General features: G+C 32.7%; 6 protein-coding genes across 11 annotated transcripts; 5 read left to right on the top strand and 1 right to left on the bottom strand.

Moving 5' to 3' along the window:
* The first annotated feature begins 1635 nt into the window (after positions 1 to 1635).
* LOC117688768 (uncharacterized) lies at positions 1636 to 4316 on the top strand. Of its 2 annotated transcripts, XM_034467121.2 has the most exons (3): positions 1636 to 1826; positions 1924 to 2110; positions 2215 to 4316. In XM_034467121.2, exon 3 carries the CDS (start codon positions 2229 to 2231, stop codon positions 3747 to 3749), a length of 1521 nt encoding a protein of 506 aa, XP_034323012.2. In that variant the 5' UTR covers positions 1636 to 1826; positions 1924 to 2110; positions 2215 to 2228; the 3' UTR covers positions 3750 to 4316. The 2 variants fall into 2 exon arrangements, with proteins under 2 accessions (XP_034323012.2, XP_034323014.2); XM_034467123.2 differs by lacking the exon at positions 1924 to 2110.
* Positions 4317 to 10974: 6658 nt separating this feature from the next.
* Positions 10975 to 17329, top strand: LOC136276517 (tripartite motif-containing protein 2-like). The gene is made up of 2 exons (XM_066088718.1): positions 10975 to 11241; positions 11906 to 17329. Exon 2 carries the CDS (start codon positions 11956 to 11958, stop codon positions 13561 to 13563), a length of 1608 nt encoding a protein of 535 aa, XP_065944790.1. The 5' UTR covers positions 10975 to 11241; positions 11906 to 11955; the 3' UTR covers positions 13564 to 17329.
* A 3359-nt stretch (positions 17330 to 20688) lies between these two features.
* LOC136276515 (tripartite motif-containing protein 2-like) lies at positions 20689 to 24782 on the top strand. Its single transcript, XM_066088714.1, has 2 exons — positions 20689 to 20897; positions 20977 to 24782. Exon 2 carries the CDS (start codon positions 20997 to 20999, stop codon positions 22650 to 22652), a length of 1656 nt encoding a protein of 551 aa, XP_065944786.1. The 5' UTR covers positions 20689 to 20897; positions 20977 to 20996; the 3' UTR covers positions 22653 to 24782.
* A 5059-nt stretch (positions 24783 to 29841) lies between these two features.
* On the top strand, positions 29842 to 37093 carry LOC105335497 (E3 ubiquitin-protein ligase TRIM71-like). Its single transcript, XM_034467124.2, has 2 exons — positions 29842 to 29983; positions 30981 to 37093. The coding sequence occupies exon 2, from the start codon at positions 30996 to 30998 to the stop codon at positions 32637 to 32639; it is 1644 nt and encodes a 547-aa protein (XP_034323015.2). The 5' UTR covers positions 29842 to 29983; positions 30981 to 30995; the 3' UTR covers positions 32640 to 37093.
* Positions 37094 to 40037: 2944 nt separating this feature from the next.
* Positions 40038 to 45423, top strand: LOC105335498 (tripartite motif-containing protein 2). 2 transcript variants are annotated; one of them, XM_011439382.4, is made up of 2 exons: positions 40038 to 40126; positions 40307 to 45423. In XM_011439382.4, exon 2 carries the CDS (start codon positions 40327 to 40329, stop codon positions 41980 to 41982), a length of 1656 nt encoding a protein of 551 aa, XP_011437684.3. In that variant the 5' UTR covers positions 40038 to 40126; positions 40307 to 40326; the 3' UTR covers positions 41983 to 45423. The 2 variants fall into 2 exon arrangements, with proteins under 2 accessions (XP_011437684.3, XP_011437683.3); XM_011439381.4 differs by lacking the exon at positions 40038 to 40126 and adding an exon at positions 40160 to 40227.
* A 2880-nt stretch (positions 45424 to 48303) lies between these two features.
* Positions 48304 to 58256, bottom strand: LOC105335499 (neuropeptide receptor 15). 4 transcript variants are annotated; one of them, XM_066088716.1, is made up of 3 exons: positions 52087 to 52227; positions 51827 to 51983; positions 48304 to 49136 (listed from the first exon to the last, which is right to left on the bottom strand). In XM_066088716.1, the coding sequence occupies exons 1-3, from the start codon at positions 52091 to 52093 to the stop codon at positions 48392 to 48394; spliced, it is 909 nt and encodes a 302-aa protein (XP_065944788.1). In that variant the 5' UTR covers positions 52094 to 52227; the 3' UTR covers positions 48304 to 48391. The 4 variants fall into 4 exon arrangements, with proteins under 4 accessions (XP_065944788.1, XP_034323016.2, XP_011437689.3 ...); XM_034467125.2 differs by adding an exon at positions 57907 to 58256 and having other exon boundaries at positions 48307 to 49136; positions 51827 to 52420; XM_011439387.4 differs by adding an exon at positions 57911 to 58256 and having other exon boundaries at positions 48307 to 49136; positions 51827 to 52420.
* Between the last annotated feature and the right edge of the window lie 7333 nt (positions 58257 to 65589).

The following is a 65589-nucleotide window of genomic DNA, read 5'->3' as shown; positions in this document are numbered from 1 at the left end:
GATATAGCACTTCATGTAATATGATATTCTATTGCTGTATTACAATGACCAAGTTTTTCCATCTAATTTAAAGATTTTTAATTTAATCAACCGAATTTTTATTTTTTATTTATCAAAAATCAAAATACATTTTCAAAAAAGTAATCTTTTTTTTAGAACATACTGTAATCAGAATGTCATAACAAGCAAAGAATAAGACTGATGTATACGTTCTTTCAGTGCGTGTGGGTGTGTGTGTGTGTGTGCGTAGAGCCGTAGAGTTGTCTTTCACTGGACACATTAAACCGATTTCCAGCGAATTTTTCGGAGTTGATTTTAATCAACTCTCCTATGCAGTCACTCTGACAAACCGAAACTGAAACAGTGTTTGGACCTAAGCACAAATCATCACCGCTGACAAGACTTAGTTCTTGAAAATAATCGATAAATTTGATGTAATGTACACTGAAACATTTTTTTTAAAGGAAACCTATTTAAAAATACATTGGAAATAGTCAGGTTTTAAATAGTACGAACAATTTAGAAGTTTTTTGCAGTCGTATGTATTCCTACGCCAGAGTTCAATCAAGGGCGAGTTCGATCATTAACTAGAGTTAAACCACGGTAGAAAGGAAAACTTATGGTGCGCAGGTCTGTGTTCGAACGCACATTGGTCGATGTCTGCTTAAAAAATGAGAAAGATGTTAATTGCTACTCATAATTTTACTGTTCATGAAATGGGGCGGACAATACCTTGTAAACACATTAAATCTTATGTGTGCGCGCTAAAGTTTGAATTAATGATTTAATTTGTTTCCCCTTATCAAAACACGAATTTCTGTCCCCATTAAGGATCTAGAGGGCTGGCCCTTGAAATATTCAATCATTTGTATCTCAAAAGTGATCAACAATTTTAGATGGGTGTAAGAACAAAAAATGTTAGTATTTTTTAAGACCTTTTCAAAGAAATCAAGAAAGCCAAGGGGCCAAGGCACTCTTAAACTCTATTACAAATAACTTAAAAACGATAAAGATTTTGTAATGCATTACAGAAGCAAAGTTGTTGATTGTAGCAATATTTATCTGGAAAACTCATTGGCACACCCATTTATTACGTAATTAGGGATTTGTATACATGTACATTATCTGAAATGTGTGTGTGTGTGTGGGGGGGGGGGGTTAATTCTGAAATTTTATCGATTATTCATGGTATGATTACGAGATCGTATCTAGTTTTTTTAAATTTCTATTAATAACACTACACTTAGGATAACATTATTTTCCCAACTTATGACCAGTACTGTATACACAAAAGTCAATATTGATTTGACTTCTATTCAGCAAAGACGTATTTATGACTTTTATCCAGGCGAGCTTTACTGCTCGAAGTTGTCAATGCTCGTACAAAATTATTGAGCAATAATCAATATGATTTTAATTAAAATGTGTCGATAATAAAGTAAAATATAATTTTCTGTTCGAATACTCTCAGTACTTTGATGAATTTCCTAATTAGCTGCTAGCTTCTATGGGGTTAGTGGCTGCTTTTAGTGGCTGCTAGCTTAAGCTTGGTAAATCAATATAGCTAAATTGACAGAGGTATCATTGTTTTATGAGGGAACAGCTGACGGTTGCATTCTAAGGAACAGTTCGAGTGTTAAATATCAATGTGTACATACTTTTATATTTCTCATTTTTTTTAAAAACGTAAACCCGGATATTATAGATAGGGAGAAAATACATGGAATTTACAGATACGGAAAAAGAGAGATTATGCAATGAATGCTGTTACAGCCCCTTCAGACTGTTCTACTACTGTGGTGTTTAAAGCTGACGACTGCATTCCGGTAAGGGTGAGAGATGGTTTATAATAAATAAAAGTAATACTATGCAAGTAACGACATGAATGTTTTGCTTAAAAAGAGCAATTCCTTTCTGTTTCAGTTCCGATTTAAGACATTATCGACGGAAACATTACACACAGGGAAGTATACTGACTGTATTGATTTATTGCTGAATCAGTGATCAACAGGACGGAAAACGATTAGTGGATGGTCGTTAACGAGGGTCGGCAAAATTTAGAGTTGATGTTGCATAATTTTGGAAACAAGACTCGCATTGTCATGAAACTGTGAGGTTTAATTTGCCCGCTTCTTTCTGCTTAGAGTAGTATTATCTTTTTTATACACAACTTTACGTATGTTCCGTTGACAAATTTATTCTCAAATATTCCAGGAAGATTGAAAGACATGGCCACGAACACGGCACAAGATGTCGTTCGGTGCACCACGAACACAGCACAAGATGTCGTTCGGTGCAGCATATGTAAGGAAGTCGTCGCCTTTCTATGCGGGAGTTGTAATATTAACCTCTGCGGGCCGTGTGTACAGACACATCTAAACAAAAACAAATCTTTGAAGCATGAAATTTTACCATACACCTCAGAATCTGTCAAACCGAAATCAGAGGCATCAGATTGTAAGGACCATCCCGGAAAATCTCGTCACCTTTACTGTCAAGACTGTAACGTCCCGATCTGGTCGCTGTGCCTGACCGCAATTCACAAACGACATGGAGCAAAGGAATTGTCGGAGATCTTTGAGATCTTGGGAAAAACCCGGAGCATTGTGACAGACGATTTCAAAGAATTGCATCGTTTTGAAAGAGAGTATTCAATGATTGTCGAAGATCGCGAGATGAAAATCAAAAAATACACCGAGCAAAGCAATCAAGAAAATAGTTCTCTCAAAACCATAGGTCAAATCTGGCACGACATCATTGATAAAGCAATAGAAACAATTGAACACGAACTGGCTGATATGGTCAATGAAGATCTTCAAATTTTACGAGTCGAAAAAGACAAAGTGCAGAATTTCTATCAAATAATAAAAGGTTGTATTGAGCAAAACGAACATATCTTGAAAGAAAAAAACTCCTTGAAGATGCTTGAGTACAAATCAATCGTAGAAGAATTACGGCTTGTACCATCTATGAGAGACGTAAGACCACCCAAACTGACTTTGCCAGACGGGGAAAAAGAAGAATTCATTGAAAAGATTGTGTCTCGTCAGCCATCTGTACACTCAACACTTCCAGGTTTTACCATAAGTAAAACGGGCGATGTTACCATGGTTTCAACACAAATGATGGAAGAGCCAGTTGTTCTTGATGTTCTCCCAACAAAGTGTAAAAAAATTAAAGGAATCTGCTGCAAATCCACGGAAAAGGTTTGGATTTATGGAGATGACGAAAAGATTAAACAACTAGACGGATCGGGTTCTACTTTGAAATGCTTCAGTGTCGCAACTGGAAACAGTCAGAAAGATATAGCGATGAATAATGATGGCAATATAGCATTCTCTCACAAGGAAGAAAAATGCATTTATTTAGTAAACAAGACCAAGATCGAGAAGTTTGTCGATATGTCCGGCTGGATACCGTATGGCCTCTGCTTCAATTCAGACGGAGAGTTGTTGGTGTGCATGCGACGTAATGATTATACAGAAAGCAAAGTGGGTTTATTCACCAAGGAAAAATTAAACAAAGAATTCCAATTTGATGAAACTGGGAAACCATTATTTTCTGTCAGCCGAAACAATATGTATATTTGTGAAAACGGAAATGGTGACATCTGTGTTTCTGACTGGAACGCATGCGCTGTGATTTCGATGAAAAAATCCGGAGAATTTCGCTTCCGTTATACCGGATGCCTATCCCCACGAGATCGCAACGGACAGTTCCTGTCGTATTCTGGTCGTAGATCGAGATAATAATTGCGTTCATGTAACCGATAGAAACGGAAAGTTCTTACGGTACATCACGTGTGATTTGCAGGATCCGTTTGTTTTGAGCTTGGATGAAGGAGAAAATCTTTGGGTCGGAGAATGTGACAATGACTGCATCAAAATCATCAAGTATCTTAAGTGACTTGACAATAAAAGATTATGTCTTTTTTTAACAAAACTATTTATGGCCACACCAATATAATTTCTGTTCGTCGGACATTCAGTGAAAAAGGGTACGAGCGGGCGAGTGATTAACAAATTATTTTTTTGTAGCCAGAAGTTTTAGGCGGAATATAAATGAATTAGATTTCATAGGACAGTTATATTTCATCTACTTGTTTAAGATTCAAAAATTTAAATTATTAAAAATGCCAAAACATATAGCGGAAATAAAACAGCACAATTTCCTGGATGCGGGAAATTAGTAATTATGTATAATTTTACTTGAATAATTTTATTCCAGTACGAGCGCGCGGGGTCCAACGAACAAGAAATAACATTGTTGTGACACACACACACACACACACACACACACACACACACACACACACACACACATAAATATATATAAATATATATATATATATATATATATATATATATATATATATATATATATATATATATATATATATATATATATATATATATATATATATATATATATATATATTGAAACACAATAAAGTGGTCGGCGAGTGGTCGGCGAGTTGTAGATAAAAAGTAAAATACGAAAACACGAAAAACGTTCAATATAGCTTAAGCGCTTTCATTTTAAAATCTTCAGAAGCTATATGTAATATATATATATATATATATATATATATATATATATATATATATATATATATATATATATATATATATATATATATATATATATAAAGAAACGCATTTTCCTGAAACAATGAGAATGCTTTATATAATTTTGTATATCTTACTATTATGGTTTTGCTTGATTGCTTGATGAATTATATATTTTTCATGTTTACGTTTCCTAATTTTAAGAAAACCATTTTTCACCATATCTTTGTAACTGTACAAGTATTTTTGGGAATTAGATTTGTTGTTTTTAGTAAAAGGTCAGCGCTGTTGAATGTTTAGCTGTAAATTGTGGCTTCCAAATTTTTTTTTTGTATCATATCATTATGCTCATATACATTCTAAATAAATAACGTTTTACCGGTGGATATTAATTATTCAATAAATATTATAACATTTCGTAAAAATACTTTGACGTTCCTAAAATATTGGATGATTCGATTAAAAAAGACCTGTGGTGATTTCGGGTTGAGGAACAGCTTAATTGTATAAAATATATGAAGTCCTGAGCCAGGATACAATCACATGACCAGTTATCTTTGCTGTAAAGTTGCCCACCAGTATACTTACCTGAAATCAATTTACCATGTCTGATAGAACCATTTTAACAAGACCTTTAGCTTTCGATAGGATGTAACTACCTTTTTCCTGCGTCGAAACAAGTTAATAATGAAGCTGGTTTCAAGTGAAATAACACGTTGAAAAAATAGTAAAAACACCAAATTTTATTTTTAATAAACATTTGTGGGAAGACAGAAACATATGCAGATTGAGTAGTCTTAGCTCAAAAGCCAGACAAATATTGTTTTTTCCCAAATAACCAAGGCTGGGTGGCCAGCAAACGCGCAGTATTCAATTTGTCTGCACGGCCTGATGTAGGATCGGCGACAAAAAAAAATCATTCAATGCTATCAGCCTGTAACGTTAATCAGATATTTATATCTGAAAAGAAATTTCAAAGATCATTCTCCCAATATTTTATTTAATTTTGCATCTCGATTAAGAAAGATTAATCTGATTCTAGAGTCTCGGCGGGACAACAGCAGGGTAAATGCTATACATGTTTATATTGCTATTAACATTGTAATATTACCAAAAAATGATGAATCAAGTTCAATTTTTTAATATTAGTTGATTTGAACGTATATTATCGTACAAAATTTCAACTGGGATCGGACACAAGATAAAAAACTTAGACCACCCTCTCCCAATAAAAGTATGCAATACAATACAGATTATGTATACTCAACATGTGCGGTCAACAGATCATGTGACAGTTATAGATACATTATCAATGATGTGCAAACATTAAATCTTTTTGTGTCTTTAACATAACGATAAAGTAAAGAAAATAAATGTTTGCTTTCACTTACACTAATTGCGCTGTGGCCCCAAAGTAGGTCATGAGTATTAACAATATTTAATTTACAATATTGAACATATCATTAAGCAGAACATTTCTGGTTTCTTTATATTTGTTACAAGTGAAAAAAATAATGGTAAGTGTATTCGAGCTTACCACACGAACAGTGTGGACTACGTGTATATATATATAATATTACAACGAAATAGATCACTTTTTACCACACAATTATTTAAAAAAAATTTCACCATAAGTAAAGTCCTGCTCTACAGATAATATCATTCTGATTTATGACAGAAACATGCATTTAAAAAAACCAAAAACGAATGGACATCCGTTGAAAGCGCACTCCATTCGGTAATAACAGTGGGAACAAATGAAGATTTTTACAATGTAAACGACATTTTGGTATTCTGTAGTTTTGTGCATTTCTTATAAAAATCATTGGATGCATTAACACGTTTATTTTGGAAAATGTCCATTACATAATTGGGTAATCAATATTATTCATGGTTTTCAGCCTGGACATTTGCCCTCTGCTCTCAAGTGTTTCTCACCTTGTTTCGAAATAATTATAAAGATCGAGTTTCCCTAGAGGCAAAAATAGGTACTTCTGTGACCATCATTGCTGCAATCAATTGCATTTGATCTAACCTTTCGGAATCAGTGAAAGAGCACCCGCCCAATACAATATATTATTAATTAAAATCTATGTAAAAATTCTTTAAGACTTTTTTAAGGGATCCGTCCATTAACAAACTCTATACTTTTTCTTACTGATTCTTATTTAAAAAGCAATAATTTGGCTCAATGGCTTGTTTTTCTTATATATCCGTGTATCGTTAAATTGCTAAAATAGGGGAAAAGTGTAGCTTTTTAGCTCACCTGAGCTAAAAGCTCATGTGAGCTATTCTGATCATATATTGTCCGTCGTCCGTCCGTCTGTCCGTGCGTCTCTAAACTTTTACATTTTGGACTTCTTCTCTAAACCCTCTTGACCTATTTCAACCAAATTTGGCACAGAGCATCCTTCTGGTAAGGCAAAAATAAATTGCAGAAATAAAAGATCGATCTTCACTCAAAGCGGAGAAAACCTCGAAAATGTACAAAAAGGGGGGGGGGTGCATTTTTAAAAATCTTCTTAAGAACTACTGAGTCAATTTCAACGTAATTTAGCATAAATATTCCTTATGGAAAGGGAAATATAAATTGCAAAATTTATGGGCTAATTCTTCTTCAATTCTTAGTTATTATGAAAATAATAATTAAGGAAATGCCTGTTTAGATTATAACTTCGGGTTCGGTATTCCATACTGCTAAAACGGGACGGTGTAAAAGTTGGTTCTTTGTTTAAAGCAGCCATGTTGAATGATAAATTGCGTGCCAAGAGTATCTTTGAAACATGCAAGATACATTAGTGCCGATTTTGTGAAGTAAATTGAGGTTAAATAGTTCAATGCGTTGACAGTTTTCATTGTTGTCATTTCATGGTTGTGTTATGTTAGCTTGTTTTTGATTTTCGTTCATTTTCATATTATTTATAATTTGGGGAACTATCGCCTGTATTTTGTAATTTTTACGTATCAAATCAAACATAGACTTCAGTAAATCAGACAGTTGACTGTTTGCCTGCGCAAATAAGCAAAATCTGGTATATAAACAAAGTACTAAAATACAATTCATTCTATTGGTAATTCGGTATGATCTTTTGCGTAATGGGTGATAAGTGCAACGTGTTTTGTTGAGATGCTCAGCTTTTTCTCGAGTTTAATCAATTTAAACAGAGTTTAATATCGCTGACGGAAATATGTACTAGGTATATAAATGATTCATTTTGAAAAATAAGATGAATCATTTATATACCTAGTACATATTTCCGCTATTTGTGCTCTTTGTTTTAGTGCATGTCTCTTCTGTTTAATTGTTTACAATTTCTATTTATTATCCATATTTGAGTGTTAAGCTTCAAATAATAAGCAAAGAACAGTGCTTTGTACACAGATATGAGGCCTTTTTGGTTTTCATTTTAGATGTTGAATAGGAAATACCAAGTTTAAAATCAAGAAAAATGTTTAGCTCTGTATTTTGCTTGATTGACGCTGAAATTTTGGTTGATCATACATTAGAAATGTCTCGCTAAACGTTATTTGTACAAAAATTGATATGCTGTAACTACTTTCTGGGTCCCCCTCTTAATACGATGATTCAGAATTATACGAAACCACATTAATTTCAATAGTTTTTTGGACACGAGTAAATAAAAACGACACCATTAAAACAGTTTTCATAGTTTTCATAGTTCTTACACATTTTGTTACGGGGATAAAGGCATTATCGCTATTCCTTAGAAAATATTACAGCGTAAAATTATCCTGGTTTGTAGCCATTTGTTGTTTTTAAATAAAAATGAAAATAATAGATGGGTCTTAGTAAAAACAGTGATATGCCTGTCAATACATTGACTATAACAACTCTTTTACATGTCACGTGGCAACATTTTTCTTTCCAGTGTATTCATCAATCAAGTGAGTAAGGTTGAAAAGTCACGGGAGTTTACGCCAGGTAAACAACAGTCGTTTATGATAAGGAAGACAAATTAAATTTTTGAATGTTTTTAATTTGTGGAATTGAGCGCATACCCCTACAAAAATTTAGTTTTATATCTTGGATAGGATTCTCATATTTTTGGAAAAAATGGTATTACATAAAGGTACAGTGTAAAAGATCAAGTGTATGCAAAAATAATTGTAAAATTCGAATACTTTACAAGATTTTTTTTTGTTATTCTACCGAGGGGCCATATGGTATAATATCCTTTGAACGCCTATATAAAATTATTGTTGCTCAGGTGAGCAATGTGGCCCCATGGGCCTCTTGTTTTTTATTTACTTTGACAAACAATGAAAGGTATACATACGTTTTGATTATTGAATATTTTGCACTGAAAACGTAATTGCAAAACCCGGAATACTAAATAATCGCGAAAATTACAATATGATTCTCTTCTAGCTATAATACAAATAGAAAACGTCAGGTTTCAACCCAAAAATTAGTTAATACATAATAAACTAAGAAAAAGTATAAATTATGATACTATTTCAATATATTTTATAACTTCTTACTCATCCTAGGCACCTGATCCCACTTCTATCTTTTTAAAGGTCCCTGTTTGCTCTGCTTTGAATCTGTATTTCGCTATGTGGACTTTTGAGATGGTTGACAGTTTTTTATTGTCATATCTTATGCAAGAGGTTTTTTTTTCAATAATTTATAAAATAAATAACTGTCTAACAATGTCTTGCAGCATGTTTGTACCCAAACAGCATTAGAAGTATTTAGCTTCCCGATGTTTTGGACGACTATTCGAATCCTGTTTTAAAACGACGCATCTCATCACAACAGGAAATTCTTTATCATAACATTATTATATTATTGCATACAAATTGAGTAACGCATGTAAGTGCGTTATGAAAATTTGTATGCACACATCGCTGCAGTTATGAGACTGTATACTTCAAAAAATTATGATTTAATGCTTATATTTACATTTTTAACTTCTTGCCTTGTCTGCAAATGTGATTCATACAATAAAATTCCTATTTTATCATAACGGTAAGTTTATATTAATGGAAGAGCCACTGTAACAGCCACAAGCGTGAACGTCATAATTAAACTCGTTATTTTAACCTTTGAGTACCCTGTGTGTATTACAGTGGAGCCTCAGATATCCGGACGCCAGATATCCGGACGCTTCACTTACCGGTTGATTTTTATTGGGAACGGAATTTTTACACATTAATTTGTCTCGTTTATCCGGAATTCCGCGTTCCGGATCCGGACGGTCAAATTTTACCACATAATACAGTTTTCCTTTAAATTTTACCTCAATTAACCGGACGGTCACATTTATGTGTTCGGGGGCACAAAAGTTTTTTATGCGCAAGTGCAAATTGGTGTAAAAACATCTGACACTGGTTGTTGGTTTTAAACAATGCCTTCGTCCGGTAATCGGGGTCACCTGTGTCACGCTATGTACTCGCCCGAGGATATTACGATAACCATGGATGCGACATGTTTAATTGTCGCCATTTAACTTATGAACTGTTATTTTTTGATTAAAATGTCATGAAAATTGTTTAATTTGTGTTTAAAAAAGTCATCTATTGATTGAATTAAAATTCTATTAATCGTAGTGTGATTAGATCGTTCGTACGCCTATTCATCTGTTCATTTTGAAACGTAATTGAAATGAAATATTTTATAATTTGAGTTCTGTTTACGATAGTTATTAAGACCGCTTGGGATGTTCAGGGTATCGACATTAATTTTATAGCGTGTGTTCAATAAACAGTGTAATAATAATTTATGCCAAACATGGCGTGGATGAGTGTTCACGCTACTTGTAAAAATCGCTTGGGTGCAATTAACTCTCTAGAAAGATGGATACGTAAAATTAGCTTGGGTAAGTTCTATCAATGAAAAAATAGCTTGGACAATTATCAATAAGGGAATATATACAGATTTTCACCCATTTTCAATCATCAAATGTTGAGCAGCTTTAAACATGTCAACACCACCGGCCAAGAGAGCGATAGTTGCGATCACCGCTAGCTTGAAGAAAAGATTTGTCAGCGTAAAGTGGAACACCGACTTTCTTCTCTTCGCTTTGTTATGCGAATGTAATTAAATTATCGGTTTAATACAGTGATTGTTATGTACATGTACATGTACATGTGTTGCATTGAAGAATGTAGTGCTAAGTTTCCTGTGGAAAAAAACATACCTTAAATAATGTTTTTAACAATATTTTGTTTTGTTAATTTAAAAAAAATCTAAACTTTTTTTGTAGTGCTTATGGCTATCAAAATAAAATATTTAATTGTATAATTAATTCATGAGTTATGTTTCCATAAATATTAAAGGTAAATATCACAATTCAGATATCCGGACGCTTCACCTATCCGGACGATTTGGCCTGGGGACAAAAGTGTCCGGATAAGTGAGGCTCCACTGTATAGTGTTATAACTGCCGTGGTTTTCAACACACGGAATATAAGGGAATAAGTCTCAATTTAACCTATTGATGTTCACGATATGCTATCAGGAAATTATGTTCATGAAAAATATTTGATACGTAATTTTTTCGTAGAAATATAGCTTAAATGATCGGAAATATTACCGCATTGTTTTTGCTAAACACGGACGAAATGACAGTTTTTCGACAGCGCTGACCAAATAACAAATTCTCCTCAGTGGGGTTGAACAGATTTTGATGGAAGCCAAATATCCTGAGTAAGTTAGATATACGTATATGTATTTCATGATTTTAATATAAAAATATGAATTGATTTAAATATACTTGGGATTATTATTAAAGTATTTAATTTTATGTAATTATGTTATTTGGTTATTCATACAAGAGGAAAAAGAACATCCTTTCTAATGGAAATTAGTTTTCTTTTCTGAAATTTTTCACGATGTAATGAAATCTCAAATTGTCTGTTAACAATATGAAGACAAACACCGTACTATGGTTTCATTAACATACGTTGACATCAACTTTTGTGATGCGTTGACATCAACTTTTGTGTATTTAGTTTTAAAAAAATCAGAGTTCTAACAATTAATTCTCGGCCAATAATCTTTTCAACACAATATGTAATTAAAAATTTCAATTAAGTTAACATCAAATATTGTGTATCAAATCAACAACGTTATCAACGAAACTCGATATTAAAAGAGCATGTATGAAACCACAATCTTTAGGGACACTTTGGCGCCCTCTTAACACTAATCATTTATTTCAAAAATTGTTTTTATAATCTTAGTGTTTTCGTTAATCTTTTCAAAATGATGTTAAGACTTACAATCAAATTTGCTGAGAATATATTATATTGTGTAGCATATTTTGCAAAATACATCCATTTAATACAAATTTATTGAATGAAATTTCTAGGTGGTCTATAAAGCCATGAATACCGCTCAAGATGTTGTTCGCTGCAGTCAATGTACAGAAGCTGTAACACATCATTGCAAGATTTGTCAAAAAATCTCTGTCTACAATGCAAAGATGAACACATCGATAAAAGCAAATCAACACCTCACGAAATTATCCCGTTCACGTCAAAGCATCACGAGTGGCAGAAATGTGTGGATCACCCTACAGAACTAAAGACTTTTTACTGTCAAGACTGTAAAGTGCCAATCTGTCAGTTGTGTCCGACTCGAAATCACAAACGACATGGTATAGAGGTTTTGAAGGACATTTGTGAAACTTCGCGGATGACCATCACAGGGGATTTGAAGGAGTTGAAAATCTTCCAGGTTGAATATTCAAAGGTCATAAAAGGTCTGGAGGAGAAGGCCACTATTTACACTGAGCATACCAATCACGAAAATAGTTCACTCATGAAACTAGGAGAAGAATTGCACAAAATCGTCGATAGGGAAATAGAAAGAATCCAAAAGCAGCTGGCCAACATGGTTAAAGAAGACCTGCAGATTTTGCAAGACAACAAAGACGAAATGCAAGGTTCGTATAAAAGAGTAAAATATTGTATTGAAAGAAATAATAGGCTCCTAGAAGAGGACAACCCTATTGAGATGCTTGAGTACAAGTCGAGCGTAGATGAATTGCGACTTGTTCCATCCATGAAAGATGTCAGCTCACCAAAACTTATAATGCCCAACATTAAGGAAGAAAAAATCATTGAACAAGTTGTGTCTCTTAAACCGTCTGTTCATTCCATTCTTCCTGGATTTACGATATCCAAAGCAGGCGATATTTCTATGGTATCCACAAGAGTGTTAATGACAGAACCAACACTTCTTAAAGCTATTTTCACCTATAGTAAAAAATTGAAAGGGATCTGCTGCGAGTCGGACGAAAAGGTTTGGATCTATGGAGATGACGAAGAAATAAAACAGCTAGACAAATCAGGTTCTATATTGAATGTCTTCAATGCCGTTTCTAAAGGCATCCAGAAAGATATAGCGATAAATAAAGATGGTCATATAGCATTTGCCCACGAAGAAGATGAATGTATTTATCTCGTAAACAAAAAAGGGATTGAAAAGTTTGTTGACATGGCTGGGTGGATTCCATATGGCCTCTGCTTCAATTCAGAAGGAGATTTGATGGTATGCATGAGAACAAATAATCAAGAGGAAAGCAAAGTAGGAGTGTTTGCCAACGGGAGTCTGAAACAGGAAATTCAATTCGACAACACAGGAAAACCTTTATTTTTACCGGGTCGAAACAATATGTACATTTGCGAGAACGGAAATGGTGACATCTGTGTTTCTGACTGGAATGCTCGCGCAGTGATAGTGATGAAAAAATCCGGAGAATTTCGCTTTCGTTATACTGGGTCTAATTCGCCAATTATCAAAAATTTCTACCCCCATGGGATCGCAACGGATAGTTGTTGTCGTATTCTGGTCGCAGACCGCGATAATAACTGCGTCCGTGTAATTGATCGGAACGGAACATTCTTACGATACATTAAATGCGGTTTGAAGGATCCGTATGCTTTGAGCCTGGATTCAGAGGAAAATCTTTGGGTCGGAGAATGCGACACCAACTGCATCAGAATCATCAAGTATCTTGAGTGATTAATAATACAAACACATCTCAATTAAGCAGTTCTGCGCAATGACTTTTTCTAGACTGTTGTTAAAAATTAAGTCGATTTGGTTTTTTTTTAACTTATAAGTATCTTATGATTAAACATAAGCGAAACATAAACATGTTCATAGTAAGAAAAAACCCATAACGATGGGTGTAAGGTAAGACACATATTAAAAGGCTAAAAAAGTAAGAATTCAAGGTATTAAACGGCTATTTGATGGAAAAGTTTTGAAATTCAATTGTACATACACATAATTGCTAGTGCTTTCGAGTGCTAGCAACTACGTTAGTCTTTTTCACTGGAATACGTCTTCAACATCCAACAAGGAGTTGGCAAATGAATTTTCTAAATTCTTTGTCAATAAGGTGACAACAATTAGAGATGGTCTGAGAAAGCTTACTACCTTTAACATCGAAACATCACTGTCCGTGGATATTCATTTTAGTGGCATTCCATTAATGAGTTTTCGACACACAACAGAAGACGAAGTGATTCTATTCTCTTACCAACATTATTAGTGTGTCATTCGATCAATCAGAAGTACCTTCAGTGTTTAAAGAGGCATTAGTGAGACCATTGCTGAAAAAAATCTGGTCTGGATAAGGAAGTTTATAAAAATTATCGTCCTGTATCCAATCTCCCTTTTATCTCGAAAATCTTGGAAAAAGTTGTTGCTAACCGCCTGGACGAACATCTGGACAAAAATTTGTTAAGGGATTCTTTGCAGTCGGATTACAGACAACAACTCTCTACGAAAACAGCACTTCTCAGGGTTAGTCATGACATCATGGAGGCTTTGGACAATCAATCGTCCGCTGTAATGGTACTCCTTGACCATTTAGCAGCCTTTGATGTTATAGATCACACAATTCTATTTCAACGGCTAGAGACAACAACGGGGATCGATGGAAAATCCCTGGCTTTGATACAATCATACAACAGGCACCAATGTGTTGTCATTGGAACGGATACGTCAGACCCTTGCCATCTTCAGTTTGGTGTTCCACAGGGATCCGTCCTGGGACCAAAATTATATTGCCTTTTTTCTAAACCAATTGGAGACATATGTCGTCACCTCGGTTTCAAGTATCATTGTTATGCTGGTGACACCCAAGTATACATGATAATTAAAACCGATGAAAACTGGAACAGCTACTTTCTACGCCTCGAAAAATGTTTGCAGGATATAAGTACATGTAACTGGATGTCATTAAATTAAACCAGGAAAAAACCGAATTGATAATTTTTACAACAGAATTCCAATCCAAAAATCTGCCAGTCCTACAATTAAAAGTAGCAGAAAGTGTCATCAACAGCAGTGTAATATCAGTTCGAAATCTAGGCAACCATTTCCGACAGTTTTCTTACCATGGAAAAGCAAGTTTCATACATCATTAAAACTGGCAACTATCATCTCAGAAACACTGGAAGAATAAGGGGATTTATCTCAACAGACGCGTGTAAGACACTCTTTAAATCCTTAGTAACTTCAAGACTTGACCATGGAAATACTTTACTTTTTAACATAAACAAAGGCTCCATAAATAAATTACAAAAATTCCAAAATACCGCAGCTCGACTTGTGACCAAAAAAAAAGAAAACGAGGTCATATCACCCCTATTCTTGCTGATTTACATTGGCTTCGGGTAGAATTCTGTCAGAAATATAAAATCCTTGTTTTTACCTACTTGACAATTCATGGATTCGCTCCAGAATACTAACAGGAATTAGTTACAATCTGTAACTCTATGATTCGACGGGAGCTTGTCACTTTTGTATTATAGCTATCTATTTTATGTTTTGTAATGTCCATTTTATGTAAAAAGTTTTAAAATCGGACGATGCATTACAGATATATAGGAGTTTAAACATTGATTTTTCCGGAAATTTTGATTCCACATTCTTGGTTAATAAAATAGTTTTATTTTCAGAGTTAAATTAACTCGTACCTAAAAATTTTCGATAATTGTTCAGTCGTACTTTTTACACATTCGGATTTGTATTTGCTAAGTCGTTCTTGAAATCGATAAGGTTCTTGTTAATTCGTACTTAGAATCATTCGGATTTTGTTAACTCGTACCAAGAATTTTTTTCTTTTTGTCTTAGTTACTCATGTTTATTGGTTTAAGAACTCTGCTTCTTACAGGAACTTCTAGCTTTACTTTCGACATTAACGAAAGATCCACTCGTTGATTTCCAACGAGATTTGCTATAGTTATTATTATTATTATTATTATTACTCGACTCCATAGCAAAGGATTCTGGGAATTCTGTACTACTGTCGAAAAACTGTACCATTTGAATTTCGTTTTTAATCTTCACAAGAAGTTTTGTGTTCTATTGTAAATGTCAAAAAGTAACAGTAGCTTAAGTCTTATAATGCAAAGTTATTTTAAATATTATGATTAAAGCTGCTTTGTCCGATTTTATATCAAATTTTATGCACGCTTTTAAACGATGGCTATGCTTAGTATATGTATAGTAATAGACATTGCAGTAGTTTTACCCGTCAATTATGCCAAATTTCAATGAAGAAAAATACGTACAAAATTTGCTAACAAAGCAAACGACATTAAAAGGTACCGCGTTATTTCGCCTCATGTTAAATTTCACCCCTGACGACGAGACTGGTATGGTTGTATTAAGAATTTGACATCGCTTTAAAAAAAGGTCGAAATGATCAGACAAATTACAAATAAACATGTGTACGTTTTGTTTGCTAATATTTCTGAAGTTTGCTTTCTTTACAATCGATGCATAGCATGCGGGTTGAATAACCCCAATCATTCGGGGGACGAAACCAAGCGGTTTCCTTTTCTAAACATTCCCGTGATGCATTTTGGTTTGTTTTTTCGTTTGCCCAAAGAGAAATTATTTTTATTTACTTCGAATAAATCTAACTTTGAAAAGAGACTGATTCTGCTGGTGTAAATTGGAGAAAGTCCATAACTTTTTAAGATGAATGATTTGTATGGGAAAAATGTGGATACTGTAATAACAAACAAATCGGACAAAGCAGCTTTAATAGCTAGCTTTATTCCTTCAAGCTCGGAAAACAACCTCGGATATTGTTTTCCAAGCTCGCCGGAAAGGCCCGAGACAATACGATTGCTAAAAAACAGTACGAATTGTTCTTTAAAATTTTAAATACATAATGATTAAGGCACAATCAATGAACTATGCCATTCTAGATTCACAATTCTAAATTGAGACCCAACTCCAGCACAATTTCAGTACACCACTGTGCCATCCTATTGTTAATTAATCGATTCAGAAATTCAAACCATTGTTAATAAATATTTTTCTGTGTTTAATGATGGCTACAGCGCTAGCTCGCCAATCTTTTTAAAAGATAAGCTTGTCAATCAATAATATCAAAAGCAAAACATTGAAATATTGATCATTCTTTTTCTGTGCTTCCATGCACAATTTGATATTGAAACCTGCTACATGTACATCGAAATATATGAAACATTCTGCATAATAATAAATGAAACATGCTTCATAAGGAAATGTCAGCAGACAACCCATTGATTTTCAAGATAATGTACAGGAAGAAATCTCAATACTGACATACAAAGGTGTCGTACTAATTCTATTCATGCAAGGGAGATCTGATTCTACTTTATACAACATGCATAAACACCTAACAATTGAATATTTTCCCCTGTTTCAGTTACCTGTTTTCATTACGTCGTAATCAATTGTAAACTATTATTTCGTATATAAAACCATATTATGTTTTTTTTTCAATATACTTGTAATTTATTATATTATATATTATATGTAATTAAAAGAAAATAAGACGGAAACGTTAAAAACTGTAAAAAAAAAAAAAAACAGCAGACAAACCCGCCTGCTAGACAGTGGATATACGTATATTATTAGATATTTATTTGGAGATTTTTGTAATATTTTATACTTTTTTGAAAACCTTATTTTACTTACTTACACTGAACATAAACAAGAGTTATTTATTCCATGTCTTGGTTCACATGTTTTTCCTCATTTGCCATAAAACATATTTATTTTAAGAAACTGGATGATCTTGACTATGTTTGGACCTTATCATCTATTTCTTTCTTTTTTGTAAAAAGAGCGTATTGTAAGAAAAGAAAATTATTTGAATTTAAAGGCTGAAATATTTGAAACATTTTCTTTACCGTATGACAGTTTATGATTGTTTATAAATGAAATACAAAAAGATAATCTGGCCTTAAGGTTATTAAACTTTTTCCATACTCGTAATCAAACTTGTACTCCGTTCTCCGAGTATGTGCTCCAATGAGTACGACTCTAAAAATTGAGGTTATAAAAGTTTTGTAGTACGTTCTCCGCTGAGTACCATTTGGAGTATGCTCCAAAATCCTGTGGAGGAAATTTTGCGTCTCCTAGAGTAGTCAGAGCACGGTAATTCATGTAAATAGCCCTGACATGCAGGCAAACTGTACATGTATTCAGATAAATTATTTATCAGCAAAATGTTACACATTATTTACATGTACATATGCCATTTTTCATCTGCAAGTATGGAAATGTGTCTGCATCTAAAACTTATAAACTTCAAAGCAACAAAGACGATAAATCCAGTGTTATTGGGAAACTTATCAACAAATTGTGTTTATGTCAAATGTTTTTGGAAAGGTTAGTATAGAGCATCGATAAAATCTTTGAAAAGAACGAAGTAATTAACGGTCTGCAGAAATCCCATGAGTTTCCAAAAAAAAACCACAACAACACATTTTCGTTGTCAGAAGGAGTATGATTTAATCTTATTTTGACAATTCTAGGAGGAGGGGAGGGGGCGCAGAGTGCGCCCTCCTTGAATCCGTCACTGATTTACCGCTTGTTCTATTAAAATTTTCCCTTTCCAAGATTTGTGGCATGTAACATAAATAATAAATGATTAATAAGTAGTTATAGAAAGTGTTATACTTAGGCATCCCCCATCCTTTGTAATGTTTAGAACTAACCTACATGAACATTCTCACTATAATAAAATAGAAGGGATCCTGCAAGTGCATCTGATCAATATTGGTTAATAACGATACATGTACATCGATTTCTTGGTTTTAAATGATGGAAAGTATGGGTCGTATTTGACTAAATACAGATTTCTTAAAAAGTCGAGCTATTTAATGCAATTATTTTGTATATACAATTACATGCATATATACATTAATTAATGAAGCAAAATATCTTTAAGTTATTTTGATATTCTTGGTTGCAGTTCTCCCTTATGCGCTTAAATTCACCTCCATTTTTATCTAGAGATTTCATTGATAAAATGGTAAAAACTTTCTATTTTAGTTTATAATGTAATTATGATTAAATTATAGCGTATAATAGTGCATCATTACAATATGTAACAACATAATATGTTTGCCGCTAAAATTTCATATTCATTCACTATACTCATGAGCACCTTCTACGTGTTTCTCTCCGTTGTAATGAGAAGTATGGTACTATAACTGTGGAAATGAAGTGCTGCATATATCTTTCTATCCCTACTTGAATGAATGATACAATGTATATATTAAAGCCATACACGCTATAATTTGCGTCAATCTTAAATGACGGGAAAATGCATGTGTTTGCTTGTTACTTGCAAAAGTTACCTGTATACTGTCAATTATAATGCCCATTTCGATCACAGGAATGTAATACCTCCTCATTAATATCAATAATGAAGGTTTAATTAGATGAGGTGTTCTGTGCTAATATTTTCCACAAAGAACAATGTCCTCCATGTGATTTGGAGATCCAAATTCAACTTTAAAGAGACAGTACAGCTGAAAACACATGTGTGAATAACTTCAGATTTACCTATTGTATCATTAGGAAATAAGAAATAACGTTGATTGTAATAGTTAAAATACATAAAAATCCCTTTCACATACCTATTTAACGTAATTCTGAGCTTCCAGAAATTGAAGGGTCGTACAAAACCGAATAATCTTATATCGTTTATTTGACAGTAATTGACACATGCTGAATACTACAAGATCTTTGTCCGACTACGGTCATCATAGTATACAAGATTAAAGGGACCCTCTAAACGGAACACATCATCACTTTCTCGATACTTTATCTATAGTTTACTAATTTCGGTTCATTTTAAAATGAACAGACATTTTGTCATATAACCCTCAAGGGGCCTAATTTACAAAACATGAATTTAGGTTGTAGCAACTCCCGTGATAAACACGGAAAATACATGCTTACAAAATAATAATTCTGTTAATTTTAAAAACTTTGAACAATTATTACCTTTGATAAAGACATATTTTTCATCAAAAAACATGTCCAGGAAAATCTTCGCGAGCCCTGCATGTGTTTTGTGTACAGTAAATACGCATGCGTAATAGTATAGAAGGCTGAACCCCTTAACACGTTTGATGTAAATATGTATGGGTTTTACGTAATTATTGATTTAAATATTAATGAAACAATTAGAATTCTCTCATGGAGAACTTTGTGATTTTCTGAGCGTTTATACATTCTTGAGTAGTACAAAAATACCAAACTCGATCGAAAAAATTTTCAAGTCGGTTTTTTGATAAGATGCGCTGTACTTTCTCTTTAGAGACGTAAAACATGCTATTTGCAGTGCAATTTATTACTGTATATTCTAGGAGGTCAATGTGCGCTTTCTACTTTCTCTTTAGAGACGTAAAACATGCTATTTGCAGTGCAATTTATTACTGTATATTCTAGGAGGTCAATGTGCGCTTTCTAACAAAACTAAGTAAAAAATCCATAGAAAATTACAAACCAAAAATATTTTAATTGTAATCATTCACCAATTGCATGTAAAAATGTTATGCGCCGCATTGGTTTATTCATATCAGTTAAAGTTAGAACAGATTTGTAAGGATTACTCCGATTTGCACTGAAGTTTATAGACCAAGATTTTGAAAACCGCATTCTACATGAACTTCTTTGAATCAAGTCATTATAAACAATTTGTGTTTGATGACACATGGGTGATTATTTATAAAACAAATCATTAATAGCTTTGAAATTATAAACTTTCAAAAAGGGGATCTATTAGAGGTTAATTTTCTCGTATTTTGTAAGTATTTTTGTCAAAACCTGCTACACAGGGAAGTGTTTACATCTACACAGCATGTTGAGATACTTAAAGAAAGCTGTTAGAACGGATGCAGTTTTATCAAGGAACAAAAAAAGAATGTACAGGGTAAGTTTTATTTTTAAAATTTCAAACAGGGAAACATCAAATATGCTGTTTAAACGGTATGGTTTGGACTCTGTAAAGTGATGCTCTGCTTAACATTTGCCAATCTTTTGATAAGGTAAGTGCATTTTCACTGTTAAATTTACAGTTGATTTACATGATCAAATAGATTCGAAATATTCTCAATTTTACTTTAGGTTATCTGAATGATAAAGCCATGAATACAGCCCAGGATGTCGTTCGATGCGATCTTTGTACAAATGTTGTACAACATTATTGCAAAAGTTGTCACGTTAACCTTTGTGGAAACTGTAGGATCAAACACATTGACAGAAACAAATTAACAAAGCATGAAATTGTCCCCTTCACTTCCCAGTATCTGAAACAGGAATATAAGGTACAGAAATGCGAGGATCATCCAAAACAAGAGAAGGATCTCTACTGCCAAGACTGTAACGTTCCAATCTGCTCGCGGTGTCTGACCGGAAATCACAAAAGACACGGGGCAGTAGATTTGGAGGAAATATGTGAATCAACTCGAAACTCCGTCTCAGAAGATTTAAAAGAGTTATATCACTTTGAAAGAGAGTATTCAAAAATTGTGAAAGATATGGAAATGAGGGTAATATCATACAAGGATCATTGCTATAAAGAAAATGGCTCTCTAGAGAAATTAGGACAAGTCTGGCACAAAATCATTGATAATGCAATAGAAAAAATCGAAAAGCAGCTGGCGGTCATGATCAAACAAGACCTGCAGATTTTGCAAGACAACGTAGAGAAGATACAATCTTCATATCAGAAAGTGAAACAATGCATCGAGAGAAATGAATGCATCCTTAAAGAAGAAAACTCCTTTCAGATGCTCGATTACAAGTCAGACGTAGAAGAATTGCGACTTGTTCCATCCAGGAAAGACGTGAGTCCCCCAACACTGATATTCCCAGACACCAGGAAAGAGACCATCATTGAGCAAATTGTGTCTCTCAGGTCATCTTTTCAATCTTCTCTTCCAGATATTACAATAACCAAAACGGGCGATGTTTCAATGGTATCGACCCGTGTATTAGTTGAGAATCCAGCACTCATTTCAGTTATGTTCACATATAGCAAAAAATTGAAAGGAATCCGCTGCGAGTCTGATGACAAAGTTTGGATTTATGGAGATGATGAAAAGATTAGACAGCTAGACAAATCGGGTTCTACGTTACAATGCGTGATTGCTGTGTCTGGAAACAGTCAGAAGGATATAGCTTTGAGTAAAGATGGTCATATTGCATTTTCTCACAAAAATAACGAGTGTATTTATCTAGTAAAGAAAAATAGAATTGAGAAGTATGTCGATATGACTGGCTGGATTCCATATGGCCTAATGTTCAATTCAGACGAAGAGTTGATGGTCTGTATGCGACGTAATGATTATACAGAAAGTAAAGTGGGTTTTTTCACCAAAGGAAAATTAAACCAAGAATTCCAATTTGATGAAACTGGGAAACCATTATTTTCTATCAGCCGAAACAATATGTATATTTGTGAAAACGGAAATGGTGACATATGTGTTTCTGACTGGAATGCATGCGCAGTTATTTCGATGAAAAAGTCGGGGGAATTTCGCTTTCGCTATGCAGGAAATCGGTCTTGTAGCTTCAAAGAGTTCTATCCCCACGGAATCGCAACGGACAGTTACTGTCGTATCTTGGTCGTAGATCGAGATAATAACTGCGTTCATGTAACCGACAGAAACGGAAAGTTCTTACGGTACATCAAGTGTGGTTTGGAGGATCCGTTTGTTTTGAGCTTGGATGAAAACGAAAATCTTTGGGTCGGAGAATGTGACAACAACTGCATCAAAATCATCAAATATCTTGAGTGACTTGAAAATAAGAAGTCTGTTTCTTTTTTGACAAAACAATTTTGATATAGCAATACAATTACATATTTATATCATATCTTGCTATGACTTTAAGGGTTTTTGTATCCCTGATACAAACAATGGCATGCGCTTGTAACACATTCTCTGTATCATCGCACTTTGTCTCACTTTTCCAAAACATCTCGGATCATTTTCGTTTTTGTGGTGCATATCTGCATTCAAAAAAAGAACATCATGAAATTTATCACACCTTTCATTAAGATCATGGATCAGGCCTTGACATAAACATTTCATCCTGGAATCTTATTTATAAGCTACTGACAAACAAGTTGATAAAACAGAAAATATCAACAGTCTCGGCTGAAGTAATATTTTCGTAAGGTCTATTGTCAATACAACGATCCTTTCAGCAAATACAATCTTCCACTGGGCTGCATGCTGACTGGCGTTTTTCATACTTATTGTCAGACCATAATTAATCACCTAATTGTCTACTGACTTTTTTGTTTTCCCGATTACGACAAAGAACACACGGCGGGTGTGACCGGTTAGCAAAGGATGCTAATACTGAATTATAGAAGTTTGATAATTTTCAAGTGAAAACTTAAAAAATGATGATTGGGTCATTGTTCATTGCAATGTTTGATGCATTCATGATGATTTTGTAGACCTAGTTATCGTGAATTTCCTTATCGTTTATAAGACTGTCCTTCCAATGAATAAAATTTTTGGGCCTTAGTCGATAGCAGATATGTATAAGAAGATCGGTCAATACTCGTTTTAATATCAAGTGACATTGTTTATCGACATAATCTCACCAATTGAGGAAATACTTAACAACCAGAAATAGCCCCCGTTAAAAATACAATTTACAAAAAAATTCGTGTGCAAAAATGAAGGTTCATTCCATAAATAAATTGGGTCTAATAAACTAGAAACAGTTGATAATTTTAAGTATCTGGGAATAACATTTACTTAATCAGGAAACTTTATGGAAAATGGAGAAAGGTTAGCTAAAGCAGGGGGACGTGCTCTTGGGAAGATTATTTCCTCAATACATAACAATAAAGACTTTAGGTTTAACTCATACGAGAAATTATTCTACTCTTGTGTCATTCCAGTTTTGCACTATGCATCCAGTGTCTGGGGGTCCAAAATATTCAAATCGACAGATAATATTCAAAATAGAGCAATTCTTTATTTTTCTTGGGGTTCATCGTTTTGCGCCAACTTTGTCAGTTTATGGAGACACTGGACGGATACCTAGTCAATATAGACGTTGGATTACTGTAATTAGATATTGGAATAGAGTTTTGTCCTTTGACAATGAAGGGATCACAAGAATTGAATTTGAAATTGATTACAACAGATGTAGGAATAATTGGTGTAGTGATTTAAAAGAAATTTTTCACTGTTTAGATTTAGATTACTACTTTGACACTAGAATGATCGTAGAAACAAATATAGTTCAATCAAAAATACATTTTTTCTATTCAAATTTCTGGAACAGTGAGATTAGCAATATTCCAAATCTACGTACTTATGCACTTTTTAAAAAAGTTTTTGGTAGAGAAAATTATGTAGTTCTAGATATGCCCCAATATCTGCGATCAATTTTGGCTCAGTTTAGATGTGGGATTTTACCATTGAGAATTGAGACGGATAGAAAACGAAATTCACTTTTGTATTACATTGTCCTTTATATAACGACTATAAAAGAATCCTTTTCGAAAAAAAACTGGGTTTAATCAATTACTAGATTTGTCAGATACAGAGGCAATAATTGTTCTTATTTCAAATTATCCTCGGCAGGTTGCCAAATACTTATATCATTCTTTTACACGTAGACAATCTTTATTGTTCCGAAAATAAACAAACACTGTATTATATAAACTGTGCAAACTCAAGGTTATAAAGGAAGCTTTATACTTATACATGATTATTTTCAATCATATCTTTGTTTACCGCTTGATGCTGTTCTATTTTCTTTTCTTTTTTCATGTATTATGTGTTCAAAGTGGCATATAGGCCCGACGGACAGGGTGTTTAATCTATGCTGACTATTGTTAATATAACACCTGGAAATGTATCCACATGTCACTATAAATAAATAAATAACTTACTTACTTACTTAATAGTCACATCGAAATTTTTATCATGCCTGGTTCAGACAAGTACCATTATGAGAACTTAAACGAGGTCACACAATTGATAAACATCAATTTGTAATAATGGAGGCCAACTTGACTTTTGCATCTTATAAAAAGTTACATATGAATTCAATGAAGTATATTTTCTTTCCTTTCACAAATATTGATTTATTTTGAAAAAATGCATTGACCAGGTAAAGAGAAAACTGTATCTAAATGCACTTTGGTGTATGTGGCAGAACTAAACTTTTTGGGGGAATGTATGTAAACAACGAACCCCTATCATAAATAATTCTGCAAAAATTCCAAATGTTTGCCTCATCGTGAATAAAAAGGAATAACATGTGGGTACATATATCAAAGATGACATTAAAAATAAAAAATAAAAAAGAAATTACAAAATTTATTTTTTGTCAATTTATCGGGGCAAAAATAAACATAATTCGTTTCAAATTATAGAATTTATTTCGTGAACAAATCAACAGTTTTAAAGTGTGACCATGATAAATTCACAATTCACAACACATAAAAATAATGTTGTTATGACATACAATATTAAAGACAATTGAATTTCGTTGCTTAGGTAAAAGAGCTAACAATTTCAAAAACCTGCATATTTTGAGGTTCTTGAAGAATTTTTATTCATACCAGTGACATGATACATCTGTGCTAGTTCCTCCATTATATTTTCTAAGCAACGGTAGTTTTATGTAACTTGGACACGATTTTAGATCAAAATTAATTTCTTATATTTTAGTTATAAAATGGTTTCCTTGCACATTTTGAATGATTGACCAACATTTGAATGTTATAATTTAAGTTGTAAGAGAGATACAATGGTAAGAATTCATTGCTATATAAACAAAGCTCGAGTATTATCATTTTAAACAAATAATGTAAAGTATGGAATTACCATTTCTTTGACAAAATAACTCGTAAAGAAACAAGGCAAACTTGTTCAATGTGTTTATAAAATATATTATCAATCGAGGAAAGCAACATTTGATTGAAACTTACAAAACAAAAAATTCAAAACTCTGGATCTTGCTTATAACTCAATATCTGACTTTCAAATTTTGATAAAGCGTTAAAAGTACTCAAATTAACAATTCTAAACATCAAAAATAGAAAATAAATTTAAAATTTTGAGCTCAAATCGTGTCCAAATCCCTTTAATTATTAAATGCTAAAGCGCGGTATTCAATTTGTCTGCACAGCCTTGGTATGTTATAAGGCCGACGACATTAGAAAATAACCCTTCAATGCTTATTTTTATATTCAAATCGCTGTTTATTTGTATGAAGTATTTTATATGTATTGTCGCCTTTAAGCAACTGTATACGTTCTTAGTCAAGGATATAAAACATACACGAAACAGCCATATTAACATGTTACTTAGTTCTCTTTTGCGACGAAAAATATAGTGCCAGAAGCTTTGCCGAGATTGGTTTTAACGAATTGATATGATTAAACTATTATTTTCAAAAGTACATATCAAATTGGTTATGAAAGTCAAAACGTTTCATTTAATCTTACAATGATTAATATATTTCAAAAGCTTGATGATATTTAAAGTTGTGTTTATGCGGCGTGAAAATGCTAAATGTGTTTACATTGTACTAAATCATCTCAGCTAGTATGCAAGACTTGCAAGAATGACCAAAACGCTTGTCATGATATGGACTCACACTTTCCTAAATCAGCAATTTACAATAATAGATGACTTAATTTTATATACGTGATCAGCAAGTGAGTAGGTTATAAAGTGTTTTTACAGGAAATTGAACGTTGTGGATCTCCAATGCAAACATGTGAGGAAATATACATTGAATGTATATATTTATGTTTTAATACATTTGATATGAAAGTTTAAACTGTTTTTCACTTACAGCAAATCAAATGATTTGAATTCTGTTTTAAACAAGTACATGTAAATTTTCTTTTTTACTGGATGCTCAATTTTTTGTTAGCCTTCTAACCAACGCAACATGTGTCGATTTTCTTATCTCCAATGGTAAATTTAAATCAGGTACAAATTAATAGTTTGGTTTGTTGATAACTTCTGTGTTATAAAAATACACGAATAAAATCATGTTTTGAAATAATTATCGGTTTTAAAAAAAATACATAGTCTTGAAAATTTGATTTGCCAAATAATTTACTGGTATAATTTAAACATTGACGATATAGTATATTTAACTTTCTAAATTTTATTAATTATAGATGATACAATAAAATTTGTAGTTTTAGATTTTTTTAAAGATGCTAAGATTTGTCATTTTTCTATATTTGATATCTGTCACTATGACAATGATCATTTTGCTTGCTACTTTTTATATCAATTTTTATCAATAAATAAACAAAAATAACAATAACAAAAACAAAAAACATACAAAGCAAAATATGCATGTTAACTGCGTTTGACTTTCGGGCAGATAATGTAGTCTTTGGTTAATATGCAAGCATTTTGTCAGAGGTTTTTTAGTAACCAACTTGTGTGAATATGTATCATATTAACTTTTTTTAACAACCGAAACTTAGATAATACTTAAACATGAATTACTTACCTATGTATGTTTTATATGTAAGTGTTATCACGTCATAAAGCGCTGTAACAGGAAACATTTGTCACAGAATAGGTGTTAAATCTAACATATATCATTACAATTGAATTCTTATCTAATCGATTGTTTAGCACTTCATATAATATGATATTCTATTACTGTATTACAATGACTAAGTTCAAGATTTTTAATTTAATCAACCGAATTTTTATTTTTTATTGATCAAAAATCAAAATACAACTTCAAAAAAGTAATCTTTTTTTAGACCATACTGTAATCAGAATGTCATAACAAGCATAGAATAAGACTGATATATACGTTCTTTCAGTGCGTGTGGGTGTGTGTGTGTGCGCGTAGAGCCGTAGAGTTGTCTTTCATTGGACACATTAACCCGATTTCCAGCGAATTTTTGGGAGTTGATTTTAATCATAATCAATTCTCCTTACAGTTACTCTGACAAACCGAAACTGAAACAGTGTTTGGACCTAAGCACAAATCATCACCGCGGACAAGACTTAGTTCTTGAAAATAACCGATAAATTGGATGTAATGTACATTGAAACATTGTTTTAAAGAAAACCTATTTATAAATACCTTGGAAATAGTCAGGTTTTAAATAGTACGAACAATTTAGAAGTTTTTTGCAGTCGTATGTATTCCTACGCCAGAGTTCAATCAAGGGCGAGTTCGATCATTAACTAGAGTTAAACCACGGTAGTAAGGAAAACTTATGGTGAAATTTTGGTTGATCATACATTAGAAATGTCTCGCTAAACGTTAGTTGTACAAAAATTGATATGCTGTAACTACTTTCTGGGTCCCCCTCTTAATACGATGATTCAGAATTATACGAAACCACATTAATTTCAATAGTTTTTTGGACACGAGTAAATAAAAACGACACCATTAAAACAGTTTTCATAGTTTTCATAGTTCTTACACATTTTGTTTCGGGGATAAAGGCATTATCGCTATTCCTTAGAAAATATTACAGCGTAAAATTATCCTGGTTTGTAGCCATTTGTTGTTTTTAAATAAAGATGAAAATAATGGATGGGTCTTAGTAAAAACAGTGATATGCCTGTCAAGACATTGACTATAACAACTCTTTTACATGTCACGTGGCAACATTTTTCATTCCAGTGTATTCATCAATCAAGTGAGTAAGGTTAAAAAGTCACGGGAGTTTGCGCCAGGTAAACAACAGTCGTTTATGATAAGGAAGACAAATTAAATTTTTGAATGTTTTTAATTTGTGGAATTGAGCGCATACTCCTACAAAAATTTAGTTTTATATCTTGGATAGGATTCTCATATTTTTGGAAAAAATGGTATTACATAAAGGTAAAGTGTAAAAGATCAAGTGTATGCAAAAATAAGTGTAAAATTCGAATACTTTACAAGATTTATTTTTGTTATTCTACCGATGGGCCATATGGTATAATATCCTTTGAACGCCTCTATAAAGTTATTGTTGCTCAGGTGAGCAATGTGGCCCCATGGGCCTCTTGTTTTTTATTTACTTTGACAAACAATGAAAGGTATACATACGTTTTGATTATTGAATATTTTGCACTGAAAACGTAATTGCAAAACCCGGAATACTAAATAATCGCGAAAATTACAATATGATTCTCTTCTAGCTATAATACAAATAGAAAACATCAGGTTTCAACCCAAAAATTAGTTAATACATAATAAACTAAAAAAACGAAGAAAAGGTATAAATTATGATACTATTCTAATATATTTTATAACTTCTTACTCATCCTAGGCACCTGATCCCACTTCTATCTTTTTAAAGGTCCCTGTTTGCTCTGCTTTGAATCTGTATTTCGCTATGTGGACTTTTGAGATGGTTGACAGTTTTTTATTGTCATATCTTATGCAAGATAATTTATAAAATAAATAACTGTCTAACAATGTCTTGCAGCATGTTTGTACCCAAACAGCATTAGAAGTATTTAGCTTCCCGATGTTTTGGACGACTATTCGATTCCTGTTTTAAAACGACGCATCTCATCACAACAGGAAATTCTTTATTATAACATTATTATATAATTGCATACAAATTGAGTAACGCGTGTAAGTGCGTTATGAAAATTTGTATGCACACATCGCTGCAGTTATGAGACTGTATACTTCAAAAAATTATGATTTAATGCTTATATTTACATTTTTAACTTCTTGCCTTGTCTGCAAATGTGATTCATACCATAAAATTCCTATTTTATCATAACGGTAAGTTTTTATTAATGGAAGAGCCACTGTAACAGCCACAAGCGTGAACGTCATAATTAAACTCGTCATTTTAACCTTTGAGTACCCTGTGTGTATTATAGTGTTATAACTGCCGTGATTTTCAACACACGGAATATAAGGGAATAAGTCTCAATTTAACCTATTGATGTTCACGATATGCTATCAGGAAATTATGTTCATGAAAAAGATTTGATACGTAATTTTCTTCGTAGAAATATAGCTTAAATGATCGGAAATATTACCGCATTGTTTTTGCTAAACACGGACGAAATGACAGTTTTTCGACAGCGCTGACCAAATAACAAATTCTCCTCAGTGGGGTTGAACAGATTTTGATGGAAGCCAAATATCCTGAGTAAGTTAGATATACGTATATGTATTTCATGATTTTAATATAAAAATATGAATTGATTTAAATATACTTGGGATTATTATTAAAGTATTTAATTTTATGTAATTATGTTATTTGGTTATTCATACAAGAGGAAAAAGAACATCCTTTCTAATGGAAATTAGTTTTCTTTTCTGAAATTTTTCACAAATTGTCTGTTAACAATATGGCATTTGAACATAACAGACAGATGAGAAAATATATTTTTCAAATAATGTGAATCTATATTAATTTCTCATTTTGACTCGAAAAGTTTGCCAATTCTAATAGACTGTGATTTAATCAATGAAGAAAAAATATCATCTGAAATATATTTGTATTTTCCCAAACTTTCATAAACGATTAACATTCTGCTGCTTTTAAAGCATTTTTTAAGATTTTAAAGTTCAATGTAATTAACAGTTATATTACTTCAAAGTCTTTTTTAATTTGTCACCGGAAAATACGGATTTTGGAAAGTATATAAATCATTGCTTTACCCACACTATCTTTTATGATAGTATTCTAGTCTGGATAAGAAAACAAACACCGTACTATGGTTTCATTAACATACGTTGACATCAACTTTTGTGATGCGTTGACATCAACTTTTGTGTATTTAGTTTTTAAAAAATCAGAGTTCTAACAATTAATTCTCGGCCAATAATCTTTTCAACACAATATGTAATTAAAAATTTCAATTAAGTTAACATCAAATATTGTGTATCAAATCAACAACGTTATCAACGAAACTCGATATTAAAAGAACATGTATGAAACCACAATCTTTAGGGACACTTTGGCGCCCTCTTAACACTAATCATTTATTTCAAAAATTGTTTTTATAATCTTAGTGTTTTCGTTAATCTTTTCAAAATGATGTTAAGACTTACAATCAAATTTGCTGAGAATATATTATATTGTGTAGCATATTTTGCAAAATACATCCATTCAATACAAATTTATTGAATGAAATTTCTAGGTAGTCTATAAAGCAATGAATACCGCTCAAGATGTTGTTCGCTGCAGTCAATGTACAGAAGCTGTAACACATCATTGCAAGATTTGTCAAAAAAATCTCTGTCTACAATGCAAAGATGAACACATCGATAAAAGCAAATCAACACCTCACGAAATTATCCCGTTCACGTCAAAGCATCACGAGTGGCAGAAATGTGTGGATCACCCTACAGAACTAAAGACTTTTTACTGCCAAGACTGTAAAGTGCCAATCTGTCAGTTGTGTCCGACTCGAAATCACAAACGACATGGTATAGAGGTTTTGAAGGACATTTGTGAAACTTCGCGGATGACCATCACAGGGGATTTGAAGGAGTTGAAAATCTTCAAGGTTGAATATTCAAAGGTCATAAAAGGTCTGGAGGAGAAGGCCACTATTTACACTGAGCACACCAATCACGAAAATAGTTCACTCATGAAACTAGGAGAAGAATTGCACAAAATCGTCGATAGGGAAATAGAAAGAATCCAAAAGCAGCTGGCCAACATGGTTAAAGAAGACCTGCAGATTTTGCAAGACAACAAAGACGAAATGCAAGGTTCGTATAAAAGAGTAAAATATTGTATTGAAAGAAATAATAGGCTCCTAGAAGAGGACAACCCTATTGAGATGCTTGAGTACAAGTCGAGCGTAGATGAATTGCGACTTGTTCCATCCATGAAAGATGTAACCCCACCAAAACTTATAATGCCCAACATTAAGGAAGAAAAAATCATTGAACAAGTTGTGTCTCTTAAACCGTCTGTTCATTCCATTCTTCCTGGATTTACGATATCCAAAGCAGGCGATATTTCTATGGTATCCACAAGAGTGTTAATGACAGAACCAACACTTATTAAAGCTATTTTCACCTATAGTAAAAAATTGAAAGGGATCTGCTGCGAGTCGGACGAAAAGGTTTGGATCTATGGAGATGACGAAGAAATAAAACAGCTAGACAAATCAGGTTCTATATTGAATGTCTTCAATGCCGTTTCTAAAGGCATCCAGAAAGATATAGCGATAAATAAAGATGGTCATATAGCATTTGCCCACGAAGAAGATGAATGTATTAATCTCGTAAACAAAAAAGGGATTGAAAAGTTTGTTGACATGGCTGGGTGGATTCCATATGGCCTCTGCTTCAATTCAGAAGGAGATTTGATGGTATGCATGAGAACAAATAATCAAGAGGAAAGCAAAGTAGGAGTGTTTGCCAACGGGAGTCTAAAACAGGAAATTCAATTCGACAACACAGGAAAACCTTTATTTTTACCGGGTCGAAACAATATGTACATTTGCGAGAACGGAAATGGTGACATCTGTGTTTCTGACTGGAATGCTCGCGCAGTGATAGTGATGAAAAAATCCGGAGAATTTCGCTTTCGTTATACTGGGTCTAATTCGCCAATTATCAAAAATTTCTACCCCCATGGGATCGCAACGGATAGTTGTTGTCGTATTCTGGTCGCAGACCGCGATAATAACTGCGTCCGTGTAATTGATCGGAACGGAACATTCTTACGATACATTAAATGCGGTTTGAAGGATCCGTATGCTTTGAGCCTGGATTCAGAGGAAAATCTTTGGGTCGGAGAATGCGACACCAACTGCATCAGAATCATCAAGTATCTTGAGTGATTAATAATACAAACACATCTCAATTAAGCAGTTCTGCGCAATGACTTTTTCTAGACTGTTGTTAAAAATTAAGTCGATTTGGGTTTTTTTTAACTTATAAATATCTTATCATTAAACATAAGCGAAACATAAACATGTTCATAGTAAGAAAAAACCCATAACGATGGGTGTAAGGTAAGACACATATTAAAAGGATAAAAAATGTAAGAATTCAAGGTATTAAACGGCTATTTGATGGAGAAGTTTTGAAATTCAATTGTACATACACATAATTGCTAGTGCTTTCGAGTGCTAGCAACTACGTTAGTCTTTTTCACTGGAATACGTCTTCAACATCCAACAAGGAGTTGGCAAATGAATTTTCTAAATTCTTTGTCAATAAGGTGACAACAATTAGAGATGGTCTGAGAAAGCTTACTACCTTTAACATCGAAACATCACTGTCCGTGGATATTCATTTTAGTGGCATTCCATTAATGAGTTTTCGACACACAACAGAAGACGAAGTGATTCTATTCTATTACCAACATTATTAGTGTGTCATTCGATCAATCAGAAGTATCTTCAGTGTTTAAAGAGGCATTAGTGAGACCATTGCTGAAAAAAATCTGGTCTGGATAAGGAAGTTTATAAAAATTATCGTCCTGTATCCAATCTCCCTTTTATCTCGAAAATCTTGGAAAAAGTTGTTGCTAACCGCCTGGACGAACATCTGGACAAAAATTTATTAAGGGATTCTTTGCAGTCGGCTTACAGACAACAACTCTCTACGAAAACAGCACTTCTCAGGGTTAGTCATGACATCATGGAGGCTTTGGACAATCAATCGTCCGCTGTAATGGTACTCCTTGACCATTTAGCAGCCTTTGATGTTATAGATCACACAATTCTATTTCAACGGCTAGAGACAAGTACGGGGATCGATGGAAAATCATACAACAGGCACCAATGTGTTGTCATTGGATCGGATACGTCAGACCCTTGCCATCTTCAGTTTGGTGTTCCACAGGGATCCGTCCTGGGACCAAAATTATATTGCCTTTTTTCTAAACCAATTGGAGACATATGTCGTCACCTCGGTTTCAAGTATCATTGTTATGCTGGTGACACCCAAGTATACATGATAATTAAAACCCATGAAAACTGGAACAACTACTTTCTACGCCTCGAAAAATGTTTGCAGGATATAAGTACATGTAACTGGATGTCATTAAATTAAACCAGGAAAAAACCGAATTGATAATTTTTACAACAAAATTCCAATCCAAAAATCTGCCAGTCCTACAATTAAAAGTCGCAGAAAGTGTCATCAACAGCAGTGTAATATCAGTTCGAAATCTAGGTAACCATTTTCGACAGTTTTCTTACCATGAAAAAGCAAGTTTCATACATCATTAAAAGTGGCAACTATCATCTCAGAAACATTGGAAGAATAAGGGGATTTATCTCAACAGACGCGTGTAAGACACTCTTTAAATCCTTAGTAACTTCAAGACTTGACCATGGAAATAGTTTACTTTTTAACATAAACAAAGGCTCCATAAATAAATTACAAAAAATCCAAAATACCGCAGCTCGACTTGTGACCAAAAAAAAGAAAACGAGGTCATATCACCCCTATTCTTGCTGATTTACATTGGCTTCGGGTAGAATTCCGTCAGAAATATAAAATCCTTGTTTTTACCTACTTGACAATTCATGGATTCGCTCCAGAATACTAACAGGAATTAGCTACAATCTGTAACTCTACGATTCGACGGGAGCTTGTCACTGATTTTACCTAGGGTGCTCACTGGAACATATGGTGAAAGACAATTTAGCTACGCTGCTCCTTATTTATCGAACAGCATTTCAGTGCGTATCCGTCAAGCCAAATCCGTTCAATGTTTTAAAAAACAATTGAAAACTTATTTTTATAAACTCGCTTTTGATTACTTTTTAAGATATATATTAATGTATGCGCAAACTTATTATTATATCCACATTTTTACCATAGATGATTGTAATTTGTCGGCCTATATTATTTACTGTTCCTTTTGTATTATAGCTATCTATTTTATGTTTTGTAATGTCCATTTTATGTAAAAAGTTTCAAAATCGGACGATGCATTACAGATATATAGGGGTTTAAACATTGATTTTTCCGGAAATTTTGATTCCACATTCTTGGTTAATAAAATAGTTTTATTTTCAGAGTTAAATTAACTCGTACCTAAAATTTTTCGATAATTGTTCAGTCGTACTTTTTACCCATTCGGATTTGTATTTGCTAAGTCGTTCTTGAAATCGATAAGGTTCATGTTAATACGTACTTAGAATCATTCGGATTTTGTTAACTGGTACCAAGAATTTTTTTCTTTTTGTCTTAGTTACTCATGTTTATTGGTTTAAAAACTCTGCTTCTTACATGAACTTCTAGCTTTACTTTCGACATTAACGGAAGATCCACTCGTTGATTTGCAACGAGCTTTGCTCTAGTTATTATTATTATTATTATTATTATTATTATTATTATTATTACTCGACTCCATAGCAAAGGATTCTGGGAAATCTGTACTACTGTAGAAAAACTGTACCATTTGAATTTCGTTTTTAATCTTCACAAGAAGTTTTGTGTTCTATTGTAAATGTCAAAAAGTAACAGTAGCTTAGGTCTTATAATGCAAAGTTATTTTAAATATTATGATTAAAGCTGCTTTGTCCGATTTTATATCAAATTTTATGCACGCTTTTAAACGATGGCTATGCTTAGTATATGTATAGTAATAGACATTGCAGTAGTTTTACCCGTCAATTATGCCAAATTTCAATGAAGAAAAATACGTACAAAATTTGCTAACAAAGCAAACGACATTAAAAGGTACTGCGTTATTTCGCCTCATGTTAAATTTCACCCCTGACGACGAGACGGGTATGGTTGTATTAAGAATTTGACATCGCTTTAAATAAAGGTCGAAATGATCAGACAAATTACAAATAAACATGTGTACGTTTTGTTTGCTAATATTTCTAAAGTTTGCTTTCTTTACAATCGATGCATAGCATGCGGGTTGAATAACCCCAATCATTCGGGGGACGAAACCAAGCGGTTTCCTTTTCTAAACATTCCCGTGATGCATTTTGGTTTGTTTTTTCGTTTGCCCAAAGAGAAATTATTTTTATTTACTTTGAATAAATCTAACTTTGAAAGGAGACTGATTCTGCTGGTGTAAATAGGAGAAAGTCCATAACTTTTTAAGATAAATGATTTGTATGGAAAAAATGTGGATACTGTAATAACAAACAAATCGGACAAAGCAGCTTTAATAGTTAGCTTTATTCCTTCAAGCTCGGAAAACAACCTCGGATATTGTTTTCCAAGCTCGCCGGAAAGGCCCGAGACAATACGATTGCTAAAAAACAGTACGAATTGTTCTTTAAAATTTTAAATACATAATGATTAAGGCACAGTCAATGAACTATGCCATTCTAGATTCACAATTCTAAATTGAGACCCAACTCCAGCACAATTTCAGTACACCACTGTGCCATCCTATTGTTAATTAATCGATTTAGAAATTCAAACCAATGTTTTATAAATATTTTTCTGTGTTTAATGATGGCTACAGCGCTAGCTCACCAATCTTTTTAAAAGATAAGCTTGTCAATCAATAATATCAACAGCAAAACATTGAAATATTGATCATTCTTTTTCTGTGCTTCCATGCACAATTTGATATTGAAACCTGCTACATGTACATCGAAATATCTGAAACATTCTGCATCAGAATAAATGAAACATGCTTCATAAGGAAATGTCAGCAGACAACCCATTGATTTTCAAGATAATGTACAGGAAGAAATCTCAATACTGACATACAAAGGTGTCGTACTAATTCTATTCATGCAAGGGAGATCTGATTCTACTTTATACAACATGCATAAACACCTAACAATTGAATATTTTCCCCTGTTTCAGTTACCTGTTTTCATTACGTCTTAATCAATTGTAAACTATTATTTCGTATATAAAACCATATTGTGTTTTTTTGTTCAATATACTTGTAAATGTTTATTTTGTAATTTAATCTTTTTCCTTGTTATTGTATGCTTTTATAACATGTAAACAATTTCATATGTTGTAATAATGCTCATTAAAGAAAATAAGACGGAAACGTAAAAAACTGTAAAAAAAAAAAAAAAACAAAAAACAAAAAAAAAAAAAACAGCAGACAAACCCGCCTGCTAGACAGTGGATATACGTATAATCTTAGATATTTATTTGGAGATTTTTGTAATATTTTATACTTTTTTGAAAACCTTATTTTACTTACTTACACTGAACATAAACAAGAGTTATTTATTCCATGTCTTGGTTCACATGTTTTTCCTCATTTGCCATAAAACATATTTTTTTAAGAAACTGGATGATCTTGACTATTTTTAGACCTTATCATCTATTTCTTTCTTTTTTTGTAAAAAGAGCGTATTGTAAGAAAAGAAAATTATTTGAATTTAAAGGCTGAAATATTTGAAACATTTTCTTTACCGTATGACAGTTTATGATTGTTTATAAATGAAATACAAAAAGATAATCTGGCCTTAAGGTTATTAAACTTTTTCCATACTCGTAATCAAACTTGTACTCCGTTCTCCGAGTATGTGCTCCAATGAGTACGACTCTAAAAATCGAGGTTATAAAAGTTTTGTAGTGCGTTCTCCGCTGAGTACCATTTGGGGTATGCTCCAAAATCCTGTGGAGGAAATTTTGCGTCTCCTAGAGTAGTCAGAGCACGGTAATTCATGTAAATAGCCCTGACATGCAGGCAAACTGTACATGTATTCAGATAAATTATTTATCAGCAAAATGTTACACATTATTTACATGTACATATGCCATTTTTCATCTGCAAGTATGGAAATGTGTCTGCATCTAAAACTTATAAACTTCAAAGCAACAAAGACGATAAATCCAGTGTTATTGGGAAACTTATCAACAAATTGTGTTTATGTCAAATGTTTTTGGAAAGGTTAGTATAGAGCATCGATAAAATCTTTGAAAAGAACGAAGTAATTAACGGTCTGGAGAAATCCCATGAGTTTCCAAAAAAAAAAAAACAGCAACACATTTTCGTTGTCAGAAGGAGTATGATTTAATCTTATTTTGACAATTCTAGGAGGAGGGGAGGGGGCGCAGGGTGCGCCCTCCTTGAATCCGTCACTGATTTACCGCTTGTTCTATTAAAATTTTCCCTTTCCAAGATTTGTGGCATGTAACATAAATAATAAATGATTAATAAGTAGTTATAGAAAGTGTTATACTTAGGCATCCCCCATCCTTTGTAATGTTTAGAACTAACCTACATGAACATTCTCACTATAATAAAATAGAAGGGATCCTGCAAGTGCATCTGATCAATATTGGTTAATAACGATACATGTACATCGATTTCTTGGTTTTAAATGATGGAAAGTATGGGTCGTATTTGACTAAATACAGATTTCTTAAAAAGTCGAGCTATTTAATGCAATTATTTTGTATATACAATTACATGCATATATACATTAATTAATGAAGCAAAATATCTTAAGTTATTTTGATATTCTTGGTTGCAGTTCTCCCTTATGCTGTTAAATTCACCTCCATTTTTATCTAGAGATTTCATTGATAAAATGGTTAAAACTTTCTATTTTAGTTTATAATGTAATTATGATTAAATTATAGCGTAAAATAGTGCATCATTACAATATGTAACAACATAATATGTTTGCCGCTGAAATTTCATATTCATTCACTATACTCATGAGCACCTTCTACGTGTTTCTCTCCGTTGTAATGAGAAGTATGGTACTATAACTGTGTAAATGAAGTGCTGCATATATCTTTCCATCGCTACTTGAATGAATGATACAATGTATATATTAAAGCCATACACGCTATAATTTGCGTCAATCTTAAATGACGGGAAAATGCATGTGTTTGCTTGTTACTTGCAAAAGTTACCTGTATACTGTCAATTATAATGCCCATTTCGATCACAGGAATGTAATACCTCCTCATTAATATCAATAATGAAGGTTTAATTAGATGAGGTGTTCTGTGTTAATATTTTCCACAAAGAACAATGTCCTCCATGTGATTTGGAGATCCAAATTCAACTTTAAAGAGACAGTACAGCTGAAAACACATGTGTGAATAACTTCAGATTTACCTATTGTATCATTAGGAAATATAGAAAAAACGTTGATTGTAATAGTTAAAATACATAAAAATCCCTTTCACATACCTATTTAACGTAATTCTGAGCTTCCAGAAATTGAAGGGTCGTACAAAACCGAATAATCTTATATCGTTTATTTGACAGTAAATGACACATGCTGAATACTACAAGATCTTTGTCCGACTACGGTCATCATAGTATACAAGATTAAAGGGACTCTCTAAACGAAACACATCATCACTTTCTCGATACTTTATCTATGGTTTACTAATTTCGGTTCATTTTAAAATGAACAGACATTTTGTCATATAACCCTTAAGGGGCCTAATTTACAAAAAATGAATTTAGGTTGTAGCAACTCCCGTGATAAACACGGAAAATACATGCTTACAAAATAATGATTCTGCTAATCTTAAAAACTTTGAACAATTATTACCTTTGATAAAGACATATTTTTCATCAACAAACATGTCCAGGAAAATCTTCGCGAGCCCTGCATGTGTTTTGTGTACAGTAAATACGCATGCGTAATAGTATAGAAGGCTGAACCCCTTAATATGTTTGATGTAAATATGTATGGGTTTTACGTAATTATTGATTTTAATATTAATGAAACAATTAGAATTCTCTCATGAAGAACTTTGTGATTTTCTAAGCGTTTATACATTCATGAGTAGTACCAAAATACCAAACTCAATCGAAAAAAATTTTCAAGTCGGTTTTTTGATAAGATGCGCCGTACTTTCTCTTTAGAGACGTAAAAAATGCTATTTTGCAGTGCAATTTATTACTGTATATTCTAGGAGGTTAATGTGCGCTTTCTAACAAAACTAAGTAAAAAATCCATAGAAAATTACAAACCAAAAATATTTTAATTGTAATCATTCACCAATTGCATGTAAAAATGTTATGCGCCGCATTGGTTTATTCATATCAGTTAAAGTTAGAACAGATTTGTAAGGATTACTCCGATTTGCACTGAAGTTTATAGACCAAGATTTTGAAAACCGCATTCTACATGAACTTCTTTGAATCAAGTCATTATAAACAATTTGTGTTTGATGACACATGGGTGATTATTTATAAAACAAATCATTAATAGCTTTGAAATTATAAACTTTCAAAAAGGAGATCTATTAGAGGTTAATTTTCTCGTATTTTGTAAGTATTTTTGTCAAAACCTGCTACACAGGGAAGTGTTTACATCTACACAGCATGTTGAGATACTTAAAGAAAGCTGTTAGAACAGATGCAGTATTATCAAGGAACAAAAATAGAATATACAGGGTAAGTTTTATTTTTAAAATTTCAAACAGGGAAGTTTAAACGGTGTGGTTTGGACTTTGTAAAGTGATGCTCTGCTTAACATTTGCCAATCTTTTGATAAGGTAAGTGCATTTTCACTGTTAAATTTACAGTTGATTTACATGATCAAATAGATTCGAAATATTCTCAATTTTACTTTAGGTTATCTGAATGATAAAGCCATGAATACAGCCCAGGATGTCGTTCGATGCGATCTTTGTACAGATGTTGTACAACATTATTGCAAAAGTTGTCACGTTAACCTTTGTGGAAACTGTAGGATCATACACATTGACAGAAACAAATTAACAAAGCATGAAATTGTCCCCTTCACTTCCCAGCATCTGAAACAGGAATATAAGGTACAGAAATGCGAGGATCATCCAAAACAAGAGAAGGATCTCTACTGCCAAGACTGTAACGTTCCAATCTGCTCACGGTGTCTAACCGGAAATCACAAAAGACACGGGGCAGTGGATTTGGAGGAAATATGTGAATCAACTCGAAACTCCGTCTCAGAAGATTTAAAAGAGTTATATCACTTTGAAAGAGAGTATTCAAAAATTGTGAAAGATATGGAAATGAGGGTCATATCATACAAGGGTCATTGCGATAAAGAAAATGGCTCTCTAGAGAAATTAGGACAAGTCTGGCACAAAATCATTGATAATGCAATAGAAAAAATCGAAAACAAGCTGGCGGTCATGATCAAACAAGACCTGCAGATTTTGCAAGACAACGTAGAGAAGATACAATCTTCATATCAGAAAGTGAAACAATGCATCGAGAGAAATGAATACATCCTTAAAGAAGAAAACTCCTTTCAGATGCTTGATTACAAGTCAGACGTAGAGGAATTGCGACTTGTTCCATCCAGGAAAGACGTGAGTCCCCCAACACTGATATTCCCAGACACCAGGAAAGAGACCATCATTGAGCAAATTGTGTCTCTCAGGTCATCTTTTCAATCTTCTCTTCCAGATATTACAATAACCAAAACGGGCGATGTTTCAATGGTATCGAATCGTGTATTAGTTGAGGACCCAGAACTCATTTCAGTTATGTTCACATATAGCAAAAAATTGAAAGGAATCCGCTGCGAGTCTGATGACAAGGTTTGGATTTATGGAGATGATGAAAAGATTAGACAGCTAGACAAATCGGGTTCTACGTTACAATGCTTCAATGCTGTGTCTGGAAACAGTCAGAAGGATATAGCTTTGAGTAAAGATGGTCATATTGCATTTTCTCACAAAGTTAACGAGTGTATTTATCTAGTAAAGAAAAATGGAATTGAGAAGTATGTCGATATGGCTGGCTGGATCCCATATGGCCTTATGTACAATTCAGACGGAGAGTTGATGGTCTGTATGCGACGTAATGATTATACAGAAAGTAAAGTGGGGGTTTTCACCAAAGGAAAATTAAACCAAGAATTCCAATTTGATGAAACTGGGAAACCATTATTTTCTATCAGCCGAAACAATATGTATATTTGTGAAAACGGAAATGGTGACATATGTGTTTCTGACTGGAACGCATGCGCAGTTATTACGATGAAAAAATCTGGGGAATTTCGCTTTCGCTATGCAGGAAATCGATCTTGTAGCTTCAAAGAGTTCTATCCCCACGGAATCGCAACGGACAGTTCCTGTCGTATCTTGGTCGTAGATCGAGATAATAACTGCGTTCATGTAACCGACAGAAACGGAAAGTTCTTACGGTACATCTCGTGTGGTTTGGAGGATCCGTTTGTTTTGAGCTTAGATGAAAAAGAAAATCTTTGGGTCGGAGAATGTGACAACAACTGCATCAAAATCATCAAATATCTTGAGTGACTTGATAATAAGAAGTCTGTCTTTCTTTTTTGACAAATCAATTTTGATATAGCAATACAATTACATATTTATATCATATCGTGATATAACTTTAAGGGTTTTTGCATCCCTGATACGAACAATGGCATGCGCTTGTAACACATTCTCTGTATCATCGCCCTTTATCTCACTTTTCCGAAACATCTTGGATCATTTTTTGTTTTTGTGGTGCATATCTGCAATCAAAAAAAGAACGTAATGAAATTTATCACACCTTTCATAAACATCAAGGATCAGGATCATTTTCTTTCATTTGTCTTTTCTTTTATTCGATGCATATCTGCAATAAAAACTGAAACGCCTTGACATAAACATTTCACCATGGAATCTTATTTATAAGCTACTGACAAACTAGTTGATAAAAGAGGAATGTCAACAGTCTCGAATGAAAGTCATATTTTCGTAAGTTCTATTGTCAATACAACGATCTTGTCAGCAAATACAATCTTCCCCTGGACTGCATGCTGACTGGCGTTTTTCATACTTATTGTCAGACCATAATTAATCACCTAATTGTCTACTGACTATTCCGTTTTCCCGATTACGACAAAGAGCACACGGCGAGTGTGACCGGTCAGCAGAGGATGCTCACTCCTCCATGACACCTGATTCAAATTCTTTTGTTTTGAAGTCCGTGTTTGCTCTGGTCCTTTTTAGTTTTTTCCTTTGGACTTTTGATTTCAAACACTGTTCGTTATTACCACATGTCATTTTTATAAGGAATTAAAAAATCCGGAGGCGACGAATAGCAACCAATTTTTTAATATCAATAAATAAAATTTAATTGAAAAATTAACGTGCAGCATATTGTGAATTTTTAAAGGATGATTTCCATATCCGTATCTTTAGCCCCTTTTATATAATGAATAACAGAAATCCTACCTTAGTCTGATAATTTTCAAATGAACACTTCAAAAATTGACCCTTCATAATTTTTTGGGTCATTGTTCATAGCAATGATTGTTGCATTATTGATGATTTTGTAGACCTGGTTATTGTTTATTTCGTTATCGTTTAGAAGACTGTCCTTCCAATGAATAAAATAGTTGGGCCTTAGTACAACAGCAGATATGTATTAAGAAGATCCGTCAATACTCGTTTGAATATCAAGTTACATCGTTTATCGACAAAATCTCACCGGTTGAGGAAATACTTAACAACCGGAAATAGCCCTCGTTAAAAATGAAATTTACAAAAAATACGTGTGCAAAAATAAAGGTTCATTCCATATATAGTCACATCGAACAAGCTTACTAAAATTTTATCATGCCTGGGTCAGGCAAGTAAAATTATTAGAGGTTAAGCGAGGTCGCACATCAATTTGTAATAATGGAGGCCAACTTGACTCTTGCATCTTATAAAAAGTTACATATTAAAACATTGAAGTATATTTGTTTTCCTTACACAAATATTGATTTATTTTGAAAAAATGCATTGACCAGCTGAAGGAGAAAACTGTATCTAAATGCACTTGTGTATATGTGGCAGAACTAAACGTTTATCGGGGAATGAATTTAAACAACGAGCCCCTACCATAAATAATACTGCAAAAATTCCAAACGTTTGCCTCATCGTGAATAAAAAGGAATAACATCTGGGCACAAATATCAAAGATGAAATTGATAAAAAATAAAAATGAAATTACAAAATTTATTTTTTGTCAATTTATCGGGGTAATGATTAACATTATTCGTTTCTACCTATAGAATTTTTTTCGTGAACAAATGGACAGTTTTAAAGTGTGACCATGGTAAATGCACAATTCACAACACATAAAAATAATGTTGTTATGATGTACAACATTAAAGACAATTGAATTTCGTTTCTTAGTTAAACGAGCTAACAATTTCAAAAACCTGCATATTTTTAGGTATTTGAAGAATTTTCATTCATACCAGTGACATGATACATCTGTGCTAGTTCTTCAATTTTATTTTCTAAGCAACGATAGTTTTATGTTTCTAAATTAAAGGGACTTGGACACGATTTTAGATCAACATTTTATTTCTTATATTTTAGATATAAAATGGTTTACTTGCACATTTTGAATGATTGACCAAAATTTGAATGTTATAATTTATGTTATAAGAGGGATACAGAGGTAAGAATTCATTGTTATATAAACAAAGCTCGAGTCTTATCATTGTTAACAAATAATGTAAAGTATGGAATTACCATTTCTTAGACAAAATAACTCGTAAGAAACAAGGCAAACTTGTTCAATGTGTTTATAAAATATATTATCAATCGAAGAAAGCAACATTTGATTGAAACTTATACCCAATAAAACACATATGTAAACAATAACAAGGCTCGAGCTTTGTTTACAAAACAAAAAATTCCAAACTCTGTATCTTTCTTATAACTCAATATCTGACTTTCAAATTTTGATAAAGCATTAAAGATACTCAAATTAACCATTCTACACATTAAAATGGAAAAATAAAATTTAAAATTTTGAGCTCAAATCGTGTCCAAATCCCTTTAATCATTAAACGCTAAAGCGCGATATTCAATTTGTCTGCACCGCCTTGGTATGTTATAAGACCATTTTATTACATTAGAAAATAAGCCTTCAATGCTTATATTTATATTCAAATCGCTGTTTATTTGTATGAAATATTTTATATGTATTGTCGCCTTTAAGTCACTATATACGATCTTAGTCAAGGATATGAAACATACACGAAACAGCCATCTTAACATGTTACTTAGTTCTCTTTTGCGACGAAAAATATAGTGCCAGAAGCTTTGTCGAGATTGGTTTTAACGAATTGCTATGATAAAACTATTATTTTCAAAAGTACATATGTAAGTTTAAGCGTTTCATTTAATCTTACAATGGTAAATATATTTTAAAAGCGTGATGATATTTAAATTTGTGTTTATGCGGCGTGAAAAGGGTAAGTGTGTTTACATTGTATTACTAGTAAATTATCTCAGCTAGTATGCAAGACTTACAAGAATGACCCAAACGATTGTCATGTTATGGACTTACACTTTCCTAAATCAGCAATTTACAATAATAGATGACTTAATTTTATATACGTGATCATTAAGTGAGTAGGTTATAAAGTGTTTTTACAGGAAATTGAACGTTGCGGATCTCCAATGCAAACATGTGAGGAAATGTACACTGAATGTAAATATTTATGTTTTAATACATTTGATATGAAAGTTTAAACTGTTTTCCACTTACAACAAAAGAAAATGATTTGAATTCTGTTTTAAACAAGTACATGTAAATTTTCTTTTTTACTGGATGTTCAAGTTTTTGTTAGCCTTGTAATCAATGCAACATGTGTTGATTTTCTTATCTCCAATGGTAAATTTAAATCAGCTACAGATTTATAGTTTGGTTTGTTGATAACTTCTGTGTTATAAAAATACAGGAATAAAATCATGTTTTGAAATAATTATCGGTTTAAAAAAAATAGTCTTGAAAAATTGATTTGCCAAATAATTTAATGGTATATGAGAATTGACGATATAGTAAATTTAACTTTGTAAATTTCTTAATTATAGATGATACAATAAAATTTGTATTTTTTAGATTACTTTAAAGATGCTAAGATTTTTTCTATATTTGATATCTGTTACCATGGCAATGATCATTTTGCTGGCTACTTTTTATATCATTTGTTATCAATAAATAAACAAAAATAACAAAAACAAAATTTATACAAAGCAAAATATGCATGTCAACTGCCTTTGACTTTCGGGCAGATAATGTAGTCTCTGGTTAAAATGCAAGAATTTTGTCAGAGGTTTTTTAGTAACCAACTTGTGTGAATGTCAATCATATTAACTTTTTTTTAACAAACGAAACTTAGATAATACTTAAACATGAATTAATTAATTACCTATGTATGTTTTTATTGTAAGTGTTGTCACATGTCATAAAGCGCTGTAACAGGAAAAATTTGTTACATAATAAGTGTTAAATCTAACATAAATCATCACCATTGAATTCTTATCTAATCGTTTGTTCAGCACTTCATGTAATATGATTTTCTATTGCCATATTATAATATTACAATGACTCAGTTTTTCTATCAAATTTCAAGATTTTTAATTTAATCAACCGAATTTTTATTTTTTATTTATCAAAAATGAAAACACAACTTTAAAAAAGTTATTCTTTTTTAGACCATACTGTAAACAGAATGTCATAACAAGCAAAGAATAAGACTGATGTATACGTTCTTTCAGTGCGTGTGAGTGTGTGTGCGCGCGCGTAGAGTCGTAGAGTTGTCTTTCATTGGACACATTAAACAGATTTGCAGCGATTTGTTTTACTACTTAGATGTTATAAAAAATTACCGTACCATGTAGTTTAAAAGATGGAATAACAAAAGTCTTTTTTATCTGAAGAGATTTTTTTTCCGGAAAAAAAATCGTATAAATGTTAGAAATTTAAATTTTGAGTTTGATTTCAATTTATAAAACAATTTTAGTGTAAACTTTTGCGCTAGAACTCCATCAAACTGCTTCTTTTGCATCGATGCAAAACAAACGATCACCGGTGCAAAACCAGCAGTCGTTCACTGGATTAACGCAAGGTGGCGGAAAACGTACCCACAAATTTGGGTGCGTTTCGCTCCGTTTACTCTCGGACAAATCGTAATAAGAATTGAAATAGTTATAAAAACTTTTCTAATGCAATAAGTAACTTATTCAATAAACATTTGTATTCTTAATTAATTTATTTACCATAAATATTTTAAAACATTTAATCAAGTCTTCCAACAATCTGTTGGAATTCCCAAGGGTACGAATTGTGCTCCATTGTTAGCAGACCTATTTTTGTATTCTTATGAAGCAGAATTTATTCAAAAATTTGTAAGTGAAAAAAATAAATCACTTGCTATGGCCTTCAACTCAACATTCAGGTATATCGATGACGTATTATCAATTAACAATTGTTATATCCATTCTTACGTCGACTCGATATATCCCAGTGAACTTGAAATAAAAGATATCTCACAGTCGGCGTCATCTGTTTCATATTTGGATATTTTACTGGAAATTGACATTGATGGTAACCTTACAACAAAACTTTATGATAAACGCAATGACTACAACTTTTCTATAATCAACTTTCCTTACTTATGTAGCAATATACCTTCATCACCTGCATATGGTGTTTTTGCCTCTCAGTTAATTCGATACGCAAGGGCATGCTCCTCCTATGAACAGTTTCTAAGGCGAAGCAAGCTACTGACAAACAAGTTGATAAAACAGGACTATCAACAGTCTGTTTGAAGTCATCTATCGTAAGTTCTATGGTCGATACAACGACCTTGTCAGCAAATATCTTCCACGGGGTGGCATACTGATTGACGTTTTTCATACTAATTGTTAGACCATAATTTATCACCTAATATTGTCTACGGAGTTTTCCGGGACAAAGAGCACATGGCGGGTGTGACCGGTCAGCAAAGAATGCTCACTCCTCCAAGGCAACTGATCCTACCTTTATCATTTTGGAGGTCCGTGTTGCTCTGCTTTGAATTTATATTTCGTTTTATGGATTTTTGAGATGGTTGACTGCTTGTTATGGTCATTTTTCATTGTGCATGACACTATAAACAACCATTTGAATATTAAAACCGTTTTTAAAACTTGTTTACAAATCAAAGCCACCCTAAAAGAAATCCTATACATTTTTGTTTCTTTTCGACTTTCACAAAAGTTATAGGTTTGGGTAAAATATGAGCAAATAGTGACTGGTGTTCTATTGCTTCATACAAACAGACATCAAGGGGCTGATTGGTCAACAAATTTATCATCATATATACCTTAAATTTTCAAGAAAATGATATGTCATGCTATGAATGTAAATATATACGCTTTACTTCAGTAAAGAAAAACGCCATAAATTTTAACTTTATACGTTGAATTTTTCTTGTTTTCTTATTTATTTAGTCTACAAATGGTTACGATATCCCAGCCCTCCTAAATGTGTTCATGACTGTAAATGTCAAATGATTACGCTTTGGGAACATTAGAAGTAATGAAAACGCGAAAAAAGTCGGATCTTTTAACCTGGATATAGCAACCGTAAAACTTGCATCAATTTTTCCAAATAAAAGTAATATTAATGTTAAAAACATCGTTTCCATTTCATCAAAAGAAAGAATCAGTTTTTTTCCCTAAAGTATGCTGAATTATTCAGAAACTATTGACAGCATTTTTTAAAAAAAATTCTTAGCGTTGATATACAATAATTTGATTTAAAAAATCAATAAAGTTACTCAGAGACAATTAATTGTTTTATTGCAACAAGCATAAAATTCTAAGAAGCAAAATAAAGTTGGAATAACAAAGTTATAGACATAAATTGTATTAAATAAATTCAAACTTTTTGTTACATTTCAGTTGTAGCGGATGCGTAACTAGCATGGCGCCAAATACGTGACGTGTTAGAGGTCAATGTCGGTTGTCTAGGAGGTTTCATCTGATGATGATGATGATGATGATGCTTAGTCCGACAACATCTACAGATAATGAACTTAAAACACTGTCTGAAGTTTTGGCTGAATATTGAGTAAAGAACCGGGTTGGCTGCTGAGTTGACGTTGGCAACAATCATCACAAAAACCTGAAAGGCGAAGTTCTTGTGAAATGTCTGCGGGGATATCGTGTTGGAGATGAGAAGGACCTGATGAGGAAGATAACTCAAGAAATAAACCACTACGCTGGAAATCAACATTTTGACCACGCCCCTTCTCGCTTGTAGGGCCTCGGAAAAGCGCTCCAGAGACGAACCGTTGACCAATCGGATCGTCACTCGCCGATGCAGCCGTTCAGAACCCACGAACAAATGTTTCGTCACAAATACGTACAGTGTCACTTGAATCACAAGAGGTAAGAAGTAGAACAAGGCAGATTCTATGTATTTGAAGATCACAAAATAGAACATGTGGTCATCGGGGAATATGATCATACAGTAGAAGACGGGGAGTGTGGGGTCGCCCTGCACGACTTCATTAAACAGGAGGGTGGGGAGACCGGCCAGGCATGCGCACGGCCAGATACAGCCCAACACGAACACGATCCGTCTCTTGTTGCAGACGATGTGGGCTTTTATTGGGTGGATGATGGCTACATACCTGAAAGAGAACCAAAAAGGTTAAAGTTTGTATGTTTTATGTTTAACAAATTGTTCTCAGTTAAATGTAGAAAAAAGGGAATCATAGAAATATGTCTGTCATGAGAGGTTACAAGGTAAACCCTTTCGCACGTCTATATCGAGTTTTACTAAAATCAAAAGCAGTGCATGGATCTGTGTTAAGATTAAGATTATCGTCTGTGAAAGGTTTCTTATTGTTGTTTTAATGAATCTAGGTAAAAATAACTTTCTATAACAAGTTGTTTAAATAAGTATAATAACTTAAATCATTTCCATAGTAATAAGATACATTAAGCCTAACTTGATTTATTATTTGATATCCTCCTAAGAAAATGATATTTATTTTCTGTCATCAAAATAAAGACTTGGCACTTTCTTGCCATTTCTGTCCAATGATTTAATTGAAACGCCAAACATTGAATTGTGTTTAAAGAAGGATGGCATGCCTCACCAATTAGTTTTCACTTTCCTCCCAAAGCGAATCGTTTCCAAAAACAACTGTAATATTAAATTTTAATTGCATTTAGAAAAGTGTATTAAATCTTTAAGTCCTAGGGATTTACAACTGCACAAGCGGAGAGAAAGCAATGGAAAACTACCGGAATCCTACGGGAGCGCAGAGCATGCTGGAAGGACCGCTTATGTAAATAAAACAAGAAATCGTGCTGTGAGGCCCGTCAAAACCAAACGAATCTGACAGAATTTTAATTGCATAACTGACAATTTATTTCTTAAGACTCTGTTAAAAGATCGCTAAAATAGCATTGTCAATTAATGAGACCTATTTTCAGAGAACACGTAAAACTTAAGTTAATCTTTATAATTAAAGGAAATATCTTATATAGATTTGAGTTTTCTTAGTTCGAATATACATGACAACTTTTAAAGAGCTGCCCCCTCAAAGGTGTATCATTGTTTTTATAATGTAAAATACCAAAACGTTTGCTTACCAAGAACAAAAATTGCGAGCGGCTAAGTAAAACATGCATAATATCCTAACAGCTTAGGATTCGCGACAACCCAAGCGCTTGAGATATTTATTCTGTTCCTAGCGTTACCGTTCCTGTGTCAGCCTTCTGTCGACAAGAAAAACTTTAGAACTGTTCTAGATAGGAACTGAATTAATGAAAGGTATACGTTTAATGAACGACAAAATGATATATATCAAAAACTGTGTAAGTATGTCGGAGCAAAAAATCTGTTATTTTTCTAGCTGCTTGAAACGGATTTATCATAACAACATGTTGTTGTTTCTTTCATGGCCTCCTTGGGTCATTAAAGATTTGAAATATACGAAAGATACCGATACTAAATTTTAGAAAAAATGAAAGTCATGATTTTCTTTTTTGCATGGCTCAGGTGTTGATGCTGTTAATTTTTTTAGATAAACAAGGAGAGAGTTTTCGGTATTTTTCATTTCAACGACTGATATCACTATAGGAGAGCTGTAGGTAGAGAATGATATAGCCCTTCATTTTTAGAATGCTTTTATTCATATCTGTTTTCTTTCTTTTTTATTTCACATTAACATTGCATATTTTTGATAGAATTTTTTTTATTATTTATTTTTTAAAAGTTCGCAAAACTGTTTTGTTTTCTTTCAGTGCATTCACATTGAATATTGACTTGAAAATACTAATAAACGTCTAAGCTATCTAAATGTTTCCTAATCAAATGTCAGTGGAACTTAGCATATTCTGTCTTTTACAAGTAATCATTTTGTTTAGCTTTAAGACTTTGAATTATACATCTCTTTAAAAGTCGAGTCGCTTCAATGGATTCTAATACCCAAATGTTGAATTAAACCAAAAAACGTATTCTCTTTATTCTAATTTTAAGTACTTTTATTATAATTTGTGATTTTATTTGAAATCGGGTAACAAAAAAAAAAATGCCATCCTTAATAAAACTATGTGTACTCTAACGACTTGTAAAAAGCTATGGGAATATTTCGCATTAACACTGGCGATGAAAGAAACCATTATGTAATTCACCTAGCCCTGTCTAATTTTCTAATGGTTGATTATACACTCTCAAAAGAGGCAGCGTATATCAAAGCCTGCAGTCCTAGAAAACATCGTTTTCCAAATTAATGTTCCTGACAGGGGCTTCGTTTATGATATAAAGGTTAATATAACTTATTCAAGAAGCCCAGAACTCTGTAAATTGTGATAGAACCGATGTGAATATTGCATATATGAATAAAACAGTTGAAATATCCTTTGATCATGAATGTCGGGATAAATAATGTCTTTGGTGCTTCTTTTTTTAACTTTTATATATATGACATATGTAAATACTAAACCATCAAACACTACTTCCAAAATGATGATTATTTCACCTATTCGACGCCGACTGATCCGATACCCAAACTAATAAGACACGGATTAAAACGATTTCATTGAGTAAACACAATAATTCAAGTTGGTTTTTTTTTCTCTAATATAATGGTTTGTTAGGCAGAAAGGGATTAAAATTATGTATTGGAGGTTGAACTAAAAACATGTTCACAATAAATTATTGAAATAAAACTAAAAAGAACGGACGGCACATTTCTGTCGAGTTGTAGCAGTAGAATCTACTCAAACTGATGAAGGGATAAAAAGAATCACGGGAATCATTTTTTATATTTCATGACGACTCTGACTCCAAATCAAAGCACTGCCTCACCTCTCCACGCAAAGCGCAATCAGAGTGAGAACAGACCCGTATAGTGATGTCACCATGACGTAACGATTCACTTTACAGGCAGTTCTGTTGAACAGCCACCCTTGGTCTAACATAAACAAGATGGTCTCTGGGATCCCAAACACCATAATGAGAAGATCTGCAAACGCCAAGTTTGTAATCAGTAAATTTGTCATAGAAGTTCTCATCTTTTTATTACAAATTACGGCACAAACCACGAAGGAATTCCCGCAAATGCCCACCACACATATCACAAAGAACAGCAGTGAGAGCCCTACGATAGTTCCCGGGGAGATCGAAACACTGCCGAGGTCTTCCGGGTGTGATTCGTTTCTGGTGAACTTCAGTGCGAGTCCTGGTGAACCAAAGCTGATAGGTAAGGAATAATTCATAAATTTCTTCCCCGTGAACATAATATCCGATGAAACACTTTGTGAATAAATATCTCCAAAACTTGAGAGATTTTGAACAGTCTCCATCTTTCCAAGATGTTTCTACACCTAACAGGTATCCCGAAATTACCCCCTTTACGCCGGAATTGACAGAGAGCTAGCAGTAACTCCTTTTTCACTCATTCTACAAAAAACAAAATATGATATTGATTAGCTCAAACAAAGATTCCAATTTCCCTCTCCATGGGGTTAATGCTTACCGTACGAATTACTCGATACCAAAGAGCATTTTTATGACTGCAAAAACATAAATCAAACCAGATATTAGCTTAACTTCATTATAACTCCACAAATATTTAAATGCTACAAACAAATTAAATACATTACATTGTTTTTTCTTGTCGGTTTCTTTAACCGATTTTTGTAGTTTGTTTTTGGCTTAAGAAGTTGGGTATTTATGTCAATTAAGTTTATTCCCCATAATGTATGTTATTCACTTGCGTATTTTAAGGTGGGTCCCTCCTCGAGTGACGTCATCAATCATAGTTTTTTATGTATTGTAAATATGTAGCTATCATATGTGAGGATCAATATATTGTTGTACATGACCTAATGTTAGTGAATTAGTGGCAGAGCAATGTTGTCTGCATGGTTTTAAGGTTTTGATCTTAGACTATTTCACGCTCAAAAATTAATGTATACATTAGCGAGCTAACCCCTGTACTTATATTTTATAGCTTATCAAGTGAACATATATAAATTAAAAAACTGAAGTGAAAAACCAATTAACCATGAAATTACAAAAATATGTTACGATATCTCAAATGTTGTAATAACTCTTATTCTTCTTAAAACTTCTTAAAACACTTTTCCTAAGAAATGGGATGACAACTGTATTGTGCTTTTTCCATGATGATTGATTTAATAATATACTTAAAACTTGTTTTGCTTAAACATTGTATAAAGAACTGCAAAAAAAATATATATAGTAATAATAAATATAGCTAAAATCTTATTATGAAAAGGGGGCATACTGTACATATTCTGGAGATTCTGGTAAACAAATAAATCATTTAAAACAAACATGACAAGATGTCATACTAATGCATTCACTAGTTAAGCAATTACTTTATCTAAACCAATGGATCCACCCTAACACATTTGTGTAATATAGATGAGTCATTTCGGTGCAGTTCCCTATAACACACAGACTGATACAGTACTAACAGAAGTTATTTCAATTTGCTTTCTTTTAGAATCATGTACGACAATATTATATTAAGACTTCTTTTATCTTCGACTCCAAGAGAAATAGATGGACCTACATGCAGCTAGGGTAGCTTTCGTTCTGTCGTCTTTTATTAACATACATTTTAAATATATTTCACTTTCTATTTTTGATACATAAGTTAGACCAGAAAACACCTGGCACAAGAAGTAAGAATTCATACATCTTTATAAGGGTAAGTAGGATGTTAAAAGTATCTGATACAGAAAGCAATAATTGTAAACAATGCACATTGATAATTACTTTAATGTACATTAAAAATTTGAGTTAAATCTAATACACAAATAAAGCTAAAAATAAAACTCCATAATGGTAAAGTCCTCCGAAGATCCAATATAATTTTACTTTATTTCTGAATACTTCATACAGACAATATTTAAAACACACACACACACACACACAATGATCAGATTTGGAACAGGCAAGTAGGGCCTCGGAATGTTCGTTACAAAACAGTAGCCAATGGATTTCAGAATGCCTTAAAATGTACTCTAGTATTCTTGAGACAGCCATATCTAGGGTTTAAAATAAATGATATAGAAAACAGTATTTCAAAATTCTAAATACAGGCAACTGTAGAGCTTTTGACATCCGAAAGACTGAATTTATGATTATATTTATACATGCAAGTAAAATCATATATTGTCCAATACAGACTAAACAGTCGATGACCATGTAGGACCATAATATATCTTATACAGTCATGTTGGACAATAAAACACCTAATACAGGCGAGTAAGATCAAATACTATCTAATACAGGCAAATTGGATATAATAGAATGTCTAATACAGGCAAATGAGACTTACAAATACTTGACACAAAAACTATGACTATTGCGTTATATTATAATATTTCTAGTACACACAGGACTCAAAATGCCGGTTAAAAATACTTGAGTTATGGTGGGCGCAATTTGCTCCACATATATTTAAAAAACTCTGAAAATATGTACCAATTTTTACAACTAAACAGTAATTAAACAAGGGTGTTGGTATGCATACATACATGAAGTGTGCGTTCAAGTGAACTATCACTGGATTATGTTTATATATCACTTTAAAGTTTTCTGATCAAACAGGCTTCAATTGCAACAGAAGTTATTATGAAGAGGACCCTGAATACCAAACAAATTGCAGTCTCTTTGAATTCTTCAGTGCTTCCGCTGAACAAGAAAGAGTGTTTTGTCAAATGAGTGCCTTTGGTGGCGGTTCTTGTTTTCTCGGTAAGATTTGAGGTCTGAATCAAAGTCAAAAGTGGTAATGCTCTTTAAGCACTGCGAAAATATAAGTAAATAACATTTCGTCGTGATGTGCGGTGAAGCTGTCAAATCGTCCTAAACCTATTATACACCCTGATCAGGATTTTTTTGTGTGTCATCCATTTCATTAGGCCTTATGAAATGGTAATTAGAGCGACAATTAATATCGTATAAACTAGACAAATTACCCCCCAAAGAAGACCTAGTTGAATGATCGCTAGACATTTAACCGACGGTGTCAAGCAATCGCTGTACACGAAAGTTATTTTTCATATACATGTCACAATTTTGGAAAGAATGATAAATTTAAAGTTAAAACAATCGAAGGAAATGCATAAAGGTATCCAAAAATTAAGGTTAAATGACTTACTGATTCAGTATAGTGCCCAAAATATCGTCCATTTACATTTCTCTGTTCCAGGCGTTTGTCGGGCAATAATAATTCCTATCTAAGTTGTACAGGAAACTACTGGTCAATACCAAATATGTCCACATAGATTTACAGTGTTGTTTTGATTTTTTTTAAGGTTAGTAATTTATTGTTGTTTTGATTTTTTTAGTTTTGGTAATGTAATGCTGTTTTTGTAAGGGTAGGGGTGGAAAATACGATACTATTTTTACACAGTCACATACATTTAGTTTAAACATGATGAGGATTTGTTTGTAGCCACACGTAATGTTTCACAACTGTCAGTTTTATCTACAATAATAAATCTCTATAGCAAGTGTGTGGTGAGGAATTTATATCAATTCTTCATAAAAACATACGACGATGTTGATAAAGACAGGAATGACTTCAATAGAAATTCTTATTATATTGGGATGGGGGGCTACTTTTGTTGACCTTAACACCACTGAAACCTCGGTATTTAAATGAGGCACGTGTTTTTATCTGAAATGTTCGATATGAAATTCTTGGAGTTTTTCATCAGATAAGTAAGATATCAGCTTTGCGTGAGATCTCTTGTGCTAAGTGTTTAAAATGGAACAATTTAACGTATATTACATTGTGCGCAGTAGCGCATATAAATCAAACGTAGAAATGCAATTGTCAATAAAAACCAAAAGACTTGCAACCATTTCAAGGGAGAAAATTTAATGTTGGCATGGATAATAGGTAAGGTTTATGTCTCAGTTCAACGAACCCTCTTTAGAAATGATGGTACTAAGCTTACTTATACCCCACACAAATGAACTCAATAACAAATTGTTGCCTAGGCTGAAACCATTTTTTGTAAATGATATGCCAAAACATTACTATCTAGATCATGTTTGCAAAACAATGAAGTTTGCGAAATCCTTAAAATGTTATGAGAACTTCATATTTTCTCATAAAACTGTTTGAAAAACATCGTAAAATAAAATAATTAATGACTAGCACCATTAGACGATAAATTTTAATAATCTTCCCTGTCTCTTTCTTGTAATTACAATAACAAATTTATGGATTAATTATACGATGCACAAATATGTGCCGAGTTGCTTCATATCACAAACAATTAAAATTTATAAAAGCAAAACCAGTAATAATTGCAAATGAAGGACTCGCCCTCACCTGTTGTGGTAATGAGACAATGCATCCAAAAGCAATAGAATGTGAAGGACCCAATTCCGTTCAATAATAATTATATAATTCGCACTTTTATTTCACCGATTCACGATCTTTTGAAGAGCGCGGCATCCTTTTGAACTGTTCGATAAGTACAAACTGAAATTTATTTTCCGGTAAAGCGTTGTTTTCCCTGAAGAATATTAATCTAGTTATGATGTATGTTTTATTATTCATCATGAGCTCCATTTGGTTGAATTTTCTTCTTTGCCTGAATTTAGAGGACTTTAAGACATGTTTAGAAAAGATTATTACTTCTCAAATGTTACTCGTTACAACAGGATTTGTAAGTAAACTATACGCAAAATTTGGTGAAGAGTTCATTATGTTTCAACAAAATCATTTGATGAGTTTGTGAAAAGCGATAAATCACAAAATCACAATAAAACACGTTACAGTGAACGAGATGACAATAAAACAGAAACACAGACGGTGCTCCTTCCGGACGGACACTGATAATAGAAATTACTTGGCGCTCTTTATGATTTATCAAACGACACAAACAGTTGGACATCATTCAGTATTTGGTTACTGGGGTAGAGTCCATTCTATAATCTAGAAAGCAAATCGGAGGACACGTATTACCGATATCACAAACGACCAATTGTCAGCACAAGACAACCTAATTACCAGGATTTATAACTATGAATATTATATTTAAAACTGTAAGCAAGAAACAAAATTAGCCCATTCTTTTCAGGATATTCCACTTAAAAAGGAAATTTTCAAATGTTTTACATCACCTCTTTCAAGAGTTGATTAAACTCTAACACTAGTTTTGTTTGTTAAGTACATTTAAAATTATCTCGGCGGCGTTTTTTTTTTTCCGAGAGCAAAACCCCAGAAGCATTTAAATTAACTTTTATTTGTGAATCTTTTACGAACCAACCTTAAATACATTTGCATTTGAGAGGCTTTGATATACGCCAAGTTATGTTATACTATAAAGATTATACTCAACTTTGAAAGAGTTAACCATAACAAAGCATATAAAAAGTATATAGTGCAAACAAATATAATTATATAATTCTAATTTCATCGTAAACTTAATTTATTTATTTGCAAAGGGTAAAATTTCCTTGATTAAAAAAAAACCCCGATGGAAATAGATATGTTTAGGTAGATATATAGACAAAATGATTACTAGTTATATAAATACAAACATTGTCTCTATGTGCGGGGACGGGCTGTTGGTAACGGTTCCCTGAAATCATAGTACTTCTTCCAATATAACACATCCATCGGAATTATCATTACCGTTATCACTATTAGCGGAAAAAATATGACAGTATTGTGTTGTAATAAAAAAAAAACCATGTATATCTTTGATCTTTAATAATTAAACACAAAAACCATTAAAATCTTTTTTATTCCTTTTCAAACTTTGGGTCATAAATAAAATGCTTTATAAGCTATAAATACTTTTTCTATATTTTGCATTCTTCTATTCAACAATTCACAAAATGTTATTTTTATAACTTTTGAAGTTTAAAAATAAACAAAAATTACCTGCCTACTTGTTGAGAAAAATATCCACATTTCATTGAAAACTTAAAAGCATCCCAATTCCAATAGGGTACATCCATTGCTTGCACACTATCACGAAGTCCCGTGGTCAATCGTCATAGCTATTGGTTTACAGTTGATTCCACAGCAACCTCAATTTGTATCCTATGTAATTCACTGTCCATATAAAACAGGAGACCTACAGGGTGTCGCGGAATTCCGCCGATTTCTTCATTGATTTCCTCCGATTCCCAGGAACTGGATTCCGCCTCTGTGCTGGAGACTGGCGACAAGTGAATAGCTCTGGCTCTGTTTATTGCTATCACACAACGCCAGCTATTCTTAGAATCATGTATGACTGCCCTGGTTCTCTTCAACATGAATATATCGAAATCTCTCAATGAGCATAGAATATATTAAATATATAAAAAATATTGTATATAGATCCACATTTAAATATATATTGTACTGTATATGTCATATATTCGAACGATAACGGTAAATATGGGTTAACTAAAAGTATAAGGTGGCCACTGCTATTTTTTTAAAAAAGAAATGTTTCTTTCGATGAAGAAATAAACAGGTCTAAACTAATTTTATGAATAAATTTCTAAGATGTAAAAATTAAAAAATTAATGTTGTTACTGTGACAAAGAAGTTATTTCAAATTTGTTGAAATTTTATTGTAATAGAATTATGATATATTATATTTGTAAACAAAATCGTACCGGCTAAATAATAGGTACGGTACGTAGGCTAGACATAGAAAAAGTTAAACTAGAATAAAGTAAGTAGATATGTCTGATTTATTGCAACATTGTTAGTGCTATAATTTACTTTTACTTTCAATTTAAGAATGTCATTCCTACCGGTGAAGTTAGCACAGAAAGCATCCTCAGTTTTGGGTTTTAATATTCGATGCATGGGTCCGAGTTAATCCCCTCCCAGGAAGACTTGGGCTTTTATTTTGACAATTATCCGAAGATATTGTTACGATGTATGATTGTCAAGATGTCAGTGGACGCGTAAGAAAGAAGGAGAAGCTAATTCAAACAAAAGTGGATATGAATGAACCAGAGTGGGAGGATCAGGCTAGACAATGCAAGCAGGGGATACCAAACAAAGAAAGTGGATATCGCGAATTATAACTAGGCAGATTTATTCAGAACAAATAGAAGGGGTATAGAAAACAAAATAGCAAAAAGGCAAGAGGACATAGTCATATCAAACAAAAGGTAAAGTAGTAGATAGATAAGGTATAGTAGTGGATAGATAAGGTATAGTAGTAGATAGATAAGGTATAGTAGTAGATAGATAAGGTATAGTAGTAGATAGATAAGGTATAGTAGTGGATAGATGAGGTATAGTAGTAGATAGATAAGGTATAGTAGTAGATAGATAAGGTATAGTAGTGGATAGATAAGGTATAGTAGTAGATAGATAAGGTATAGTAGTAGATAGATAAGGTATAGTAGTAGATAGATAAGGTATAGTAGTAGATAGATAAGGTATAGTAGTAGATAGATGAGGTATAGTAGTAGATAGATGAGGTATAGTAGTAGATAGATAAGGTATAGTAGTAGATAGATGAGGTATAGTAGTAGATAGATAAGGTATAGTAGTAGATAGATAAGGTATAGTAGTGGATAGATGAGGTATAGTAGTAGATAGATGAGGTATAGTAGTAGATAGATAAGGTATAGTAGTAGATAGATGAGGTATAGTAGTAGATAGATAAGGTATAGTAGTAGATAGATAAGGTATAGTAGTGGATAGATAAGGTATAGTAGTAGATAGATAAGGTATAGTAGTACATAGATAAGGTATAGTAGTAGATAGATGAGGTATAGTAGTAGATAGATGAGGTATAGTAGTAGATAGATAAGGTATAGTAGTAGATAGATAAGGTATAGTAGTAGATAGATAAGGTATAGTAGTGGATAGATAAGGTATAGTAGTAGATAGATAAGGTATAGTAGTAGATAGATGAGGTATAGTAGTACATAGATAAGGTATAGTAGTAGATAGATAAGGTATAGTAGTAGATAGATGAGGTATAGTAGTAGATAGATGAGGTATAGTAGTAGATAGATAAGGTATAGTAGTAGATAGATGAGGTATAGTAGTAGATAGATAAGGTATAGTAGTAGATAGATAAGGTATAGTAGTAGATAGATACGGTATAGTAGTAGATAGATGAGGTATAGTAGTAGATAGATGAGGTATAGTAGTAGATAGATAAGTATAGTAGTACATAGATAAGGTATAGTAGTAGATAGATAAGTATAGTAGTAGATAGATAAGGTATAGTAGTAGATAGATGAGGTATAGTAGTACATAGATAAGGTATAGTAGTAGATAGATAAGGTATAGTAGTAGATAGATGAGGTATAGTAGTGGATAGATAAGGTATAGTAGTGGATAGATACGGTATAGTAGTGGATAGATGAGGTATAGTAGTAGATAGATAAGGTATAGTAGTAGATAGATACGGTATAGTAGTAGATAGATAAGGTATAGTAGTAGATAGATAGAGGATATCTATATTGTGTGATTTTATATTTGCTTTATCCAACGAGTTGAAATGGTGTATATATTCGCGAGGCTTGCCGAGCGAATATAACCATTTCAACGAGTTGGATAAAGCAAATATAAAATCACACAATTATAGATGTTCTATTTATCTCATACAATTTGATTTATATTATGAAGCTTTTGAGACAGTCCCTTGTGTGACCCAAATTGGATTTTTTTTCAAAGATTAAAAACGATGATGCAACGTTGTGTTATGCGGCTATTGTGACCTTGCGCAATACAATTTAGTACGTCATTCCTGAGATAAATCTAACTGTTTTAATGTAAAGTTTCACTGAAATAAACCTTAAAATAATTTTTTAGCTCTAGATAATTTTTCTTAGAGCTTATTCACTTGATTAAATGGAAATTCCGATTAGAAGACTTGAATAATCAGTTTTGTTGACATACACAAAGTTGCGAATGCTCGTTAGTTTGAATTGACTCGAACGAGGAACAGTTGTTGATGCATGATGTTTTATAAAACAAACACTAGGCTAGCCTTATGATTCAAGAATAAGGATGCTTACTGGTGGTGGAATAAAAGTCTTATGAAACATTATTTCGGTAAGTTCTTGTATATAAACACAACCAGAGCGCTCTGTTTTCATCGCATCGTCAGGATGAACTCTATCCTTGACAGTTAACGTAATTTGTAACTGTGTTAGTTTTATAAACTTCACAAAGCAAATTGAAAGTTGGAAGTGGGCTAAATTTATCAAAAATCTTGACAAACAAGAAAAAAGGGTATTGTGGTTACGGTTTTGAATATCTTTGCAAAAAAGGTAGGGGGGGGGGGGCTAACCTCCTCCCCCCTCACAATAGCCCCCCGGTTCCGACGCCTGTGCTACGCAGTTATGTGTTTTCCTTCGTATTTGTAACTTTGACAAAATCAATTTTATATTAATTTTTGTAGTAGATATAGTTATGTTGAAAGTACTAGCAAATTTTCGAAAATAGGTCACTGAAGCGTTGAAGCGAGGGGCTGTGTCAAAAGTAGTTCCGACCGGAAGTATTTGATATAGCATCACCCGTGTGATATAGCAAAGGTTTATCACACGGGTAATATACACCACACGTATGAGATAAATAAGGTATAGTAGTAGATAGATAAGGTATAGTAGTGGATAGATAAGGTATAGTAGTAGATAGATAAGGTATAGTAGTAGATAGATAAGGTATAGTAGTGGATAGATAAGGTATAGTAGTAGATAGATGAGGTATAGTAGTAGATAGATAAGGTATAGTAGTAGATAGATAAGGTATAGTAGTAGATAGATAAGGTATAGTAGTAGATAGATAAGGTATAGTAGTGGATAGATGAGGTATAGTAGTACATAGATAAGGTATAGTAGTAGATAGATAAGGTATAGTAGTAGATAGATGAGGTATAGTAGTGGATAGATAAGGTATAGTAGTGGATAGATAAGGTATAGTAGTAGATAGATAAGGTATAGTAGTAGATAGATAAGGTATAGTAGTGGATAGATAAGGTATAGTAGTAGATAGATAAGGTATAGTAGTAGATAGATAAGGTATAGTAGTAGATAGATAAGGTACAGTAGTACATAGATAAGGTACAGTAGTAGATAGATAAGGTATAGTAGTAGATAGATAAGGTATAGTAGTAGATAGATGAGGTATAGTAGTGGATAGATAAGGTATAGTAGTAGATAGATGAGGTATAGTAGTGGATAGATAAGGTATAGTAGTGGATAGATAAGGTATAGTAGTAGATAGATAAGGTATAGTAGTAGATAGATAAGGTATAGTAGTAGATAGATAAGGTATAGTAGTGGATAGATAAGGTATAGTAGTAGATAGATAAGGTATAGTAGTAGATAGATAAGGTATAGTAGTAGATAGATGAGGTATAGTAGTAGATAGATGAGGTATAGTAGTAGATAGATAAGGTATAGTAGTAGATAGATAAGGTATAGTAGTACATAGATAAGGTATAGTAGTAGATAGATGAGGTATAGTAGTGGATAGATGAGGTATAGTAGTAGATAGATAAGGTATAGTAGTAGATAGATAAGGTATAGTAGTAGATAGATAAGGTATAGTAGTAGATAGATAAGGTATAGTAGTAGATAGATAAGGTATAGTAGTGGATAGATGAGGTATAGTAGTACATAGATAAGGTATAGTAGTAGATAGATAAGGTATAGTAGTAGATAGATGAGGTATAGTAGTGGATAGATAAGGTATAGTAGTAGATAGATAAGGTATAGTAGTAGATAGATAAGGTATAGTAGTGGATAGATAAGGTATAGTAGTAGATAGATAAGGTATAGTAGTAGATAGATAAGGTATAGTAGTAGATAGATGAGGTATAGTAGTAGATAGATGAGGTATAGTAGTAGATAGATAAGGTATAGTAGTAGATAGATAAGGTATAGTAGTACATAGATAAGGTATAGTAGTAGATAGATGAGGTATAGTAGTGGATAGATGAGGTATAGTAGTGGATAGATGAGGTATAGTAGTAGATAGATGAGGTATAGTAGTAGATAGATGGGGTATAGTAGTAGATAGATGAGGTATAGTAGTAGATAGATGAGGTATAGTAGTAGATAGATGAGGTATAGTAGTGGATAGATGAGGTATAGTAGTGGATAGATGAGGTATAGTAGTAGATAGATGAGGTATAGTAGTAGATAGATAAGGTATAGTAGTAGATAGATGTGGTATAGTAGTGGATAGATAAGGTATAGTAGTAGATAGATAAGGTATAGTAGTAGATAGATAAGGTATAGTAGTAGATAGATAAGGTATAGTAGTATATAGATAAGGTATAGTAGTAGATAGATAAGGTATAGTAGTAGATAGATAAGGTATAGTAGTAGATAGATGAGGTATAGTAGTAGATAGATAAGGTATAGTAGTAGATAGATAAGGTATAGTAGTAGATAGATACGGTATAGTAGTAGATAGATAAGGTATAGTAGTATATAGATAAGGTACAGTAGTACATAGATAAGGTACAGTAGTAGATAGATAAGGTATAGTAGTAGATAGATAAGGTATAGTAGTACATAGATAAGGTATAGTAGTAGATAGATGAGGTATAGTAGTGGATAGATAAGGTATAGTAGTACATAGATAAGGTATAGTAGTGGATAGATGAGGTATAGTAGTGGATAGATAAGGTATAGTAGTAGATAGATAAGGTATAGTAGTAGATAGATAAGGTATAGTAGTAGATAGATAAGGTATAGTAGTAGATAGATAAGGTATAGTAGTAGATAGATGAGGTATAGTAGTAGATAGATAAGGTATAGTAGTACATAGATAAGGTATAGTAGTAGATAGATAAGGTATAGTAGTAGATAGATGAGGTATAGTAGTAGATAGATAAGGTATAGTAGTAGATAGATAAGGTATAGTAGTAGATAGATAAGGTATAGTAGTGGATAGATAAGGTATAGTAGTAGATAGATGAGGTATAGTAGTAGATAGATGAGGTATAGTAGTATATAGATAAGGTATAGTAGTAGATAGATAAGGTATAGTAGTAGATAGATAAGGTATAGTAGTAGATAGATAAGGTATAGTAGTAGATAGATGAGGTATAGTAGTAGATAGATGAGGTATAGTAGTAGATAGATAAGGTATAGTAGTAGATAGATGAGGTATAGTAGTATATAGATAAGGTATAGTAGTAGATAGATAAGGTATAGTAGTAGATAGATGAGGTATAGTAGTAGATAGATGAGGTATAGTAGTAAATAGATGAGGTATAGTAGTAGATAGATAAGGTATAGTAGTACATAGATAAGGTATAGTAGTACATAGATAAGGTATAGTAGTAGATAGATAAGGTATAGTAGTAGATAGATGAGGTATAGTAGTACATAGATAAGGTATAGTAGTAGATAGATGAGGTATAGTAGTAGATAGATAAGGTATAGTAGTAGATAGATAAGGTATAGTAGTAGATAGATAAGGTATAGTAGTAGATAGATGAGGTATAGTAGTAGATAGATGAGGTATAGTAGTAGATAGATGAGGTATAGTAGTAGATAGATAAGGTATAGTAGTAGATAGATAAGGTATAGTAGTACATAGATAAGGTATAGTAGTAGATAGATAAGGTATAGTAGTAGATAGATAAGGTATAGTAGTACATAGATAAGGTATAGTAGTAGATAGATAAGGTATAGTAGTGGATAGATAAGGTATAGTAGTAGATAGATAAGGTATAGTAGTAGATAGATAAGGTATAGTAGTGGATAGATAAGGTATAGTAGTAGATAGATGAGGTATAGTAGTAGATAGATAAGGTATAGTAGTAGATAGATAAGGTATAGTAGTGGATAGATAAGGTATAGTAGTAGATAGATGAGGTATAGTAGTAGATAGATGAGGTATAGTAGTAGATAGATGAGGTATAGTAGTATATAGATAAGGTATAGTAGTAGATAGATAAGGTATAGTAGTAGATAGATAAGGTATAGTAGTAGATAGATAAGGTATAGTAGTAGATAGATAAGGTACAGTAGTACATAGATAAGGTACAGTAGTAGATAGATAAGGTATAGTAGTAGATAGATGAGGTATAGTAGTAGATAGATAAGGTATAGTAGTAGATAGATGAGGTATAGTAGTAGATAGATAAGGTATAGTAGTACATAGATAAGGTACAGTAGTACATAGATAAGGTACAGTAGTAGATAGATAAGGTATAGTAGTAGATAGATAAGGTATTGTAGTAGATAGATAAGGAAGCGGGAAGAATAAGCAGGCTGGCGGATGTTACAAAACCAAGCAAGCAGATACGTCTTAACATAGCAAACAGGACCAAACTAAATAAGCGGATTCATCAACACAAAACAAGCGGACAAAACTCAACCAAACAAGGACAAAGAACTAAAATAACAAAGCAGTTAGAAATAAATCTAATAAGCGAGTTGGTCTAAAGCAAACAAGCAGATGATATTAAACTAAGCAAGTTGTTGAGAGGATGAAACCAAGTTAAGGAATAAGTGGATATGACTTAATACCTTTCATGACAATACGTGACAACATGGCGATTTGAACGCATAGTGAAACAGGTTTTTTTATTATACCAAATATTGTTGTCTATCTCTGTGGTGCAATTGGTGTAGCTTCA

This window comes from Magallana gigas, chromosome 6, assembly GCF_963853765.1.
Source record: "Magallana gigas chromosome 6, xbMagGiga1.1, whole genome shotgun sequence".
NCBI classification, from domain to species: Eukaryota; Metazoa; Mollusca; class Bivalvia; order Ostreida; family Ostreidae; genus Magallana; species Magallana gigas.
The sequence above is the reverse complement of the archived record's forward strand: the minus strand, read 5'-3'. Positions and strand labels throughout refer to the sequence as shown.

Coding starts and splice junctions, on each gene's coding strand:
- LOC105335497 (XM_034467124.2), top strand. CDS start 30,996: ATGAATACCGCTCAAGATGTTGTTCGCTGCAGTCAATGTACAGAAGCT.
- LOC136276515 (XM_066088714.1), top strand. CDS start 20,997: ATGAATACAGCCCAGGATGTCGTTCGATGCGATCTTTGTACAAATGTT.
- LOC105335499 (XM_034467125.2), bottom strand. CDS start 52,323: ATGGAGACTGTTCAAAATCTCTCAAGTTTTGGAGATATTTATTCACAA. Junction 49,137..51,826: donor ATTGCGCTTTGCGTGGAGAG/GTGAGGCAGTGC, acceptor GTTCTCTTTCAG/GTATGTAGCCATCATCCACC.
- LOC117688768 (XM_034467123.2), top strand. CDS start 2,229: ATGGCCACGAACACGGCACAAGATGTCGTTCGGTGCACCACGAACACA.
- LOC105335498 (XM_011439382.4), top strand. CDS start 40,327: ATGAATACAGCCCAGGATGTCGTTCGATGCGATCTTTGTACAGATGTT.
- LOC136276517 (XM_066088718.1), top strand. CDS start 11,956: ATGTACAGAAGCTGTAACACATCATTGCAAGATTTGTCAAAAAATCTC.